General features: G+C 39.1%; 1 protein-coding gene, 1 long non-coding RNA gene and 2 pseudogenes across 2 annotated transcripts; 3 read left to right on the forward strand and 1 right to left on the reverse strand.

Annotated features, from left to right (window-relative positions):
* Nucleotides 1–3,668: 3,668 nt before the first annotated feature.
* LOC143659990 (uncharacterized) lies at nucleotides 3,669–34,177 on the reverse strand. Its single transcript, XR_013163817.1, has 3 exons — nucleotides 34,062–34,177; nucleotides 4,461–4,689; nucleotides 3,669–3,803 (listed from the first exon to the last, which is right to left on the reverse strand). It is a non-coding gene; the product is annotated as an uncharacterized LOC143659990 (long non-coding RNA).
* On the forward strand, nucleotides 13,841–14,867 carry LOC143659979 (olfactory receptor 1L6-like). Its single transcript, XM_077133359.1, has one exon. It carries the CDS (start codon nucleotides 13,932–13,934, stop codon nucleotides 14,865–14,867), a length of 936 nt encoding a protein of 311 aa, XP_076989474.1. The 5' UTR covers nucleotides 13,841–13,931.
* Nucleotides 34,178–34,662: 485 nt separating the features above from the next.
* Nucleotides 34,663–36,647, forward strand: LOC143656175 (asparagine synthetase [glutamine-hydrolyzing] pseudogene; annotated as a pseudogene).
* Nucleotides 36,648–44,228: 7,581 nt separating this feature from the next.
* LOC143656184 (vacuolar protein-sorting-associated protein 36 pseudogene) lies at nucleotides 44,229–45,377 on the forward strand (annotated as a pseudogene).
* The last annotated feature ends 26,712 nt before the right edge of the window (nucleotides 45,378–72,089 follow it).

A 72,089-nucleotide genomic window follows, 5' to 3' on the forward strand; every position in this document is an offset into this window, starting at 1 on the left:
TATATTTACTGTAATTATATCTAATGACTTTTAAACATCTTTATATCTATAATATTATTACCCCTTTTTATTCTTTTTTTTTTTAACCACTCTCGGTTAAATCACATCTTCAGGGAGATGATGTAATTACCCTTTTTATTCTTAATGGTATTAGTTGTCTTCCCTCATTTTTATGTATTTGTACTTACCAAACTTTGTACACTCTATTGATCTTTTTAATGAACAGCTTTGGGTTTTATTAATTGCACTTAACATATTTTGTTTCCTATTACATTAATTTTGTAAGTAAGCATTATTAACTTCCTTCTGCTTAAAAAATTACTCACACCATCAGGACAAACTACTTTAAAAACACAGGGAGTTAACAAGGGGGAGTCTTTGAAGGTGTAGAACAGAGAAGTCACTAAATAATTAAAAGTAATGAGTTGTAAATTATAAAGACCACTCTGGTTAACATAAGGAAGATGGAAATGGGTTGTATAGATAGCTTCCATTTACCTATTTGCTCCTCTCTCTAACCTTGTCCACCCTGCTCTGTGACCCATGAGCCCGATTCTGCGGTGCCTGCATATCAGTGCGAGTCTATCAGGTTTCAGCCTCAAAGACCCTACCAGGAAACGTGGCTCTAGCTTACCCTCACAGGTTTTGCCAGCAGACTTTGCCACGCAGGCAGAAGAAGCTTGTAGACAGTTAAGAGGTGTGAGAAACTATTAAATCAAAGCAGCTAGGGGCAAAGGATTATTGGCTTTAAGTCACAATAGAGCACCCAGTAATGAGGGGAATTCTATTTCATAAGGAGTACAGGGGACATTGAACTCCTGTAAATGGGGAAATTCCTAAATCCAGGAGAAAGCTCAAGCTCAGGACAAGACAGACGGTCAGAAAAGAAAGACACGAGTCCGTAATTTATGTAATTATGCTGATCTTCTTGACTGGACGGCTAAACTCTGAAGGACAGCACCAGCCAATGCAGGGACAATTTGCAAACACTGTGAAAAGTACTTTTTGCATTGGTTGGCTTGTTTCATTAGCTTCTGGTACTCAAAAGAAATCTCTGTCATGTAACCAGCCAATACAAGCTTAAGGAACAGATAGCTCAGGGACTAAATCCCAGAGTTAGCATATTGTATTAGTCAGGTATCTCTAGGGAAACAAAACCAACCATACTTATACAGATATACCCTGGAGATATTGCGGGTTAGGTTCCAGAACACCGTAACAAAGCAAAAATTGCAATAAAGTGAGTCACATGAATTTTTGGTTTCCCAGTACATACAAAAGTTTTATTTATAAATAAATAAAATATACTTTAGTCTATTAAGTGTGTGTGCTGGTTTGAAACTATTATGTACCATAGAAAAGCCATGAAATTTTAATCTAAATCCAGTCAATTACACCAAGGATACAGTTAAGGGAATAGGAGAACAGTTGGATGCTACTAGTCAAATGACATCAGAAATAGGATGGCCCTAGACATTATGCTAGATGAAAAGGGAGGCATTTCTATTATGGTATGGGGTAGCTGTTGTACATTTATCCCCAATAATACAGCCCCAAATGGAACTATCAACAAAGCAGTTCTGAACAACTGGTGGAAAATTCAGGCATCGATAACCCCCTCATGGAATGGTTTGGGAAATGGAAAGGGATGGCACTGTCCATGCTAACTTCTTTAATCATTGTAACTGGGGAACTCACAGAACTTGGGTACTGCATTATCCCATGTGCCCGAAGGTTAGTTCAGAGACTCACTGTGGCTGCCTTAACCAAGCAAATGCCTATTCAGTACAAGAAAAACAATTTGTGCCCCCTTAAAGAGGAAGATCCCAATGATCAAGAGTATGAAAAGGCTCTTATCAAGTTTGAAAAAAAGACTAAAATGTGAAAATTAAAAGAGGCGAGGGGGGATCTGTAAGAATAAAGTTAAGTTTAGCTTTCATGCAAGATGGCACAGTAAAGAGAAACAGAACTTACTAAACAAAGGGCTTCAAGGCAGCTCAGACTGGTCTTGCAGGTAGGGAAAGGAGAGAGCCTCTGAAGCAAGCCTAGAATTGGCATCAAATTCTTATATAGGTAGAAACAAGTTTAAATAAGTAATGGCCAGGGTCACTGAAATGTAAAGCATAATCAAAAGCAGAAACTTTCAGCAGGAAATTTGAATTAGTTAGATTATCTGGATAGGCTGTAACCTCTGGAGTACTCCATCAATGGAGGAGTATTGGAGGGACCTATGTGCTAAGCTTAAGGTATGAAGGCTGTGGCATTCTATCACTTCGTGTATCAGCCATCATTTTTTCGATTGAGCGCCTATTCTTGCAAGATCATGAATAAATTCTTTTCTTCTCCACAATCAGATGAGCATTTGTTCCCTTTAAGGTATGGCTTTCTTTCTAACAAAGCTATACTGTGGATTTCAATAGCTACAGAAAAAGCCACTAAGACACAGATTACATATTAGCAATCTGAAACAGTCTAAATCTAAGACAATAGACTCCATTATACGTACCAGCACTCATCACTTTCATCTTCACAGGAACACTATCCTTCATGGAAATCCTTCCTGTAGGCACAGAACTAGTCTCACAACTCTCATAAAGACAGTACTCAAAAACCTCATTAACTGATCAGCAAATGAATGGAAGACCAAACCTATCTACCATCTTTGTATTATAGAAACGAAACTCAGAAACGTGGCTTCAGTCCTGACTCAGCTCTGCCTTTCTGCTGACTACAACTAGAAACAAGCTAATGAAGAAAAGCATCTAAGTGATTCTGGGGTGCCCAGATTCTCTAATTTTAATGTCAATTCACCCATATTCCCCAAACTCTGTAATTCTACAGTTAAGAGTCTTTGAGTTATTTACATATAAAACTGTGTTGACCATACTCTGCTCTGTTTCTCATTAACATCTTACATTGCTAACCTGTCTGCCTATTTCCATTATTCATATGATTCAAAACTATCATTAATTGATGGCCCCCTGAGTCCCTGGAACTCTGAACTGGAGAGCCATCTGCTGGCAATCTCTGAGCATTGATTTGGGACTCCAAGGCAACAATTAACAAAGGTAATGACACATGTTATCCAAGAAAACTGCATCTTTAGAGAGGATTAGGAGGATTTAGGCAGTGAGTAATATTGCAGTAATATTTCATTGTTGATAAACAAATGAAAGGGTTTGAGGGAAGAACCCAGAATGAGGTCTCAGCTCCCACAACATGCCTATTGTTAAACTGGGGTCCACAATTCATTCTGGTTAAGGTAAACTCTTCTTTCCACAGTCAGGAACAATTCATGAAGAAAACTGAGAAGATGGGTAAACAAAATAAAAGTGTCATGAACAGAGCATTTTTCTAAAACTGATCTCTGCCTAAGACTCTGTCTTCTGAATCTCAGCACTGTATCAAGTCTGAGTATCTGTGTGGGGAGGGAAACAGGGGGTATAAAAATCTGACCTAGTTCCCCTAATCAAAAGTTCCCACCTACAACATGTCTGCACCCACAGGAATGAATTTTAAAAACGTGTCCTTTGCTAGGGTACATAACAACTTCAAATCACCACAAATGCCAAAAGAGATTTTTCCAATATGATTGTTCAGGCTAAAGACCTTGAGATGGGGAAAGTATACTGAAATAAAACAGATGGATTCAATCAACTTACCTGAGTCCTTAAAATAAGACAGCCTGTCCTGGCTTTGATCAGAGAGAGCCAACTGAAGAAGGTTCAGAGAGTTGTGTCATTGCTGGCTTTGCAGATGAGGAAAGGGGCCATGAGTCAAGGAATGCAGGCAGCCTGTAGACACTGGAAAAGGCAAGAAGACATAGTCTCACCTAGAGTCTCCAGAAGGAAAGCCAACACTGCCAACCCCTCTATTTTCTGCTTAGTGATACAAGTGTCTGACATCTGACCTACAGAACTCAGATAATAATAAATTTTACTTTGTAAGTTCCATTCGTTTGTGGCAATTTGTTACAGCAGGAATAGTAAACTAAGACAACATGGGTATCCTTTCCTCTGTCTACTCTCTCAAAGTCTATCCAACACTCAAGGCTCAAATGCTGTTTACTTCTGGAAAGGCACATTGGTTTCTGCACATGGAATGAATATCTAGGTCTTCTCCCACTCACTCTACAGTCTAATCCCATTGAAGCAAATATTAGAAATACTCAACTTATAACACAGATAATAACAGTTATCATGTCTTGACCTCTTACTACGTAGCAAAACATGGTCTTTACAATCATCGTTTCACTTAATACTCAAAATGATATCATAAATGTAAAAACAAACAATCCCCAGTACTACATGAGAGGTTTTGACAGCCAAAGTTCTGTTTCTTAGCATTACTGTTTTGATGTGTGCAGACATGTGTGTTTGTGCACTGTCTTAGTCTGCCAGAGATGCTATGACAAATATCACCCAACAGTTGATTAAAGCAACAGGAATTTATTGACTCACAGTTTGAGAGGCTATAAAGTTCAAAATCAAGGTCTCCAGAGGCCATGTTTTCATCTGGACTCTGTCACATTCTGGAACTGGCTTGTTGCAATCCTTAGGTTCCTTGACTTGTATCTCTGTTACGTTGTTGCTCCTTCTGGCTTCTACTTCTCCTGCTCAGTTAGTGTATCTGTCAAAATTCTCTCTCCTTATAACGTCTTCAAACACAAGGCTAATCCTGATTCAGATCCTATTCACAAATGAGTGAATATTAATGACAATATTATAATAATATTGTTATTATTATTATTATTATAACATCTGCATTTACAAATGTACTTCACAGGAAAGCAGATTGAGACTTGAACACGTCTTTTGTGAGGAACATGATACAATGCCCAACATGCCATTGCTTAAAAGATTTCTTTAACTTACAAATATTGTTTTATACAAAATGAGTGGACATATAAAAATAAAAGTATGGATATCAAGATATAAAACTCATAAACCAAAAATAACTAAAATAAAGATGAAGATAACTTGATGTATCACAGCAGTAAATCTTCACCTGTAGCTTTAATTATATTTTTATCAAAGTAAAACTTTAAAAACTGGTTTTCAAAGTTTTAATAGATATATGTTTAATAAATTGAGAAAGGGAAAGTGATGGGTACCCCTTTGATGATGGAAGTGGTCCAATATTAATCAACTTGCCACCATGTAGCTGGCTGATCACCTCGGGGAATGGTGCCATATCGGGGGCTGAGTGTGGGTCTCTGCTGCTGGCAGACTGCACACTCAACAGTGGCTGTAGGCAGGTCAGCCTTGGTGAGTGGAAGTCCATGTTGCTGAGACCATGCATAACCTCTATCTCTACTACCATGCCCACTTTGTTCAATGACAGGATTGCTGGGGAAAGAGGCTGACTGGTATCAAAAGAACAGATCATCTTATCCATTTGATTATTAAAATCTTCCTCTGCTGAAGTCACTCTGGTGCACATATACATGGAACACAAACATCTTCATGGTTTTATCCCACTGAGAAAGGTCTATCCACATACCTCTTCCCCAGACCTCTTTGCCACCATTTTTCCAATCATGCTCTTTCCAAGTCCCTGACCATCCAGCCAAACCATTAGCAACAGCCCATGAGTTAGTTTACAAACACACCTCTGGCCAGTTCTCCTTCTAAGCAAAACGAACAACCAGGTTTCATTTGGGCAGATGTTGGGCAGAACTGCTCAAAGTTCTGCCCACTGGGAGGATTTCTATTTTGCTAGGTAAGGGCACTTCCAGTGGCTTCCACTTGCCCTTTCCTACCATGATAGCCTTTACTCCATGAGTGAGAGAGCCTTGGTGAGGATTGTGCCAGTTGCACAGCATGTTTATACCAATTATGCAATCCAGAACTGGGGAAATAACTACAAAATGTAGTCCCTGGACTCACTGTGAAATGGATCTGAGCTAAAACTCTTTCCTGAGCTAAATCACCTGACCTCCATAAGCCTCCACTCAGACTAGTGACCAGAGTGACATTTTGTGTCCCCTGGAATTAATGCCACTTCTGAACCAGTGTCTAATAATGCCTGAAATACCTGATCATTTCCTTTTCTCCAAAGCATAGTTACACTGGTAAAAGTTTGTCGGTCTCCCTGGGGAAGGCTTGAAGGAAGATTAACAGTATACATTTGTGGCAGTGTAACAAGGTCCTCCCCCAAAGGGACACGGCCTTCCCATCACTGAACGGGCTCTAGGTCTATAAACTATCTCAAGTCTGGAAATTGATTAAGGGGCTGTGACTCTATGTTTTTGTAATTCAAGTTAGACTTCTGTTCACTTGACCTAGAGCTCTTTTGTTTATATAGCTCATACGAGAATATAGCAGACTGTCAATCTACTAGCCAACGCCACAGTCTCTGCAAGTCAGATTATTTTAACTCCTGCTTTGAGTCTGCTATCCATTATGATAGCCATGCCCACCTTGTCTTTGGCGATTAAGTGCTGCCACCTGGCCTCTGTCAACTTGGGATCCGATCATCCCCATTGTGTTTAAGGATTCCATCTCAGTGACAGCAGTTCCCACAGTAATATCTGACCTACAGAGAAGGGCAATTACAGAGCTCCTCAGGGATGACCGAGCTAGTCTCACAAAATTTATTTCTCACAGTTCTGGTAAAAGGTGCATCCTCCAGACATTCCTGGGATATATGAGCAGACTTTCCATGATAAATCCACTCTAACGTTCCAATCTCTCTAAGCCACTGGATCCCCTCATCTACATTATATCAGGACTGCTTTGGCATTTCAACCTCAGGTAATGTTGGCCACCTATAGATCCATGTTTCAGCCAACCATCCAAAGCAGCTGTTAATGCCTTTTCTAACCCCTTGAGCTATAACATTGACTGCAGAATCTCTGATTAGTGGGACCATATCAATCAATTCAGCCTGATTAAGCTTTATATTCCTCCCACCACTATCCCATACCCTTAAAACCCATTGTCATACATATTCCCCTGATTCCTGTCTATATAAATTGGAAACCTCATGCAGTTGTTTTGAAGTATAACATGCCTCCTCATGGGTGACACTTTGTACCTCACCTTTTGGGGCCAGTTGGGACTTTAGTCTAGTTACAGGTCTGGAAGAAATAGGGGTGGTGGGGGTGGGTCATAAAAAGAATTAGAAGTATCTTCCAAGTCAATTGCTTCAGGGCATTCATTTGCAGTTTCATCTGGTGAAACAAGATTAATCACTCTAGGGTTAATTCCTTCAGGTGGAGGTTGGGTAGCCAACTCCTCAGGGCATGCTGGAGGTGGGGCAGCTATATCCCCAGGGTGGACTATTACAGGGTTATCTAGAAAAGACTCAGCATGACCTAGGGTTTCAACCTGTCCACTACCATCATTATCAATCCATATGTTGCCATCCCATTTTTCAGGATCCCATTCCTTTCCAATCAATGCTCTCACTTTAACGGCAAACACCATGTAAGACTGAGATTTCAGTTTATGTTGCAATGTTGCTACTCTAAGAAGGAGAGTCTGCGTGTGATTTTCAGAGATCTCTAGTCTGTGGCTACAGGAAATAAAAGTTTCCTTCAGGGCACCAGAAACTTTTACATCTGTCATACAGTGCATAAGGTTCTCATTTGAAGCTTTCAGCTTGTCCCTTTTCCTCATCAATTTATACAGCATATCTAACAACCAGCCAACATCTCTATACCTCCTAACTCCACAAAACTCCATAAAGGTGTCAAAAACATTATTCCCCAGAGGCTGGCTTCCTATAAACGAAGGATTGGAAGAATCCAATGGTGATATTTTGACTATCTCTTTTGCCAGCTCATCCCATGGACTGCCAGTGCCATACTGATTATGGGAAACAGAGTCCTTAGTACCCTTGAGTCCAGTCAGAGTAGAAAACCAATGGTAAAAACCCATTTTTAAGATCCTGTTTCTTAAGAACCACTCCCGGTACCAAGCTGTATTAGCTACAGTTCTCTAGAGAAACAGAAATAGCAGGAGATATCCATAAATCTAAACTTTATAAAATTGCCTCATGTAACTGTGGGGATGTAGAGTCCAAGGTCTGTGGGGCAGGCTACAAGCTGGAAGCTCCAATGAAGGTCTTCAGTGAACATGCAGAGGAGGCTAGCTGGGCAACCATGAAAATGTAAGGGTCCAAGATGGGTAGGGCAGGATGTAAGCTGTCAGCTCCGATGGAGCTCCTCAGTAAACTCTCCGGAGAGGCTGGCTGGCTGGCTGAAGCAGGAAGAGTAACTGTCTCTTCTAAATCCTCTTTAAAAGCCTTCCAGTAATTAGATTAAGCAATACTCACTGCAGAAGACACTCCCCTTAGCTGATTACAAATGCAATCAGCTATGGATGTAGCCAACAAGATCATAAATCAAGTCCTTAAAGAGTCCTCACAGACCAGCCAACGCTTGCCCGATCAGATGACCAGGCACCACCACCTGGCCAAGTTGACACATAAACCTGACCATGACAGAGCTCTACCCATAATGTGGGACCAAAATACAATATAGGAGGAAGGGATATGATGGATGGTAATAAAAATTCAGGGAAAAGCTAGAGACAACATTTATTTAAGAGATGCCATTTACACTGTTACTTTTAATTTCCTTTTACATATTTTTTTACAAAACTAAAAACTGAGGCTCAGACAGGATAAAGTATTGCAAAAGTTCACACAGCTTGAAGATGCAGAGTTAGCATCTAAATCTAGGTAGACTGGCTACAGAGCCTGTCCCTTAACCTCTTCCTCATGACATCACACCTGTACCTAGACACAGTCAAACACACAGACACAGGACCTCAGGAATGTCAGAGGCCATCACCCCTCCTCCCAGGGAGGCACACATAAGCCTACACACAGGACACAGAGGTACCCAAGGCACACACATGTGCAGGAACACACCTCCAAACCTGCCACTTCATGGTTCCAATTCACCTTCCAAGATTAAGAGGCACCCCTGGGACCCAGGTTCCCACAGGCTCCTGAATAATAAGGGATCAGTAATGATCTTCTCCTTCTGGAAATCATAGGACCAATCCCCCCAGGCTGCGACATTCAGTGAGGCAAGGCCCCTGGGTCTCCCTTTCTTTCATAAATTCCCTCTGGAGACAGAGAAGTGCATTTCTGAAGCTCTGTCTATACTTCTATCCAGCCTCATTCCTCAGAGACGCAGATTGATTTTAACCCTCTGGCAGGTCCCAACCTCATTCAGGACCCTGAAACTTCTCTGTCGAGCCCACAGGTAGGCAGGTTAGGGATCTTGGTAATGGGGACTGTGGATCGACATCTTTATGTGCTCTTCCTCCCTTTTCCTAATCCTATCTTCCTCTCTCCTCCATCTCAAAATCCAGGAAGCATAGTCTCTCCCTGTATTTTTCTCTTTCTTGTGTTTCCATGTAATCCAATAACAAACATTTTTGAGGTATTCACTCTGAACAAAGCACTGTTCTAGACACTGGCCTCTGTCCTTAAATGGCATAGGCTACATGCTACAGCTGAGACTCACAGGGTTATCTCCTCAGGAAACTGGGTTACAAGTGGACAAAAATGGTAGGATAATGCAAAAGTTAGGAACACACACTCCAGAGCTGGACTCCATTGCCTCCTAGGTTTGTGACCTTAGTCAAGTCATTCCACTTTGTTTTCATTATCTGTAAAATGTGGTGGTGTGAAAAACAAATGCAATATATGTAAAGTTCTTAGAACAGTGCCTGTCACATGTAAATGGTATATAGTTGATAGATACTATAATACCATGTTTTAATATGTATGAGGGAAGTGATTGCAGTATATCTGCACAAGAGGCAATGCCAGCTCAACAGAGAAAGATAACGGACTGGTTTTCAGCAAGCCCCCCCTTGAAGCACCACAGGTTGAAGAGACTGATAACAAAATGTACATTCATTCATGTAAAGAATCTTGGAGTATATTTTAAATGACCACTTGCTTGAAACCTAGAATATAACACCTGGGCTATGAAACACATCTGGTCTAACTCCCTGACATTACAGATATAGAAACATGACAAATTGCTAAAAGGTATGACTAAGTTAACTCACAGCAGAGCTGGAAGCAGAAACATGCAATTTCTGGAACTTTTAGTCCTATACTCATTGGAACAGTCATAAAGAAACTCAGTCGTGATGTGTTTCTGCTTACAATCAGAATCAGGAATGGTGGCAATGTGGCAGACCATTAAAGATAATTATGTGACTTAAGGCACAGAGGACAAGGTTGGTAAGGAGAACATGATATGAACAGACATAAAGAAAATCAAGTCCCTGTCATGTAATATATTCAAGCAACTGGACAGTCACTTGGCATTTTGAGATAGAGAAATTTTAAGCATTAGAGCAATAGGATGACAGGGCCTGGAGATTCTAGGGTGATAATAAGTCTTCACATTTGATTAGCACACTTTTAGAAAATGCCCTCACTTCTACCATCTCATTTAAATGAGGGCATTTGTAAAAATCTTATGAAGATGTTATTGACTTCTCCGAGATTAAAAAAATGAAGACTAAGGTACATTAAATTATTTTTCCTAGGTTGCACAACAGTAAAATGAATCCTATAACTCAGTTCTTCTGGCTCTAAATCCAGGGTTCTCTGTACAACACTGGTCTGCATTTTAAAATACGCATTAGAGAAATTAACAGAGTGGAGAGGGAAGATGGAAAAAGTCAGAATTTGGGGTAACTGTGAGACAGATTAAGACTACGTTATTTCAAATCCATGTCCAAAATCTCTGGAAAGAATAAAACCAAGTGGAAAGGACTCATCACCACAAGTCAGCCTGTGCCTGAATCAGGTTCTGCATGATGAGTCTCTGCATCCAGTTTTGGGTAAGCCATAAAAGAACCTGCATGGGCTTCATGACTGCTGGGTTTTTCAACAATTTGCTGAACCTCTGAGATACTGCTCAGCTTTTTCCCATAGTTTGGTGTGGAGACTAAGATCACTAGTGAGAGGGAGACCAGAAATCCTGTGCCTACTACCTGGAGGAGCTGACTTTAGGTGAGGTACACAAAGAAGGATACATTTTTTTAGACTCACTAAACTGTTTTAGGTGATAAGAATGGATCAATGAACCAGAGCTATCGAATGGCTATAATACAAAGGCTAAGTCACAGTTGTTTCACAAGAGGCAGGTTGGCCTCCAAATATGGTGAGCTCTCTATGTCTGGAATTGTTGAAATAGGACAATCACTTGTCTGGATGCTAAAAAGATAAAGGTGAAACCCAGAGTTGTCTAAATCTCCATGACAACTGAGTCAAGGAAAGCTCTCTGGAAATCCACATCTTTAGCACTTCTTCTCATGATCCAGGAGGCAAAGTCTGTATGCTGATTGGGCACAGGTAGGCAAGGAACCAGAAGGAAATGACAACTTGAAAGCTTAATACACTGAACTACTAAAAGGGACAGAGGCACAGTCTGGCATCCAGAAAACCAGTGAAGAGAAAACAGAATGAAGAAGTGATGAAGTCAGCCGAAACCAGCCTACAGCTGACTGGATTGGGCTTAATAAGGAATCTATGAGACCTAAAGCTACCTGGAAAAACATTAGACCTATTAAATAGAGTAGGAAATGAAAACTCAGGGAGAGGTACCTCCTTCTTTGGGGACAAGAGACATAAGGTGATACTTTACTATGATATAAGATTAAAAAAAAAAAAAACTAGACAGAAAGGATAGATTTCAGGGACCTGAAAAGAGAAGGACACAGGCTGAAAAGAGCCCTGCAGAATTCCTAAGCTGGAATTCTCTTCAAGGGGACAATGTATCCAAAACGGCTGACCTGTTTGTCTTTCTTTTGGCAGTGGAAAGAAGGTAGGCAGGGAGAAGATGGATCTAAGGTCCTGGTGCTGTAAAAGCAGAGACTACTGTTTGCTCAGGATCTGACAGAGCTCAGGTCCAAAGTCCCCGTTTATCATTCCTGTCTGAAGGCAAGGAAGAGAGGAAATCATATGGGTTTTTTTGTTGTTGTTTTTTTTTACATGGGCAGGCACTGGGAATAGAACCCCGGTCTTGGGCATGGCAACGAGAATTCTGCCACTGAGCCACCATCGCACCACTTGGAAATCATTTGGTTTTGTGGCACAAGGGCAGAAATGGGAGTAGGAAATAAGTAAATCAAAAGTATCCAATTGTGTGAGAGCAAAGGACAGTGTAGAAGCCATGGGTCAGCAAGAAGACTCAAGGCACCTGAAGATAAGAAGTCCACTTGCAAGGAACATACCAGCAGATTTCTCTGCTGCATATGGATGATCTGAAAATTATTGCCAATCTGATGGGTGAAAATTATATTTCTGTGTTCAATTTGTATTTTCTGATTGTCGGTAACTTTGGCCATGCTTTTGCCACGTTTTTTCTGTAAATGTGCTTCAGATATTTTCTTTGAGGCAGCAGTTTGTATTTTAACTTTGCTTATCATCTCTTAGGTATGTTGTTAAAATCTTGAGTATTTTATCACTCTTGCTTCTACATTCCTCTTCTGTTTACAATGGTATTCCCACCCTGAGACCACAACAATGTTTCTTTATCTTTAGTTAGTACTTAATTTATAGTTTGGATTATTTCATCCATATGGAAGAAATATTTCATATATGGTATTAGAGAGAAATCTAGCCTCATTTTCAGCAAATGACCACCAAATGTTCAGGCAATTATCATAAGTGTCATTTAATAATCCAACCTTTCAACATTGCTATGAAATGGACCTTTATTATATATTAAGTTCCTATATAGATATATTAATATCTATATACAAACATATGTAAATCCAGGATTCTCTATATTGGTCCTTTGATTTATTTTTCTCTGTATGTGGAATATACCATTGTTTTACATTATTATAATTTTTTTCTACATTCCTTACATTATTCTATTTTTCTAAAATTATATTTTTTCCTTAGACATTTATCTGTCTAAATAAATTCATAATTACTTACCAATTTCCATTAAAAATATTCTTGGGATAATTATTTGTGTTGGCACTGAATTTTCTTATTAGTTTAAAAATAAAACATGTTTCTGAATATTGATATTTCTTTTAGGATTAAATAGCTCCATTTATTCAGATCTTCCTTTGTGTACTGTTATAATTTATTCAAATAGACATCCTTCCTTTTTTTTCAGTTTACTCATCAGTACTTTTTAGATGTTCTTTCCATTGTCAATTGATATTTTCTTTTGTTATTAAATTTTTCTAACACAGGAAGGTATTTATATGTGTATATTTTTTTATCTGGTCACCTCTGTGACATCTTCATAGGTTTTAATACTTTTTCAAAGATCTCTTTGAATTTTTAGGTATAAAGTCACGTAATTTAATGCAAATTTTGTCTCCTCTAATCTTTATGCATCCTATTTCTTTATTTTTCAGTAGTCTGTATCTTGAACAATATAGCACAATAAGGCTACCCCTGCCTTAACTTTTAAAGAATATTGATAGAAATGAGAATCTTACATTCTGAGTTTTATATATTTTAATATTTGGATGTTTAAAATGACAACTTCATAAATTTTTAAATAAAAATGTTAATATATTTAGAGAATATATATATATATCAGGAACAAAGGCTATCCCCTGTAGTATTCCTAATGTAAGTGGAATCCCAAGATCAGGAACTTTTAATTTAAGGAGACAGATAATGCTAGCCAAAGTTACCTTTATTTCCAAAACGAAAATTCTTAAATTAACATTGACATGACTATTCTCTGAGGATTCTAAAAATCTCATCTGAATTTTCTTGTAGTCTTTCAACTTTCCCCTTGTTGGAGTTTACTCCCTGTATCTCTATAATTTCCTGAAGTAAATATTCTTAAAAATCAGAACAAACAGCAAAGGGAAATTTTCATAGGATAGAGGATAGGAAAGAAGCTGTCTTGACAAAATTGTCCTTTGTATTCACTCCATGCTTCTCCAAACCCATCCAGGAAGTCCAAAGACATGGAGAGAAAGAACTACAGCAGCCCCACCACAGGGTTCATCCTCCTGGGCCTCTCCTCCAACCCTCAGCTGCAGAGACCCCTCTTTGCTGTTTTCTTCACCATGTACCTGGTTACCATAGTGGGAAACATCCTCATCATCCTGGCCATCCACTCTGACTCTCGGCTCCATACCCCCATGTACTTTTTTCTCAGCAACTTGTCCTTCACGGATCTCTGCTTCACAACAGTCATTGTGCCCAAGATGCTGGTGAATTTACTCTCAGAGACAAAGGCTATCTCCTATGTGGGATGTCTGGCCCAAATGTACTTCTTCATGGCCTTTGCGAACACCGATAGTTACCTGCTGGCCTCCATGGCCATAGATCGGCTGGTGGCCATCTGCAACCCCTTCCACTACAATGTGGTCATGAACCCACGACGTTGCCTCCTCATGCTACTGGGTTCTTGCACCATCTCACACCTGCACTCCCTGCTCCGGGTGCTGCTCATGTCTCGCCAGTCTTTCTGTGCCTCTCACACCATTAAGCACTTTTTCTGTGACACCCAACCTGTGCTAAAGCTGTCCTGCTCTGACACCTCTGCCAGCCAGATGGTGGTCATGACTGAGACCCTGGCTGTCATCATGACCCCTTTCCTGTGCATCCTCTTCTCCTACCTGAGGATTGTTATCTTTGTGCTCAGAATTCCCTCTGCAGCCGGGAAGAGGAAGGCCTTCTCTACTTGTGGCTCTCACCTCACTGTAGTGACCCTGTTCTATGGTAGTGTCATCTATGTCTACTTCAGGCCCCTGTCCATGTACTCAGTAGTAAAGGACCGGGTAGCCACAGTTATGTACACGGTGGTGACACCCATGCTGAACCCTTTCATCTACAGTCTGCGGAACAAGGATATGAAGAAGGGTTTGGGGAAATTAAGGGATAGAATACATTCATAGAAAGAACAAAATGGCAGAATTTCATAACTAGGAAATGATCTTAAAGATTTCCAGTTCATCATTCCCTCTTACTCATTTTCCTCTTTCCACCCAAAGATGCCCTGAAAGGTGGTGTTGATCAGCAGTTAAGTGCACTGGCCTGACAGAACACTAGGCTTCTCTCAAAGACCTTCACCAAATATGTGTTCAATCCCATGTCAAGTACATCTAGGCATGCAGATTTCAGGAAAAGAGCATTTGCCATCCTCAACTGACTGACAGCCATAAAATAGAATAAGGCTATCCTGAAGTAACTCTTCCCTAAGCCTGATTATGGCCAGTACTCAGAAAGTACATTATGTACTATATCAGCCCAAAGAAACAAAAATTGCGTGGATTTGGAAGGTGTTTGGGGAACACTTCTTGGAGGAAGTAATCTAAAATCATCCTGAATAATGGACTGAATTTACCCAGACATAGGCACAAAATACCAGCAAATATGGAGAACACTTCATATAGTAGAAACCAAAGCACACTAAGGCAATAAATATTGGTTTGTGCTTGAGGAACGGTGTAAAGACATATGAGGCTAGCGCCTTGTAAGCAATTTGAGAGCAAAGGGAATAAGGCTGGAAGCCACAAAGAGATATCACTTCACATCTAAGAGAATGGCCACTATCAAAAAAACAGAAAACTACAAGTGTTAGAGAGGATGTGGAGAAATAGGATCACTATTCACTGTTGATAGGAATCTAGAATGGTGCAGCCACTGTAGAAGACAATTTGGTGCTTCCTCAGGAAGCTAAATATAGAACTGCCATATGATCCAGAAACCTGCTACTCGGTACGTACCCAAAATAAAAGAAAGCAGGGACATGAACAGACATGTGCACAAATATGTTCTAAGCAGCGTTATTCACAGTTGCCATAAGATGGAAACAACTCAAGTGTCCATCAACTGATGAATGTATAAACAAAATGTACCATATGCATACAATGGAACATTATTCAGCAGTAAGAAGGAATGAAGTCCTGAGCATGTGGCAACATGCATGAACCCTGAGGTTATTAACTGGAGTGAAATAGGCCAGGCATAAAAGAACAAATATTGCACGATCTCACTAATATGAATGAATTATAATAAGCAAACTCTTGGAGTTAAAATTTAGAGTATAGTTTACCAGGAGACAGAATGAAGATAGAGAATGGGAAGCTGATGCTAAATTTGTACAAAATTTTTAATAAGGTTGATTGTAAATGTTTGGAAATGGATAGAGGTGATGGTAGCACATTATTGTGAATGTAATTAACAACACCGAATTATGAGCGTGATTATGGTTGAGAGGGAAAGTCGATCACTAGAAAGAAAACTAGAAGACAAAATATGACACTATATATTATAGTGAAAAAACCCTATTGTGCTCAATGATTGCAGTTAATTGCACAAATACAAGATTGTTCTTACACGAACTAGAACAAATGTACATCACTATTATAAGGCATTAATATGGGGGAAAACAGACCCAATGCAAACTATGGATTACAGTTAACAATATGGGGGAAAACAGACCCAATGCAAACTATGGATTACAGTTAACAGCAATATTATAGTATTCTTTCATCAAGTGTAACAAAGTTACAATATCAATGCTAAATAGCAATACTAAGGAGATATAAGGGCTATACTTTTATATATATAAATATATATAATATATAATATATATATTTATATATATAAATATATATACATATTTTCTTTTTGGAACAATGAGAGTGTTTTCAAATTGATTGTGTTTATAAATGCACAACTCTGTGATTATACCAGGAGACACGGACTGTACATTTTGAATGGATTATTTGGTGGATGAAGAAAAGAGTTCAAAAATTAAAATTAAAATAATGAAAAAAAAACCTATGAAATTTAAAACAAGAACCAGGAGAGAAGGGCCAGCAGGCATCATCATGTACATTCCCATTTGACCGAGGAACCCTGGAGGCCAAAAGCCTTTCCTCTAAGTAGTGGCTAATGATTCCTAGCCAGGACCAGAGCCTCATTTGAGAGAAAAAAACAGAATGGTCATCTTCAACATTCAAAAGATATTAATAACGTAACGGAAAGAAAAAATGCGAATACGGCTTCAGCGCTCCTCCAAAACCAGATCTGCTAAAGAGAGTACAGATCAGTTCCTCATCCCAACTTCAGAGCAGCAGGGGACATAGGTTGTAGAAGGCTGAAACGTGAGAAGGGTGAAGGAGGAGAAAATTCCTAAGACCAGGCTTGCCATACCATTTCTGCTGCTAACTCTTGGGGCAATATCAAATGATCAACCTCCTTCTTTAGGCCCACTTGGCCCTCTGAAAGTTAATCACATACATTAGAAATTAGATTTTGAAATTATCTCTAGGACTGGAAGCTTCTCTTTAAATTTACCCTATTATTTTTATCTGTAAAATACATGAAAGCAGAATTTCTCTGGGCAAAGAGAAAGGATGCTGAAGCTCTTAAGTTACCTTTTTCACACTATTCCTAAACCACATGCTTCCTGAGTCTCTTCCACAAAATTCTGGGGTTCCTCAGATCACAATTTGGAAACCTCTGAATTATATCAGTTCTAAGTTTCCATCCATCTCTAGAAGCTTGAATCATATGAATTTGGTCTGTCCCCCAAGATTTTACATTTTCAGTGGACAAACAAAGTTATCACACAGAGAGTGTCAGCTATATGGGGTAAACAAAGGAAGCTGACTGCAGATGAGAGTGCACTTGAAACCATGTCCTGGGGAGAAGAGGGATTGTTCACATGGAAAAATAAGAGCTAAGGGAATGTGTATAGCCTTCAAACACCCGAAGGCACGTGTTCGCCTCTGTGTCCCCAGTACTTAACATGACTGCTGGCACTCAGGAAACACTTGCTGAATGCTTAACAAATAAATTCCACATATAAAAGAAAAGCAGGGCGGGATGCCAGAGGACCTGGGTTCGATTCCCGGTGCCTGCCCATGTAAAAAAAAAAAAAAATTTAAAAAAAAGAAAGAAAAGAAAAGCTATGTTCACTTGCTATGACAAAGGTCAGCTAAAAAAAGGATACTGGAAATGCAAGGCTTAAAATTCTTGATTCTTTTATTTCATAAATGTATTCTGTGGTGATTCCATGAATAGATATTAGAAGGCAGTAAATTCCCTTTCAAGCTGGATGACCACTGTCAGAGCTACTATAGGTTTCCTACGCTGGGTGGCAGTTTGGAAATCTGAGTTTTCTTCTGACTCAGATTATTTGGGTCTCTCTCTATATTTCCTCAATAGGCACTTATTGAACATTTATTATATAAAAGTTTCCTAATGCTTACACACAGAAATCCAATAAATAACTGTGTTAAAGAGCAAGAATAATTACAGCTGACATTTATCAGGGGATTATTCCATGCTACTAAAGTACTAAATGACTTACATGCATATTATGATAATCTGCATAATTCCTATGAGAGGTAGTTCCTATAACACTTCCTGTTTTGTAAATAAGAAAAATAAGCCTTCAGCAATTTTCCCAAGGCACTCTTCTACTAAGTGATAAGGCCGGAGTTTGAACACAGTCCTGTGTGACCTCAAAGCCAGCAATCCTAACCACTAGACTGGACTCACTGGATTTTGCAATTACAACATACAATTGAACTCAACCCAGTTACGATGAGCTTGAGCACCAAACTTTAGAAGTCTTGCAATACTTTTTTCAGTCCCCTTTTTGCCATCATCATTTTGCTTTTTAGTTTAAAACATCTTGGGCTAGGCCCTCAGGACTGTATGTTCTCCCCATACACGAACAAAATCTTCATGTCCCTGCCCCTTCACTCTTGTTGTCTTCTCTCCATCTCCCACCATTTCAGCTCAGAAACAGTCCATTTTAGAACCAAAGAGTATGCACAAAAATAATCACAGCAAATAGGGAACCAATAGCAAACCAATCTCTCGGCCCACATCAAAGGACTTTCGAGTAAGTGAAAAGCATTTGGTGAAGAAATGGTATAGAGAGACCAAACCACTCCCAGTTGCCTGGCCATGGACAGGCTATCAAAGTATCAGGCCCCAAAATTTTTTGTGACAGTTGCAGGAAAGACTCTACAAAACAGGAAATCCACTGGACATCTCTGTTCCTTTCCCTCTCCTCCCAGAAAATTCTATACCTTCTGTTCTGCACAGTGGGTTTATGCTTTCCTTCCAATGACCATATCAACAATTTCACACACACACATGCACACACACACACACACAGAGACTATTCCTCATTTTCTCTAGCGCTCATTTGTAATTTTGTCCTAAACAGGTAAATCAGATATTATACATTAATTATAAGTGCTGTTATTTTTACATTATTACATGGTTTATATTCTATATTATCAATATAATTAATATTTATAAGGCATCTATTCATTTACAAAGCAGTTTTCAGACATGTTCACTCACTTGATGTATACATTCTGATGGAAATGGTATTGAAAGTCTCTCCTCTTTCTACAAGAAAATTAAAAGAGGCACAAAGACATTCCACGAAGGAGAGTGATAAGTTACCAAACCAGGACTAGAACTCAAATCCTGGACTCTTCCCACTAGTTCTCCTGATCCTAAGAATCTGATTCTTGTCACTCATATAATACTCCCAGTAATTCAAGATGGTCAAAGTTAGCATTTCTGGGTTTTGGCAGAGAGGTAATATAGTGTTGGTTAACAGAGAGTCTAAGAAACCAAAGTGCTTGAATTTTAAATATGGCCACTTACTAGTTATATAACCTTGACCAAGGTCTTGAACATCTCTGCAATAACTAATTTCCCTCATTTGTACAGTGACAGAGTAATTATGAGGATTAAATCATCATGCAGTGCCTAGCATGTGGTAAATACTCTCTATGAGACACCTGCCACAAGAATATAATGATGAACTAGATATATGGTGTTGAATAACTGAGCAGGTTCCATGCCCTTCCAAAACTAACATCTGGGGCCTCTTCCATGTCAATCATGTCACATGTGCCCTTCCTAGAAGGACAAGTAACTTTGGTCCAAAGCTCCAAGCACTTTGGAGATAAAAGAGATGCTTCAGGAACCTATGCTGCTGCATCTTAGGAAAGTTCCTAGGGGATAAAGGCACTGCGGATTCTCCCTGCACTGCAAAGAATTTCATTTAAGTATTCTGGACTTCTTCTCACCCATCTTTCTTACACCCTTTCTCTGGGCCACTTCACAGACACGTGCAGGCTACGCCCTGCCCTCTGTTCCAGAAGCAGTCTTGCCCCAAGACAAGGTGGACATTAGAGAACCCAAGTCCAGGAACATAAACGGCTCAGCATCAAGTAACTCTGGCTAATAGCCAGGATTTGATCCTGAACCAAAGACAGGTAATTGATTTCTGATCTTATCCCACTGCAACTGATCCCTGCCTTCATAGATTGTTAAGCAGAGCCAAAGTCCCTTCCTTACTGTGACTGCTTTGTTCTCTCTGTATCTTGTCCTTCAGTACACATCTCTAGGACAAAAGTCCAGTTCCCTGCACCCAGCACTTTGCTATCCAGTTTTCTCAACATACATGTACCTTTTATATAGTCCTTGGACTCAGATGACCACCCAGCACTCTACTCATTTCTAATCTACTCTCGATACATGCACCTGCTACTTCTGTTGGGATTTTCTTAATGCCATCCTCCTCAGGAAACAAAAAAGTTTCAACCAAACCAACCAAGGCAGAAGGAAGTTCTCCTGTGTTACCTCTCCCAGAAGCTGTGCACTTCCCCCATGCCACACACTTCTGTACCCTGGGAGATTATAGACATTCGAGACCCGTGGCCTTTCTGATATGACTGCTGCTCACACAAAATCCACTTCACAAATTCTTCCCAAAGAGGTTGGATCTAGGAACACCATCTTTAGGATGTATGTATGTGTGTATGTATGCATGTATATATGTTTTCTTCAGGAATAAGATAAAATATTCTGATATCTATAACTAGTAAATCAAGAAATAGAGATATCCTATCCAAAACAGAATAGCCTGAGGTGAATTTCATTATTTCTGTCTTTACAGATGGGCAAAAGGACAAATTCAGGAGATGAAATAATTTCATGCTCATGATACAAATCAGTGACAGGGCCAGAATGGGAAGCCAGTCTTGTGTGACACCAAAACCCCATACTCTTGTCAACCATACCAATCACTCATAGTAAGTTGTAATAAACTGTAACCCCAAACCAGGTGACACACCTAACATTTTTTGATGTTTTCTACTTGAAGCTCAGCAATGCCAAGGGGAAACGGAGAAAATCACTGAATTCCTCCTTTAAGACTAAGCACTGACCCCATTCAGCAGGTGTGGCCCTTTACCAGCTTCCTGGCCATGTACCTTGTCAATGTGGTTGGCAATTCAGACATCATTGCAACCATCCAGAGAGATACCAATCTCCATATCTTGTGGACATCTGCTTTACCAATGCAATGGTACCAAATTGGCAAACATACTAAGCAAGAGCAAGAAGTTCCCCTTTGCTCAATGCCTTACCCAGATGTGTTTCGTTGTGACCTGTGCTATTACAGACAGCTTCATCCTGGCTGCCATGGCCACTGACTGCTATGTGGCCATCTATAACCCACTACATTATACCACGACCATGAGACTAAGGTGCTGTCTCTTGCTGGAGATGGCATCCTGGGTGGTATCCCACCTCTACTCAGTTACCCACATGATTTCATGGCTCACCTCTCCTTCTGTGGGCCCAACATCATTCACCAATTTCTTTGTGATGTCCAGTCAGTGCTAATACTCTCCTGCTCTGACACGTCTGTCAATGAGCTTTTGGCTCCTTTGTGATCATGAGACCATTTGTCTTGATTACTGTCTCTTAAATTTACATCGCCTGTGCTGTTCTGAGGGTCCTTTCAGGAGGAGGCAGGTACAAGGTCTTCTCCACCTGAGGATGCCACCTCACAGTGCTGGTACTAAACTATGTGACTGCCGTCTAAGTCATTTGCCCCTCATTCACCTACTCAGTAACAAGGATTGTGTGGTTACTGTCGGTTATACCGTGGTGATCCTCATGCTGAATCTTTTCATCTATAGCTTCAGGAACAGGGACATGAAGCAGGCCTTGAGAAAACGACTAGGAGGGCACAATAGAATACATATATCTTGCTACCTGGAGGAATCTAATCAATGATTTGATAATCATACATTAAGTGCCTACTGTCTGCAGATACTATGCTTAATTCTGTGAAGAAGACAAATAAATCATAGCTTATCTCCTCAAAAGTACTAACAAACCTCATAAGCAAAAAAGAGAAGACTTTTTAAGTTGTCTTTATCATATAAATAAAAGGAGTCATGGTTAGAAAAACCTAATCGATTATAAAATGCTTCCCCAACTTCTCCTCTGTTCCTCAGTCTTTAATAGAATATTAGAATCCAAGTGGGACCAGAAAGAGGGCTTGCATACAAGAGAGAAGCCCAGTGTGGACAGTCAAAACCCAAGCAGGTGAGAGAGGTGTCAGTGTTAAGAGACAACATGGCAAGGGGAATCAGATTTCAAATGGGATGAGAAAAGTGTCAATGCTTGATGGAAACCCAGCATGTGGTGCTGGAGTGCATAAAGGTAAGATGGGCAGCAGGTTAAGATTAAGAAATGTCTGAATTGGGGTACATAATCGAATCCACAATATCTGAATTTTTAGAAAAACAACTAATTCCAGGACTGGAGCATGCTGGTACAAGATGAGGGTGGAATATCTTGCTGTGAATCAAGAAAGTGTTCAAAGAATGATGGGAATCATGTCAAAAGGACAGAGAATAAATTATAACTCGCTGAATAAAATAAGAAACCATGAGCACATATTTATATAAGAAAAAGAATAGATGGAAATTTTAGTGAGAAATGGGATATTTACATAATTTCAAGCTATCATTACATAAAATATTTATTACTTACAAAGAGGAAAAATAACTTTACAAAAGAAAAGTTCTAGTTCTAGTTAAGAGGACACCACCTTAATCAAGTAATCCATAGAATATGAAAAGCAATGGGACAATTCAAAACCACATTCCACCTAATAGGATACCTGATAGAATGCAATGAGGAAAACAAAGCATTGCTTCTGGAACAAAGTTTCCTTATATAATACTCCTGCCAAACATGCAGAGCCTGAATTAAATCATAAGAAAATATCAATGGGGTTGTATTCACAACTATGTGATGATACTGTGAGCCAGTGACTGTGTACTAAAGATGGTTTGTATGGTGTGAGAAAATATCTCAATAAAACGGCATTTAAAAAAAATATCAGACCTTTGACCACATCTACCAAAATTATAAATGTACGTACCCTTTAACCCAGCAATTCCATTTCTGGGAATTCCTACAGAATACTGTGATTCTTGATGTTTGTTCTAGGCTACTATTCTTTGTATTGCTGTTCTGGTAGCAAACAACGAGGCAAATTAAATACATACCATAAAACTAATACAGTAGAATATTGTGCAACTGGGACAACAGAAAGAAAGCCTGGTATGTACCGATACAGAACAATGCCCCAAATGCATCCTAACTATTTTTTAAAAGAGCATGATTTAAAATTGTGAGTATATTATGCAACGTTTATTTTTTCAAAGGAAGGAGAACATGCGTAAAAACAACTGAAGGAAATGAAAGAATCTGATACCATTGATTCCCTTCCAGGAGGTGAATTTGGATGGCTGCGAAAAAGGGAGGCTTTTCACTAAATGCATTTTTTATTAATTTTATTAACCATTTTTATTTTTATTTTTAAAGTAACTTTTGTTTCTTATTCCAGAGTTAATAAATAAAATATATTAAATGGAAAAAAAAGATTAAACCCATAATTGGGGAACATTATACAAAATAACTGGCCTACAATCTCAAAACTGTTAGGTCTATGAAAGTCAGTGTAAGTTTGAGGAATCGTTATAGACTGAAAGAAACTAAAGAAATGAGTTTAATGTAATGCACAATTCTGAACTGGATGTTTTTGTTATTCCTTTCATATTAAACTTAGGGCACTGCATGGGAAAGAAGGACTCCACTGACATTAGCAGGACAATCAGTGAAACTTGAATGGGTTCCAAAGATTATATGTAGCAATTTATCAATGTTATTTCCTGGTTTTGATAGTTGTATTGTCATTATGCAGAAGAATGTTCTTGTGTGTAGGAAAAACATACTCAAGTGTTCAAGGGAGACAGGGCATCAGGCTATGAACTAACTCTTAAAATTTAAAAAAGAAAAGTTCCTTGTACCATAACTGCAATGTTTCTCTATAAATTTTAAATTATTTCAGATTTTTTAAATATTATTTAATCTGCTAAACGTTTCAGTGTCACAAAAAAGATTATCAATTTTAGTGACCATTTCTAAAGAAAATGAGGTGTCAGAATATATTTCAACATTGTCATAAAAAACCTCATGAAATAAAGATGTGGTAAATATTTCAGGGCAATTATATCCTACTTACTTTATATTCTTAACTGTTACAGTTAATATTCAAAATGTCTCTCAAGTGCAATAATTTAATTTACATAATGTTCTAGATTGATGACTGTCAACTCAATTTTACCATCACTCTGGGAACTACATTAAAGGATTCTTTTACTAAAGATTAAAAAGAGATAAGAGCCATTCAAAACTGATATTCTGACCTCATTTATTTTTATTTGATTTTTAAGTTTTATATAATTTAACTTCGTACAGAAGGAATAGGAAATAAAATTCTAGTTCCCCAGGCATTTGTGCTGGACTAATGAAGTTTGGGCTATTACTAAAATAGCAATAATAGGCATGCTGTGGGTTATGTTTAAAAGGAAAACATCAGCACTACCACAGCAACAGTAGAGGTAAATAATGGAGGGAGGGACAAGAGTAAGAGGAGGTTTAGATTTCCTATTTGGTGAGGGTATGTTTATTGGTTTTCTTTCGCTAGGTAATAGTGCAATGGCCTAAAATTGTGAATGTTGACATATTGTGGACTTTGGGCATCACACATGATGCCTGATGAATGCAGGTGGCTGAAGGATGCACTGACTGAGAAGCAGATTGGCGAACAATGGTATATGCATATGATCAAATGTTGTGCTGTTACAAAAGGAACAAAGTCGTGAGGCATGCAATGGTGTGAATGAACGTGTGGGACATTTGTTGAGGTAAAATAAGCCAGAAATGAAAGAACAATTATGGCATGGTCTCCTTAGAAAATGCTTATAAGAAAACAGGGGCCTAGATTGTAAGCTTTTATAGCAGACACATTTAGTCCAGAGTAGTAATTATTATTTCTGGAATTTGAGAGACTGCTTTATGTATGCATAACCTGATATTTAGAGATAAGAATGAAGCTGATCAGGTTGGGGTTAAAGTAATTCAGATCACAGGGTAATGAAGACATTGTATTTCAGAAACACACATACTCTTTGAGACAAAAGGAAGAAAGGTATAATTTTCTGTAGCACATAATCTAACAACCTATCTATTTAACTCATTTGAACATCTGAAACACAGAATAAGAAAGAGGTCCTTTAGTCCTGTATAACTTAATGTAATGCTTGGATACATCCTAGAGTATATCAAGCAGACAATCAAAAAGTAATGGTAAAGTCCCTTGAGGAATGGGAGCAAAAATATGGAACTATTAAAGTTTACCATCAGGGAATCCCCCTGATACTGGGTCAAACTTTAGGGAAACTCAAATCAATACGCCAAGCCCTTGATCTTGAGACTTACTCTTGTGAAGCTTTTGTAGGCAGGGGAGCTTAGCCTACTGATAGGTGTACCTAAAAGTTACTTCTGGAGGACCTCTTTTGTTGCTCAGATGTGGCCTCACTCTCACTAAGCCCAATTCTGCAAGTGAAATAACTGCCCTCCCAACTACTAGGACATAACATCCAGGAGTGAATGTCTCCCTGGTGGCATGGGAGATACTCCCAGGATGAGACTGGGCCTGGCACCATGGGATCAACAATTCCATCCTGACCAAAAGGGGGGAAAGAAGTGTAACTAATAAAGTATCAGTGGCAGAGAGTGTTCAAATAGAGATAAGAGGCTACTCTGAAGGTTGCTCTTATGCAAGCTTCAGTTAGACATTGCTACCTATCATAACCTGCCAAATCCCAACCAGGACCATTTCAGCCAATCCTAAAGAACACTTAGGCCAATATGTAAGATTCCACAAGGGTTCCATGTACTAGAGTAAACTCCCAGAAACCTATAATCTCCAGATGGGCCCCTGGACCAGATAAGTCCTGAAACCTAGAGGGCCCAGCCTCCTCAGAACATCACAGAGTTTCATCTCCCTACCCCGTATAACTGACAGACCCTTCCAACATGAAAAAGTTAGAATGGCGATAGCAAAACACTCCTAAAGAGAGGGACAGAAAGATCAAATGTGATAGTGGAGTTATACAGATTTTTCAAATGAATATGACTGCTGAATCATTAAATTGTTCTCTCTTTTATCTCCAGTATCTTAGAGCAGCTAGTAGTAAAAACCTCAACTTGTCGAACTGCAACCTTTGCCACACTCTGAAATATGTTCTACAACTGTAGTGCTGTGCTTTGAAATTTACTGCTTTTTTGTATATATGTTATTTTTTACAAAAAAAAAGAAAAAAAAGTCAATTGTGATGATAAAAAAATATTTATGCCTTCCAACCTTTTATATTCTGGAGCAGCTAGAAGGAAAAATATGACAAACTATGGGATCTGTCCTGTAACTCCCTGTTGAAGAGTGCTTTGAAAAGTATTGCTTTTTTTCTTTCTTTGCTTTGTATATATATTATATTATGCAATTAAAGTTAAAAAAAATAGAACAAAGGAATGATAAATCATTGCTATTATGGAGATGCTCCCCTTAGAGAAATGATGGTCTCACAATAGAGAAGGCCATGCCACTTATATTCAAATGCCACTTACATATCTTTAGTAAATATAAACGTTTCACTTGTGATAAAAAATTTTTTGAAAAAAGAATGGCAAAAGTCTGGCAACAAACCCAAATGCCCATCAACATTAGAATGTGTAAATATATTATGATGCAATCCCACAATACAATGTAAGTTCACAATCCCTTAGCGGCAATCCTAAAATCCAAAAATCAATTAAAGTTATGTTGAACAGATTCAGTTAACTCATTTTGTGGCAAAACCTATTCTGGACTGACATGTGGCTATTTAAAAATCTTTATGTATCCCACTGGGTATGAATATCCACATGCAGTTTGCTTGTTAAAACATCAATGTGCTTGAATATGGTGTGTAGCCCCTGAACTCACTGGTAGTATCACATAATAGATAATCTATTCACAATATTCCTTTCAAAAATTGGATACATTCTGCATTTCAAAATCAAAAGACCTAAAGATACTGGATAAGAATGTATGGACCTTTACCACACAGCAGTGAAAAAGAATGCCATGTAGCAACAAGTATTAACATGAGTGAATATCAAAAACGTAATATTGAGTGAAAGAAGCCAAATTATTCCATTCACGGAAAGGACTAAAATAGGCAAACATAAACAATACATGATTGTATACACATATAGATGGCAAACTATAAAAAAATTCTTCCTATATGTTTTTTTAACTTTTTTTATTGCATAGCATAACATATATACAAAGCAACGAAATAAAAAAGCAAGTTTTCAAAGCACTCTTCAACAAGTAATTACAGTACAGATCCCAGAGTTTGTCATGGCTACCATATGATCCTCTCATATTTTTCCTTCTAGCTGCTCCAGAATATAGGAGGCTAGAGGGCTTAAATATTTGTTTTATCATTACAATCGACATTTTTTCCTTTTTTTGTGAAAAATAGTATATAATCAAAAAAGCTATAAATTTCAAAGCACAGCTCCACAATTAGTTGTAGAACATATTTCAGAGTTTGACATGGGTTACAATTTCCCAATAGAAAATTGGTCCTATATATTTTATATGCTTTTTAAATAAATTATGTATGCCACAATTTAAATTTTGAAATAAATAATTCTATGGAGGCCAGATCAGTGCCCCTATACCTTCTGCAGATTTTACTTATGATGTTACAGATCTGATCTGGCGCTTTGAATATGTCATCTCATTGATTATCCACAATAACACATGAAGTGTGCACGTAATTCAGAGTAGGAAAATGTAGCCTCCGCATTCACAGGGAACAAATCTGTTCATTTTCTCCACATGACAGAACTGTAGGAATTTTAATGCATTGGTTGCATTGATGATCCTACACCAAATCTACTCTATTCAATTATTCTTATTTACATGCTGGGAAATGATGGGTTTTCTTCATAAGGATTGAAATCATTAGAATGTGTGTACTTCATGGCAGGTTAGGATGGAGGAAATGAATCCTCATGCTCTTGCCTAGGGAAAGGGTACCAAAAGCAGGCTCTCAGTTCCCAGAACTGGCTACTCTGGCACTGAGGGGATTCAGGACTCCATGGCCCACAGAGGACAGCTGAGAGGTTCAACACCTGCCCCATCTTGTCTCTAATTAGAAGGGCTGGGATTGGGTCACAGGAGACACTCCATGTGAAAAGCCAACAGCTCTTCCTGCCTCCTGTGCCTAAAATTTTCAGTCTGTGCTGTCTGCTTCAGGAAAAGAGCTCTGTGACTTCAGCCAGTGCCCTTAAGGAGAAGTATGGCAGGCAGACCAAGTAGAGGAAGGATATTCAATCTCTTCACTGATGATGGGATCCGAGGATGGCCAGAATTTCACGCAAGGATGGAGGGGGTAGAGATGGGGAGCACTACACACACACACACACACACACACACACACACACACACACATACAATTTCTCTCTTATTCCTTCCTCCTTTCTACCCTTTACTCACTCATCCAAATCCATCCTTGACTCAAGACAGCAGACTCAAAATTCATGAACTGCCTGAGAATCCAGCCTTAAGTCAATGCAGATCAGCTTTCCCCAGACCCCTGGCAGTAGCCAAGATATTGTAACTGTACAATAACAGGCCCAAAGCTCCTTTACTATGCATGGACAATTCACTCTCAGCCCACACAACCATGAGTAGCTTTCAAAATCATTATATGCTACCACTCAAAGAAATAACAATTTCCAAAGCAAGTAATAGTTCACCAAGCACTGCTCTGTTTTTTTTAACTTAAGCCTCAGAATTATTTTCAGTAGAAGCTAAATGATTTGACCAAGATAGTACAGTTGGAAGCTTTGTCATGGTATCACAGAGTCAAGTCATGATTACCCAATGGTCACAAAGGTGATACTGATGACAATAGCAGCTTTGAATCTTTAAGTGAAATTTACAGTTTTCAAAGCTAAACTCCCCACAGATAGTGACCAGGAAATCATTTATAGGCTGACCAGCTATTGCAGTGTTCCCAGGACTGGGAAGTTTCCTGGGAAAGGGGACTGTTTTAGTCACGCTGAAGCAGAGATTGAAATTCTTCTTTCTGATTGCTGCAATCACCAGTTCTTCCTTTAAGGCTTTCAATTAACTGGAAAAGTTAATTAAAAGTTAATTCTCTCACTGCTTAAGGGAATCACCTTTGCTGAAAGGAGGCAATAAGCCAAAAGTGCAATCAATGACTAATAATTTAAATCCAAAAAATACCCTCACAGTAACAATCAGACCACTGCTTGCTTGACCAAACAACTGATCACCATAACAAAGCCAAGTTAACACATGAAATTAAGCATACAGGGACTTTCAGTTTTAAAATTAGGAAACTCAGGCGGGCCACAATGGCTCAGCAGGTAGGAATGCTTGCCTGCGATGCCAGAGGACCCAGGTTTGATTCCCGGTGCCTGCCCATGTAATAATTAAAAAAAAAAATTAAAAAAATAATAAATTAGGAAGCTCCTGGGCAAACCCAAGGGATTAATTGGTTACCCTAGAAAACATACTGCGTTTTAAAAAATTGAACAAGAGAAGCAATAATATCAAGAAAAATTTACATTTGACAAGCATTTTATAGGAGCCAGTCATTGCTCTAGTTCTATACAATCCTTACCTAATTCAATCCTCACAACTTATAAAATACAAAAATATTATCATCTCCTCATAGAAAATGAAGCCAAGAAAAATGAGCAACTCATTCAATGTCACAGCTCATAAAAGGGCTAGTGTTCAATGAAGGTATGTTGTATCTTATAGAGAGTGTGTTTTATCACTACGTCAAAGAGCATGGCTTAAGTCATGCTGCCATTGCCTGTTCATGTCTTCATCCTTCTGCGCTGACCAAATGCAAACGTGAGAATCTCTCACTTTAATTTTATATAATGGGTCCTGAATAGATTTTCACCTAATTCTGGGATTTTGATGCTTTACAAAGTCCTATGTGGTAGGATTATAACTACATCATACAGTAAGAAAATGAGGCTTCGAGGAAGTAAATAATTTCCCAAAACCTAAAAGGCAACTGAGGTTTAGAGCTGGGAGGCATTTGTCAATCATTTTTCAGTGCATCAGGCACCTCAGGTTTCATTTTTTTTCTACTACCACCAACAACAGTATTAAGTATTATCACAATGTATTGAAGCCCCCCTCTGTGTTAGTGCTCTGAATATGTCATCTCAATGATTATCTGCAGTAATTTAATAAAGTGTGCGCATATTCTAGTAGGAAACTGAAGCTCTGAATAAGATGTGTACGTTGCAGGGGAACACACAGGCAGTAATAGCAGAGAAAGGACACCTATCAGTCTACAAGTCACCAAAACCAACACCCCTAATCACTGACAATGCTGATGGTCATGATGGAATATTTATATTTTTCAGTAATAAAGTTATTTTATTCATACTAACTCATCTAATATGTCTTCAAAAGAAGCTGAATTCCAGCTATGACTTATCTGTGTAAATTGTTATCCCTTCTATTCCACCAAACACACATACACACACACACACACACACACACACCTATTTGTCTATAGCAAACAGATGGCCCCAAAATTATCTTATTCAAACTTCAAAAGCCTATGAAATAGCTTGCTATTTAAAAAAGAAAAGGAAACTAAGACTTAGGAACTTCCCAGCTAATCCTGGGTTCCCCTCTTTCAGGAGGCTACAGGATAATTCACTAGACAACTAGAATACAAAGTTCACCCCATCTAAATCTTTCACTATCATAATTCAGAATTTGCAACTCTACACATGGTTACATGCCCACTACTAAGAGGCACCAGTGTATCTGTGTGATCTTTGTAAGAATGCAGAAAAAAGGCCAGAGGACTCAAATGATTTAACTCTTTTTTGTAGTCTATCTACACTAAAGCAAGATTTTTCTGCTACAAATGGGTACGAAAAACCAAACAATCATCTCAGACTTTCTGCTCTTGGGTTTCTCTCGGCACCCAAGGCAGCAGCCTCTACCGTTCATGCTCTTTCTGGGCATGTACCTAGTCACCGTGCTTGGAAACCTGCTCATCATCCTGGTCATTGGCTTTGACCTGCAGCTCCACACCCCCCACGTACTTCTTCCTGGCTAATCTCTCCTTTATCAAGAACTGCTTTACTTGTATTATTGCACACAAGGTACTGGTGAACATCCAAACTCAACAGCACACCATCTCCTACACTGGCTGCCTCATGCAGATGTACTTCTTCATGGCACTGATTATGCTAGATGACTTCCTGCTGGCTATGATGGCATATGACCATAATGTGGCCATCTGCCTTCCTCTCCACTATACCATGATCATGCGGCCCCGATGCTTCCTGCTGCTGGTAGCTGCATCCTGGCTCCGTTCTCACCTCCAGGCCTCCTTTCTCACTCTCCTGATGGCTCAATTCTCCTTCTGTGCCTCCCACTCCATCCCACACTTGTTCTCTGATGTACTTCCACTCCTCAAGCATGTCTGTTCAGACACCCATAATTTTCGGGTCACCATGTTAACAGAAGCAGTCCTCTCAGGTATGATTCCTCTCAGTGGTGTCCTGGTCTCTTACGCCCACATGATCCACACCATCCTCATGGTCCCCTCTGCTGAAGGGAAGCACAAAGTCTTCTCTAACTGTAGCTCTCACCTATCAGTAGTCACCATCTTCTATGGGATCCTCTTTCTGGTATATTTCCAGCCCTCATCTTCCTACTCAACAGAGACTGGAATGGTGGCATCTGTGATATACATGGTGGTCACCCCCATGTGGCATTCCTTTTTCTATAGCCTAAGGAACATGGACATGAAGGGAGATTTGTGGAGACTCCTTGGCTGGGGAAAATGCTCCACTCCTTAAAGAGGACTTCTTCAGTGCAGAAGCCCAGGCTTTTCAAAACGCCTTCCTCAGTAGATTTCTCCATTGTAATTTTGAAAGGCTCGCATTAGGGCAGACGGATGCTCAGCATCACAAGTAGGTTTAACACACAGAGGAGGCCTGACATGGCTGGACCAGGATAGAACCAACTGGCCGAAGACAAAGCTGCAGCCTGGAGAGAGGGAGTGGCCAGGAATCCCTACAGGGTGACCTAATTTAGTGGGTACAGGTATCCAAGAACCAGACAGTTAGGAACTACTCAAAGATGAAAACAGAAAAAAAACTAGATTCTAGGAGGAAAACCAGTCAGCAGTTCATTCTACGTCTAAAGGTTCCACCTAACTAGAAGAAATATTGACAAGACCTAGGAAGGTTCAAGGGCTCCAAATTGCAGGGATTATTTCCAGTTTCAGCTTTGAAAGAAATCTACTCAGAAGGATTATCCGCCACATGGAGAAGGCTATTAGCTTGGATTAAAAGACAGTAAAACAGGCGGGCCACAGTGGCTCAGCAGGCAAGAATGCTTGCCTGCCATGCCAGAGGACCCGGGTTTTATTCCCAGTGCCTGCCCATGGAAAAATAAATAAAAAAGAAGCAAAGACAGCAAGAGGAGGAAACTAGGCACAGATAAATCAGGAAACTGGTCCAAAATCACACAACTGGGATTACCTCTAAATCTCTGGTAGTGAATGCTTATAGTTGTCATGACAAGTCTCTCATTCTTTAGCTTTTATACCCTGCCTTATATTTTGCCTCTACTGAAAAACAATGCATGTCTATTATAGCAAATGAGTAAAACACAAACGAGTAGAAAAAAAAGAGAAAACACTCATATGCCTCCATTTAAAAACAACCACAATCAGTATTTTATAACATTTCCTTCTGTGTTTTTCTAATTGCTCTTTTACTTTGTTGAGAAAATACAACAGGTACCTTACATTTTTAACTTTATCTTCTAACACGAGTTGTCTCTGTACTAACTCTTTATGAGCATTTGGCTCTCTAAGATTACATCAGAAGCAATCAAAGATTGTAATCTAACAGCTAAGGTAGCATCACGATAACTTTTCCTCCTCTGATTGTATCTCTTCCACTTGGATCCCAGTTCCTAAAATTAACCACTTTTCTCTTATCTCAAACAGCCTCTTTTAGTTCTAAAGATCTTTATAACAGATGCATAAAAGTAAATTTCCTGTGGGTGGTATTGTGGTTAATTTTATTTTCTTCTTCACATTTTCTGTTCTTTTAATAAGCATTTATATATAAATAAATGCTATTTCCACTTTGAAAAAAATGTTTACTTGAAAAACATAAAAATACAGAAATATTGTGTGAAAATGGAATGGTTGATAGCTTCACGAATCAATTTGATAGGCTTGAACTTTCTATCCAAGGAATTACAAAGAAGAAACAAAGAACTGAGTCAGGCTGACATACCAATAATCCTTCCTTTAAGTTGCTAAGACCCCAGACCCTGAAGAAAAGAAACAAGTCTGCTTATTTTCACTAGATAGCCCCACTTCTACCGAGACATCCTGCCTGTCCAAGTTGCAAAATTAAGGAAACATGGCCCAAGGACATCCCACACCAAATAACTCCAGTATCTCACTCTCCCTTGTTCCCCCTCTCCATTCCTCTCTTTGTTCCCAGCAGCCATATTTACTGCCTGCTCAAAACCTGCCTTTTGAATAGTAGACTTCTTTGGCTATTCCACATTAATGCCACTGTAGTTCAATAAACTATGTCTATACTTTGGTTTTCGGAGTCTGTTTCTAGCAAAATAATTGGAAACAAAAGTTGAAAAACCATATACGATAGAAACTACAGGACTAACTATACTGTTATCAAATGATTATTCATTTCAATTCTAAAGTTTTTGAGTGTCTTAGTTTCCAAGCTGCTATGGCAAATACCACAAAATGGGTTGACTCAGTATTACTCACACTTTCGAGGGCAGAAAGGCTTGCTTCCTCCCAGGGGGAATTCTGGCACACTGGCAACCCTTAATATTTTGGCGACGTCCTCTCCTGTCCTTTCCAGGTTCCTCGCTGACTTCCGGTGCCCCGGGGACTTTCGGGTTCCGGATTCCAGCTTCCGGCTTCTGATTCTTCCATGGCTTTCTCCATACAATGCCACCAGGAATAAGCTAAAGATCTATCCTGGCCGGTATATCTCAACTTTGCACTTTGCACTTTGCTTCGCACTTTGGTTGCGAGCCTGGCCTGCTCGCAACCAGGCAAGCCCGCCCGTGCCCTCCTGCCTGCCGGGGGCATCCCAGGGCCGGGGAGGGGGATGCTGCGACCTAGGGCCTGCACAGGCCCAGTGGGGTCTGGGGCGCCCCACCGCTGCTGCGACCCCTGTGGAATGGAGTGCAGGCCGGTGTTTCCTGATTGTTGCACATCAAGAAACTTGCCGCGAGGAAAGGCTCTGTCGAGACCATTGAGGGATAGAGGAATGAGTGAGCTGAGGCAGGGAGACTGGCTTAGAAGAGGAGGAGGAGGAGGAGGCAGCGGCCAACTAGAAAGCCAGAGGCAGCACTCCACTATGCGTGGCTTTTGGTCCCTCTTTGGCGACCATGATTGCCTCTCAGTTTGGTGCCTGAGCAGGAGTCCAGATGCACTTCGCTTCGAGAAATTACAGGATACACAAAGAGCTGCGTTAGATTTCACCGGTTGGCAGTAGTCAACCAGTTGTTTGGAATGTGTCCAATTTGAGAGGAGAAATATCTTTATCTGTGGCTCTCTTACAATGGTGAAATCTACAACCACAAAGAGATGCAATACTATTTGAATTTGATTACCAGAAAAAGAAGGTAAGATAATCTTTCATAGTTATAACAAAGGAGGAATTGAACAAATGTATAGGCTGGATGTGGTATTTGCATTTATTTTACAGGATACTGCCAATGAGAAAATGTTCCTGGGAAGAGATAGCTATAGAGTCAACCCTTTATTCAAAGCAATGACGGACGATGGATTTTTTTTTCATTTATTAGAGAAGTTGTGGATTTCCAGAACAATCATGTTTAAAATATAGGATTCCCATATATTCCCCGCCCTCCAACTCTTACATTGTTAAGGAAAATTTGTCACAATTGATGTTGATGGTAGCACTTTTTTTGTCATTCTACTATTTTTTTAACAGTAGTTACATTTATTACAATTGTTGAAAGATTATTAAAGTAATACTGTTAACTATTGTCCATAGTTTATGTAGGGCTATTTTTCCCCCATATTCCCAACCTATTTTTTTCCATGCATAGTTTTATTTTATTATTCAAGAAGATGGATTTTTGGAACTGTATTCAGTAGCTAAATGTCTTGTTAACTTGAAGCACTCCTGGACTCTTTTTTGAAAATGAAGCCTCTTCTTCCATGGCACCATGAAGTTTTGAATTTAAAGTCCATTGGCCAAGTCACATCAGTTGACATGGTTAAATATCATCACTGTTCATGTATAGATGAGCTTCTGCATGCCCTCTATGACAGTGTGGAGAAACTATTCCCAGTTTTGAGACAGAAACTGTGAAGAGCTACCTCCAGGTCCTTTTTGGCAGTGCTATTAAGAAAGGTTTGATGACAAAGAAAGGCTTGACTGCCTTTTATCAGGAGATTTGGATTCCAGCTTGGTTGTAATAACCTTGCTGAATTAGCCAAAAGAGGCCATATACAGTATCCTCTCTAGACATTGGCAGTTGGCATAGAAACCATAGAAGCCAGTCCTGTTTTACTGCTGCTAGAAAGGTGGCAAATCATATTGGAAGTGAACACCATGAGGTCCTCTTTAATTCTGAGGAAAGCATTCAGGTCCCATATGAAGCCATATTTGCTTTGGAAACTTGTGATATTTTAAATTCATGCTTCAGTAGGTCTGTATTTAATTACCAATTATACGCAGAAGAACACAGACAGTATGGTGATCTTCTCGGAGAAGGTTCAGATTAACTTACACAAGGTTATATATATTTTCACTAGGCTTCTTATGATGAGAAACCTGAAAAAGATAGTGAGAAGCTTCTGAAAGAACTCTGTTTGATGTTCTCTATGTATATCGAACTACTGCTGCCATGGCCTTGAACTGAGTCCCATTCCTGGATCATCATCACTTTTCTTATTACTTGTGTCTGACACCATAAATGGTGTCATTGAATAGAAAGGATTGAATAGAAAAATATCTCCTGAGAGATTCTAACCTGACACCCGCAGTAATTCTCTAGAGACCAAAAGAAGCCTTTGGTGTTAGAATAACCTCAGCAAAGAATTCCTGGTTTAGGATTTTACAGGAATATATTGAACATCAGGTTGATGATGTAATGATGGCAATTTCAGCACAAAAATTTCCTTTGAATACTCCTAAAACTAAAGAAGGTTATTATTATCATCATATCTTTGAACACCACTACGCAGGCTGGACTGACGTGCTGGCCGGCCCATCACTGGATGCCCAACTGGATCGATTCCCCTACCTTTCTGCCTACTCTGACCCCTCACAAGTCAACTGTGAAAGTGCAGGTGCTCTCTACGCTATAGAGAACATTGACATTAAACATTAAAGGAAATTTCTTCTTGTGAAGGAGAATGGGGTTGAGAGTGGGAAGAGGGGTAAGGAGAGTCTACTACCCACATTTGCTTTGGGTATGGAGAAAATAAGTTTTCAATTAAATTTAAAAAAAGAAACATTTAAAATCCCCATATAATTAGTAGTTAGGACACATACCTAGGAATAATCTAGTATTGAAAGAAAAAATAATGGACATTAAAAATTATTTTTATGTCCTTTGACAACAAGTATGTTGTATTTCAGAACATATGGAATGCAATTAAAACATATGGAGGAAATTTATAGCCATAATGAAAATGTTAAAAAGAAAGAAAGAAATTGAAAAATAGTTGTCAAGTAATGAACTGAGGATCCACCTAAAGAAGTTTAAAAAAAGAACACCAAAATCAATGCAAGGAAGGGGTGCAAGGGTAGTTCAGTGGTAGAGTTTTCACCTGCCATGCTGGAGACCCAGGTTCAATTCACGGCCATGCACCTCCTGAAAAAGCAAGCAAACAAACAAACAAGTTCAACAAATGGTTCTGCAATAACAGGATACTCACATGAAAAAAGAAATGAAATGTGACTCCCGCCATATAGCATACAAAAAAAAATCAATGCAAGGAGCATAAAAGAAAAGAAGAAATAAACATGAAAGCAAAAAATACTGAAATAGAAAACCACACTCAATAGAGAATCTTGGAAGAAGCTAAAAGATTATTTTTTGAAAAGATGAACAAAATTTACACCTCTCTGGTGAAACTGATTAAGAAAAAAGCCTACCAATAACGAATTACAAGGATAAAATGTAACATTTCTTCAGATTTTAAAATAAAGAGAATGTTGTAAATAATATTATGCCAATAAATTTAATTTTTAGGTTAAATTGACAAATTCCTAGGAAAGTAAAATATAACATCAAAACTGATGAAAGGAGAAATTTAAAACCTGAACGGGCCTATAATCATTAAGAAAATTGAATCAGTAGTGAAAAATCTTTCCTCAAAGAAAATTCCTGTCCCAGAAGGCTAAAACAGTGGGTTCTAATTTTAAAATATTTTCAAGAAAGAATTAATGCCTATATTAGGAAAACTCTTCCATATAATAAAAAATAAAAGACATTCACATTAATGTTCACTGATTTATCTTGTGATTGGTTCATGGTATCCAGATGACCTCAGAAACGTCACTGCCTTTGGTTTTGCATACCTTGGTAGTTTGTGATATCTGGCTTAGGTGTGCTTTAAAAATAACTTCCTCAATACCCTCTCGAATCCCATTTTAAATCTGCTAGTCATAAGAGATTTGGTTTTATCTCCTTTCTCCCCACCCCTTTTTGTGCAAGATCTTAATCCCTGGACCTCAAGGAGGATCATTTCCCCAAAAAATGTAGGGAGTGAAAGTAGTGAATTTATTTGTGGAGTTTGCTTTTGAGTGGCCACATTTGAGTAACAAGGAAGTTTTTAGGGAGTGACTTTTAGGCATTCTTCATACTTAAGCTTAGCTTCATTATAAGTTTTATAATTACCAGCTTCAAGATTAAGGGTCTGGTGCATTAGCATGGCTCATGGAGTAGCTGTAGCCATTATTCTAGAGATGAGACAAGGAATAAAAGACACCACAATAATTATAATTTTAAAAAAGACTAAATTCAAGATTCAGCCAGCATCATTTTTTTTCCCACCAGCATCATTTTTCATTATGATATTCTAGTTAAATCTTTGTTACTATAACCAGCATCTCTAATTGTATCCTGTTAACTAAGAGGACATTGTTATTAAACTTATGCAAATAATTATATTTTCATGAAAATAAGAAAATTTAACAAGAGTTTCTGAATTGTATGGGATTAGGCAGGGAGAAAAAGTTAAATGTTGTATGAGTCATGGAAAGCTTAAGGGAAAAAGAAAAAGGAATTCCTTGTCTTTAAAAAAATTGAACGATGACTTCCAGAGAAGATGGCGGCTTAGTAAGACGCGCAGATCTTAGTTCCTCCTCCAGAACAGCTACTAGGGGAGTAGAAACGATACAGAACAGCTCCCGGAGCCACGACAGAGATCAAAAAGACAGCGTACCCTATCCTGGAACGGCTGACTGGCTGAGAGAACCCGCTCCGGTGAGATCGCCAAGGGGCGCGGGGTTCCCCAGGCGGGACGGCAAAAGTGGCCGGAGTCCATCCCTTCCTCCTTCCTGGGCCAGCTGGCAGAATTGGGCAGGCAGTCCCCTCAAGCCGCGGCGGCTGGCGTCCCCACCATGCGCGGCCCACCAGACCAACTGAATGAATTGGATCGGAAATCCCCAGGCCGCGGAGAACGGTGAACAGGGAGGTCCCTTCCAAACACGTGACTCCCCGGTCCGGCTGGGAACGGTGCACTCTCCCGGGGCCACGGCGGCTGGCGCCCTCCCGCCACGCATGGTGCACCGGGCCGACTAGGAAATTCGGACGGGCGCTCTCCCGGGCTGCGGCGGCCGGCGACCTGCCGCAGCCCGTTTTTCGAGGATGAAAACATCCAAACCTAAGGCATCCAGGGAAAGATACCTTGGCTCAAGGAGGCCAGTGAAGTTCAGGGTTTCTCTTTCAGCAGGAAGGGCACATGGCGAAGTCTGCTAGCTTTCTCTCTAGGCTTCTTGTTTCATGAAGTTCCCCTGGGAACTCATCTTCATCTCCATCTCCAAAGGTTTCTGGCTGCATGGGCTCTAAAGCTTTTCCAAAATGGTTCCCTCTTAAAGGGCTCCAGTAAGCAACCCCACCTTGAATGGGGGAAGATGCATCTCCATGGTAACCATCTAATCAAAAGTTATCACCCACAATTGGGTGGGTCACATCTCTAGAAAACAAATAAAAAAGATCTTACCCAGCAATATTGAATGAACTATTGCATAGTTCAGGTCCTCCAAGAAACAAATTCCAAAACAGAATTAGATATGTCACACAGAATGTTAACCAAGGTAGATCATTTTCTAGGCCCTAAAACAGATTTCAGAAGATTTCTAAAAGATTGAAATCATACAAAGTATGTTCTCAAACCACAGTTGAATTAAACTAGAAGTCAATAACAGAAAGATATCTGAACAGTCCTCAAATATTTGGAAATTAAACTACACATTTTTGAATAACACATAGGTCAAAGATGAAGCCAAAAGGGAAATTAATATCAATTTTGAAGTTAATGAAAATGAAAACACAATATATCAAAATTTATGGGATGAAATAAAGCAATGCTGGGATGGAAAGTTATAGCATTGAATGATTCTATTAGAGAAGAAGAAATGATTGAACTCAATGATCTAAGATTCCATCTTAAGAAGCCTGGAAAAGGAGAGTAAATTAAAGCAAAATAAGCAGAAGAAAGGAAATAATAAAGATGAGAGCATTCAATCAAATCCAGTTTTAAAAAAAACACAGGAGAAAATTTTGTGATCTAATGTTAGGCAAAGATTTCTTAAATAGGACATAAAAATCACAAACCATAAAAGAAAAAAACTTGATTAGTTGGACTTCATCAAAAATTTAAAATATCTTCCCATCAGATGACACAATTAATGAAAAAGATAAGATGAAGACTGGGAAAAAATACTTGTAAGTTACATATCTGATATAGGACTTCTATCCAGACGACATAAAGAATTCTTGCAACTCAGTAATAAGAAGACCAAAAAAAAGAAAGAACAGGGGGAAATACTTGAACAGACATCATACCAAAGAAGTTATATGGTAGCAAGTGAGTGCATGAAAAGATGCTCAACATCATCGGTCATCAGGGAAATACCAATTAAAACCATCATAAGATACTACTATACACTCGGCAGAATAGTCAAAATTAAAAAGACTGACAGTACCAACTGTTTCTGAGGATATGGAACAACTGAAATTCTTTTCATTGCTAGTGGAAATAGTACAGCCACTCTGAAAAACAGTCTGGCAGTTTCTTATGAAGTTTAACATACATTTTCCATTCACATCAGAAATCTCACTTCTAGGTATTTAACCAAGAGAAATAAAAACATATGCCTGCACAAAGACCTATTTGCTAATGTTCATAACATCTTTAGTCATAATAGCCAAAAAACTAGAAACAATCCAAATGTCCATCACCTGGTAAATAGGTAAATAAATTTGTGTTATATCATACAATAGTATAATACTCAGCAATAAAAAGGAACAGACTAATAATATATGCAACAACATGGATCATTCTCAAAAGGATTATGCTTCATGAATAAAGCCAGACACAAAAGACTATATGCTCTATAATTTCAATTAAATGACATTCAAGAAAAGGCTAAATTACAGGGACAGAGGACATTTTAGTAATTCCCAAGGACTGGGGATATAAGTAGATGACTGACTGCAAAAAGGCACAACAGACTTTTTGGAGTGATGGAAATGGTCTATATCTTGATGTGGTCATAGTTACATGACTATTCAGATGTGCCAAAACTGTGTATTTTTTTAAAGATGAATTTTGCTGTATGTAAATTATGCAATAACCATTCCAAAATTCTTCAGGGAAGCAAAGTTTTGAACTCCCAAACCTCTGTGTCATAGATATCCTCTTTCTTCTTTGCCAGAAATTTAATAATACCTTTGTTAAATCACAGGCCTCCAAACCTTGGGCCACTTACAGCATCTGTAAGCATACGTATAGTTGGGAAAGACAAAGCATGTCTGTTTTCCTCCACCTGCCACATAAAATGCAGAACTTATTATTTTTTGGTTTGCTGTTAGGTCATAGAAATATCTGATTATAGACAATTTTGTCTAGAATGTTACCTGACTCCCATGGTATTGGGGATGCATATGACCAATAATTCTTCTAAGACGCTACTAACTAGATCAGCTGTTGTTCACCTGGCTTCTCAAAGTGGACATTAAGAAATTGCAGTGAGGAAAATGAGACATGGAAGAAGTAACAGTCTCAAGAACTTCCATCTTCACAGAAATCTATTCATTTGTAACTACCTGTCAAAAATCGATGTAGGATCTGAGGCATAAAAGTCCTTTCTCCTTATCAAAGGCATTTTTAAGACTCTTACTGATTGTCTTATTCAAGATTCTGTGTCATAAGTGAAAAATATCCACTGACACTAGCTTTTAGGGCACCTTCCAAGGACCTGGAACTGATACCCAGAAAACTCTGAGATACCAAGGAATATACTCTCTCCATCTCTTTCCCCTAAACTACATGGTGCATCCCTACCTCTGCCTTTCTCTCTACCTACTGTGAAATTTCTTGCACAAAATGGAAAGCAGCCATCCCACAAGTTCCTTATTACATATCCTCAGTTCAAATAAACAGTCTAGCAATTCTTTTATCCCAGTTTGAAATTCCTAGGATGATGAATCTGTCGGCACTTCTTAAACCATTCTCTTAGTGATCTCGTGAACTGGTATGGCTTTAAATACTATCTACCTGCTAAAGACTGTCTAATTTTTATTCCCAGTTCAGACATCTCCTAAATTATTCCATATATCCAGCTGCCTACTCAACATCTCTTCATGGATCTTAAATAGGGATCTGAAATCTAACATGCCAAAACCAAACTCATGATCCTTCCCACTCCTCTGAAAAATAACTATTCTACCTGCAATTTCCCATAGCAGTTGATAGCAAATTCTTCCATCTAATTGCTTAAGGCTTTTAAAGGCATTCTTGACTTCTCTTTGTCTCTCACATTCCACAGTCAATCCATTACAAAATTCCATTAGCTCTACCTTCAATATATACTACATGCTACCAACCTAATAAGAGATACCATCTTATCAAAGCTGGATTATTATAGTAATCTTCTAATTTATCTTCCTGTTTCTGTACTTTACCCCATAGTCTACTCTTAAGACATCTACCAGGATTATTCTTCAAACTGCAAATTGGATCAAAACCCTGCAAGGTTCCCCAGATCAGTTACAAAAAAAGACAAAAGTTTTCACAATGGGGATGACATCATCAATATGGCAATGTAAACAGCTACTGAAAACCTCTCCCCAGAGATTCAGCAAAAGAAAGGACAATTCTCACTTAATTCAGAACTCTGGAGGCAAGTATAGACTGGAGAAGGATCCTACAAATGCTGTGAAGAAAGAGAAAAATAGCAGGTAGGAAACTTCTGTCCCAGACCAGCGGGTCCTCTCCCCTCCTCCTTACTCATTCCGAGAGCTCAGGAAGTGCACAGTTGGGATCCTTCCCACCTCCCGCCAGGGACACAGACTATAAAATCACAGCAGTGAGACAGATCTCCACCTATATCCAGACACAGACACCGAAGCCCAAAGAAACCTAGGACTTAAGCCATGGGGAGGGTGGACTACAAAAGGGCACAGGAAGAATTTCCAAAATGGCGAATTAGGGAGAAACTGCAAAATCTTCCCTAAAAACAGCAAGTAGCCAGACAGAAAATACCCAAATCAATGGTTTGTGAAATCAGGGACCGGGGGAGGACATTTCAAGGCCCCGGTCAGTGGGGGACGAGGAGTCTGAGAAAACGCAGACAGAGACGTGTTTCCAGCCCTGGGCCTGGTGCCCATCCCTCACCCTTGAGGGAAACAGGTGCTTGGGGGATGGCTGCAGACTAGAGCAGCTTGAGGAGTCCTCCACCACAAGTAAAGTGGGGGACATAGCCCCAAAGTGAGTCAGACTTTGGCTGGTGGGGTGAGTACACAGGAACCCCACAGTTTCAGTCCCACCCAGTCAGATGCAATCTGAGCTCCTGGTCTCATAACTTGTGAGACCATTAAGTCACCAAACAGTGCCATATGCTGGGGGGTGGGGGGTCGGGAGGGGGCAGGAACTGCTAAAATAAATTCAAGTCTTGCTGGCCAGTGAAAAGCAGAGCACTCCTGGGAGAAGTTGAACCTTTCAGAGCCCCAGCCTGAGGTCATTCCACACGGGAGCCTGGGAACCAGCAGACATTTTGTGCCCAAAGGTGGAGTCTCAGCCAAGGTGCACAGTGCCCAGCCCCTACCCCCCCCCCAGAGTCAGTGGCTTCCAGCATACATAGAGAACTGCAGCACTGGATCTCTTGCCAACCAAGAGCCTTGAGCAGACTGCCAGTCATGGAGAGCTGGGGTTGTTGGGAAGAGATGACCCAAGATCGCCATCTGCTGGAAAGACAAGGAAAGTGCAGTCTGGCAAACTGCTTTTCTACCCCAATCCTAATGGACTTTCAAAAAGCATTGTACCTGGTTTGACTTAGAATAACTGATAAACCAAGTGCCAAAGGAGACATTCAACAGAAACGCAGGCAACTTCAAAATCCTAGAAGAGTAAGGGAAATCAACTTTCAAAATAAACTTGCCAAGATAATCAAATGCCAAGAAACCAACAAAAAAAATCACACAGCATATGAAGAAGCAAGAAGACATGGCCAAGCCAAATGATGAAATTTAAAAACTGGAGGAGGCACAGAATTTGGAACAAGTAATCAAGGATGTTCATGCAAATCTCCTTAATAATTTCAATGAATTGGCTAAAGAGATAAAGGATATCAAGAAGACACTAGAAGAGGTGGGCTGGGAGCACTGGCATAGGTAGGCAAGGGAGCACGTGGCAGGGGATGGCCCATGGGTGTGCATGGACCACTTCGTGTATACCAGCAGCCTTCAGGAGATCAATGAGACCCTGGTGATTTAGCAGCACAGGGTGTGCAGCTATGACTATGAGGAGAAGATAAAATTTGATGCTGGGGCCCTCCTTCTTAGTGCACTCCAACTAATTTGGAGAGATCAGAAAAATCATGAATGCTGCATGGCCATTCCTCTTTCCCAAATTGTGTTCATTGAAGAACAGGCAGCTGGCATTGAGGAAAGTGTCAAAATAGTGGCTCATCTTCACCCAGCACTTCCTAATAAAGAACCTAGTCCTTTCCAAAGTAGTAAGAATTCCTATATCAAACTCTCCTTCAAAGAACATGGCCAGATTGAGTTCTACAGGCATTTATCAGACAAAAATGACACAGAGAAGAATATGCCAGTTTCCCAGTTAGTACAAACAAGTAGAGAACTTCAGCCAGGAAGAATAAGGGCTGTAGGAATTGTAGGCATTGAAAGGAAACTGGAAGGAAAAAGAAAAGAAACTGAGAAAAACATTTTTGAGGGCTTTGAGGATCTCAGCAAGCTCAAGGCCAAGGAAATGGTGGAGTTACTGAAATTAATTGCTAATAGAATTAAAGACAAACAAGGTGACATCACAAAAGATGAGAGATGAGACTATCAGGTTTAAATTATACTTGCCAAGCATGGGAATAGTTAACCCAGTTACCAGGGAAACCTATGGCTCAGGCACACAGTACCACATGCAGCTGGCTGAACAACTGGTTGGAATACTGCAGCACCTTTGGAGGAACAAGGGGACATGTCACTTATAGAGGTATACTCTTTAGTAAACCATGCTCAAGAAATGGAATTGCTATCACCAGAAGATTTAGTGAATACATACAAAATACTAGTACACTGAAATTACCTCTCCAGCTCCAAGTTTTTGATAGTGGTGTCATGGTACTTAAGCTTAACCTACAAGAAAGAGGAAATGGTGGCCTCGGCCCTACAGACAGTTTCAGAAAAGGCATCCTTAACAGCAGAAAAGTTTGCCACGCCTGTGGGAATATCTGTCCTCTTGGCCAAAGAACGGTTGCTTCCTGCAGAAAAGATGGGCCATCTTTGCCGCAGTAGCTTAGTGGAAGGCTTACAGTTTTATCCAAATCTATTTATGACACAGTGCTAAGGACTTAGTATTTGAAATACTTTTTTCCGTATATTATGTAACATGTATAGTTTGTATGGCATTGAGCTAAGTAATAAATCCCAACAAACTGAGAATTTATTGGAATTTCACACCATAATATAAACTCTGAATTTCTTCCTAAGCATCATAGTCCATGAAGCTTATTTAGGATAAATGTAGGAAAACACAAAAACATTGAATGCCAATATGAAATTTAAATTATGTTATAATTGTGTAGAACTCTCAAAGTTTGACTGGAAAATCAAGTGGATTTTAAATTGATCCTCAAATCTGGCCATTTGTATAGAAGGTAATTTAGTTCATGAGATCAGATAAAGAAGTTGCTTGTTTGGGCAGTTTAGATCATTGTTTTCATGTGACTAAAATTCCCTGAATTATAAATGAAATTCTTCTCCATGTCTAATGAGCCCATTTTTGGGATCTTCTTCAAACAGGTCATCCCCATGAGAACCTGACAACAGTGAAACAAAAAACAAACTGCAGTATCAGTCTCCTCCTTAAGAGTTTTTAGAAACAGTCATAGACATGTCTTCAACAGACCAAATAAGTGCCTTTTAATAAGGAGAGAATTTTATTTTGATTTCTGTATGCATAATATGACTAATTTCTTTCTTTTTTTTTAAGTGATGATTTCATGGCTGGCATTTAAAGAATGTAACTATGCCATTTTGTTTAAAAAGTGCTGTGAAGGCACAGTGCAACAGTGGCTCAGTGGCAGAATTCTCACCTGCCATGCCAGAGACCCAGGTTCGATTCCCAGAGCCTGCCCATGCCCCCCCCCAAAAAAAGTGTTGAGGATTTGGACACTGACTTAAAAAGCTGTGTAGACATGCCCAGATACATGAGTTCAAATCTGGAAGGTAGATGGCCCAGGCATCCTCTGAGATTTCTGTGTGGTTGGAGGGGCAGGGGGACCCTTTAACTGGTTATCAGGAAGCTTAAATCCTTAGTGCTCTCTTACCTCACAGCCAAGGGCAAGGAAACAGCAAACAGAAAAGAAATCTGTTTCTTTTTTATTCCTTTAAGGAATTTCAGCACTGAGCCTTAAAAAATCTTTCTATCATATTTCAGCACATTTTTCCTTTGTTCTTGGCCCTTGTACGGGAAAACTATCTTGGTAAAAAATATTATTGGGATAATAAGAAATGGCTAATACTGAATTTCGACTGTCTAAGTTATAGAATAGCCAGTCCGACTCCATATGCACTGCCATACAGCATATAGTTTGCTGGTGTTGCTTCAAATTCAGGGACCCCATGGGCACAGAAGGAGAGGCCCTGTCTGAGACTGAGCTGGAAGGGTGCAGTGGTGTTGGCTCTTTGCTGGGCCGTGCCTCTGCAGGTTGGGCTGCAGAGTGTGGATGTCATTGAGAGAAACATTGGAGTTCGAAGGAGAGACACCCGAGCTCAGACTCTGAAATTCCTGTCACATTCTCACAGAGGAAGGCAAAGGCCACCTGCCAGAGGCTGCTTGCTAAAAGGAGCCTGTGGGGAAGTTCCAGGGATTCTCAGCTGCCAACCCCAGGAGTCCTCCAGGAGCAGCCAAAATCAGTCTTGATCCCCAGCTGAAAAACTGCTGTCACTGCTTGGTGTCTTCCAGTGTGGCCCTGCATCCTGCTATAGGTTTTATTTTCCAAATCTGTCACTGATTCTTCATTGTCATGACAGATTCCCTAATTCCCCTATTGATCAGCCTCAGGTTTCTTTGGGGATAATTCAGAGTCTGGCTGCCCAGTCCTTTCAGGGATTAGCTGAGTGCAAGCTTATTATATATATATATATATATATATATATATATATATATATATATATATATATATATATATATATATATCACTCTTCATACACACACACATGCAAGCAAAGACATATACTTTCATACACGCTATCTCACTTGGCTTAGGTTTTTTAATATTAGAAAGATAAATACATAATAATCTGTTCACCAGTTGGAAAGAATTGTAATTGAGATTGAACTAAAGGATCTAGCTCGAAAGGATTAGTTTCAGCAAATCCACATAAATCAACATACTTTAATGCATTTATAAGTGACAGATTAACAGAAGTGGCACAATCATAATTGTATAAAGTAAATTAAAGAGGAAGAAAAGTGACATGAATATAATTTATAAATGACACATTAATTAAAAAACAAGTATTATTAGGTTTGTTGTTTTATTTGTTTCAAGTGGGCTTCTTCATTGTTTCTAGACCTTTGTATGTATTTTTATCTTTTTCTTTCAAATAAGGTGTTGTTCTAGTCCTACTATTAAATGAGGTTATAATTAACCACAACCAATCAAGCCCTAAGTGCTAGAAAGTTCCATCGTTGTGCTTTCCACTGGTATAATGATTATTTTGCTTTCCTAAATTTGCTCTAAGGAGCAAAAAATCTATTTCTAGCATTATGATAGTCACATCATATACGTACGATTGTTTTAAGGGTTAAATGATTGTTATTCATGTATATATAGTATACTTATTGCAAAATTTAAAAAGTTTTTCCAGAACAAAAAAGATACTAGAAGAGCATAAAGAATAAGTAGAAAAATAGCAGATCTTATGGAAATGAGATCAAATTTAAAATATACTAGAGACACAGCATATTTGAAGAGGCAGAAGAAAGAATAAGTGAACTAGAGAACAGAGCAACTGAATTCAACTGCACAAAAGAACAAATGATGAAAAAGATGGAAAATTTTCAATTGGATCTCAGGGAAATGACTGACAACTTGAAGCACGCAAATATAAGGATCGTTGGTTTTCCAGAAGAAGAGATGAGTAAAGGGCTAGGAAGATTATTTAAGGAGATAATTCAGGAAAATTTCCCAATCCCTGTTAAAGACATAAATATGCAAATCAAAGAAGTCCAATAAACTCCAAAAAGAATAAATCCAAACAGAGCCACTCCAACACACATACTAATCAGACTGTCAAATGCTGAAGAGAAAGAAAGAGTTCTGAAAGCAGCAAGAGAAAAGCAAATCACCACATCTAAGGGAAACCACATAAGACTAAGCACACATAAGACTATTCATCAGGCACCTTGGAAGGCAGTGGTTTTATATATTTAAGATTCTGAAAGAGAAAAACAAATGAGACTTCTGGGTCAAGATGGCGGCTTAACAATGTGTGCGTTTTAGTTCATCCTCCAAAACAACTACTAAATAACCAGAAACAGTACAGAACAGCTCCAGGGGCCACGTCAGTGACCAGACACACAGCGTACCCCAGTGTGGACCAGCTGGACCGGCTGTGAGCACCCCCCAGAACCGGGAGTTCCCAAAGCTGCGGTGGCCAGCACCCCTCCCCCACAGGCCGCTTCCCAGAGGGGAAAGGAAAGGACTTTACCAGCAGCAGGGACTGGGCACAGTCAAACACCAATTGTGGAACTAATTAACAAATTCTGACTACTAAAAATAGGCTCCCAGCTTAGGTGAACCTGATCAAAGCGGAGGTTGCTCATTTTTGCCCCGACACCAGGGGGCAGGACTGACAGAAAAAGGGAAAAAAAAAAAAAAAAAAAAAAAGGAAACAGAGGTTTTTGTGGCTGTGTATCTCTACAAAGGCTTCACTGTCTCTGGATACAGCGGCAGGCCTTTTTAGGCTGCAACTGCCCCAGGCATAGGCAGAAGTGAGCTCTTTTGGGGACTTGTCTGGAGCCTGTGCCTTTCCCAGGGGAGGGGTGAAGCCCAACTCAGGTGGAATCCCTCCATCAAGAAATTCAGACCCCAGGGCTTGGTAATTTGAAGCCATTAAAACCAGCCTACAACCTCTCCTCTGTCTCCACCACGCCCCCAGCAGGGAGAGTCTGCCAAAGTTAAAGGTACTGCATCATCTTATGCTGGTGGGACCTGCAGTCAGACAAACGCCACACATAGGGCAGGATAAGAAAAACAGAGTCCAGAGACTTCACAGGAAACTCTTTTAACCTGCTGGGTCTCACCCTCAGGGAAAACCAATGCAGGTGACTCTTTCCTCCTGATAGGAGGCCAGTTTGGTCTGGGAAAATCTGGCTGGGGTATATAATATCTAAGTAGATGTTCCTAAGTGTGTGGGGGGGAAGGCACCACACAAGTAGGGCAAAAAACAAGAAATCAAGAACTGAAAAATTCTCCTCTGTTAAACAAAACTTAAGCTAAAGGTCCAGATAAAGCTGAACAGAATGTCAAAGAACAGATAGACAAAAAATTCATCCAGCAAGAAAACCCTAGATAAAAGAAGTGAAAGCAATCTCCAGAATAAACTGATTAAGGTAATTAAATGCCTAAACACCAGCAAAAAATAACAAATCATACTAGGAAAATTGAAGATATGGCCCGGTCAAAGGAACAAACCAACAATTCAACTGACATACAGGAGCTGAAACAATTAATTCAGAATGTACGGACAGACATGGAAAACCTCATCAAAAACCAAATCAATGAATTGAGGAAGGATATAAAGAAAGCAAGGAAAGAACAAAAAGAAGAAACTGAAAGTCTGAAAAAACAAATCACAGAACTAATGGGAATGAAAGACACAGTAGAAGAGATGAAAAACACAATGGAAATCTACAATGGTAGATTTCGAGAGACAGAACATAGGATTTCAAAACTGGAGGATGGAACATCTGAAATCTGAAAAGAAACAGAAATTATAGGAAAAAAATGGAAAAATATGAGCAGGGACTCAGGGAATTGAAAGACAATATGAAGCGCACGAATATACATGTTGTGGGTGTCCCAGAAGGAGAAGAGAAGGGAAAAGGAGGAGAAAAACTAATGGAGGAAATTATCACTGAAAATTTCCCAACTCTTATGAAAGACTTCAAATTACAGATCCAAGAAGTGCAGCGTACCCCAAAGAGAATAGATCCAAATAGACATACTCCAAGACATTTAATCATCAGAATGTCAGAGGTCAAAGAGAAAGAGAGGATCTTGAAAGCAGCAAGAGAAAAGCAATCCATCACATACAAGGGAAGCCCAATAAGACTATGCACAGATCTCTCAGCAGAAACCATGGAGGCGAGAAGACAGTGGGATAATATATTTAAATTATTAAAAGAGAAAAACTACCAACCAAGAATTCTATATCCAGCAAAACTGTCCTTCAAAAATGAGGGAGAAATGAAAACATTTTCAGACAAAAAAATCACTGAGAGAATTTGTGACCAAGAGACCAGCTCTGCAAGAAATACTAAAGGGAACACTAGAGACAGATACAAAGACAGAAGAGAGAGGTGTGGAGAAGAATGTAGAAAGGAAGACTACGAGTAAAGGTAAAAAGAAGGAAAATTAGATATGACATATAAAATCCAGAAGGCAAAATAGTAGAAGAAAGTACTACCCATGCAGTAATAACACTGAATGTTAATGGATTAAACTCTCCAATCAAAAGACATAGTCTGGCAGAATGGATTAAAAAACAGGACCCATCTATATGCTGTCTCTACTCAAAGGACACGAGGTCAAGGACACAAATGGACATTTACACACCAATGTTTATAGCAGCATTATTAACAATTACCAAGAGATGGAAATAGCCAAAATGTCCATCAACAGACAGTTGACTAAACAAACTGTGACATTTACATAAGATGGAATATTATGCAGCTGTAAGACAGAATAAAGTTATGAAGTATGTAACAACATGAATGGACCTTAAGGATATTATGCTGAGTGTGATTAGCCAGAAACAAAAGGACAAATACTGTATGGTCTCACTGATATGAATTGACATTAGTGAATAAACTTGGAATATTTCCTTGGTAACAGAGACCATCAGTAGATAGAAATAGGGTGAGATATTGGGTAATTGGAGCTGAAGGGATACAGATTGTGGAACAGGACTGGATACAAAAACTCAGAAATGGACAGCACAATACTACCTAACTGTAATGTAATTATGTTAAAACACTGAATGAAGCTGCATGTGAGAATGATAGAGGGAAGAGGGCTGGGGACATAAATGAAATCAGAAAGAAAGATAGATGGTAAAGATCAAGATGGTACAATCTAGGAATGCCTAGAGTGTATAATAATAGTGAAATGTACAATGTAAAAATTTTAAAAATGTTTTTGCATGAGGAAAAACAAAGGAATGTCATTATTGCAGGGTGCTGAAAATAGATGATAATACTTTAAAATGTCACCTTATGTGTGAGACTAAAGCAAAAAATGTTTATTTGTTAAAAATTTATATTTTGACTAGAGCATTTCCTAATATAACTCATGTAGATAGTTTGATTGAATGTCATAAGTACTTGGAATCTCAGGTAGGACATGAGATTTTATTGGTTTGTCCAGAGTGATGCCCCGATGAATCCCAGAGTGATTCGATCAGTGAGTGGAAAAGTATTTGCAAGCCCCCTTCAGGGAGTGGTGAGAGTGGGGAGAAATTCAACTTCCCCAAGTTGAATTCTTGATATTCTCACAAGCAGTGTGGACAACCAAAGCTATAGGCTGAGCCCCCAGTCTTGGGGTTTGTTCACATGAAACTTAACCCCACAAAGGATAGGTCAAGTCTACTTAAAATTTAGGCCTAAGAGTCACCCCCAAGAGAGCCTCTTTTGTTGTTCAGATGTGGCCTCTCTCTCCAGCCAACATGACAAGCAGTCTCACCACCCTCCCCCTCTGCATGGGACATGACTCCCAGGGGTGTGGACCTTCCTGGCAACGTGGGACAGAGATCCTGGAGTGAGCTGAGACTCAGCATCAAGGGATTGAGAAAAACCCTAGAATGAGCTGAGAATTAACATCAAGGGATTGAGAGAACCTTCTCGACCAAAGGGGGAAGAGTGAAATGAGACTAAGTGTCAATGGCTGAGAGATTCCAAACAGAGTTGAGTGGTTATCCTGGAGGTTATTCTTATGCATTAAGTAGATATCACCTTGTTGTTCAAGATGTAGCAGAGAGGCTGGAGGGAACTCTCTGAAAATGCAGATCTGTGTTCCAGTAGCCATGTTTCTTGATGATGATTGAACAATGATATAGCTTTCACAGTGAGATTCTGTGAATGTGAAAACCTTGTGTCTGATGCTCCTTTTAGCTACTATATCAACAGAAAAGTAGAAAATATGGAATAAAAATAAATAATGGGGGAACAAATGTTAAAATAAATTTAGTTTGAAATGCTAGTGGTAAATGAAAGCGAGGGGTAAGGGGTATGGTATGTATAATCTTTTTTTTTCTCTGTTATCGTTTTATTTCTTTTTCTGTTGTCTTTTATTTCTTTTTCTAAATCGATGCAAATGTTCTAAGAAATGATGAATATGCAACTATGTGATGATATTAAGAATTACTGATTGTATATGTAGAATGGAATGATATCTTAATGTTTTGTATGTTAATTTTTTTAGTTAGTTAAAAAAAAAAAAGATTCTGAAAGAGAAAAACTGCCAGTTAAGAATTCTTTAGCCAGCAAAGCTGTCCTTCAAAAGTGAGGGAGAGTTTAAAATTTTCACAGATAAAGAAATGTTGGGAGAATTTGTTAACAAGGAACCTGCCCTACAAGAAATACTAAAGGGAGTTCTGTCAGCTGGAAAGAAAGGAGATAGACCTGACAAATAAAAACCAAAGGATAAGATGGTTGAATCAAGAACTACCTTTACAGTAATGACTTTGAATGTTAACAGATTAAACTCCCAATTAAAAGACGTGGATTGGCAAAATTCATTTTAAAATATGTTCCATTTATATGCTGTTGATGAGAGACTCATCTTAGACCCAAAGATACAAATAGGTTGAAAGTTAAAGGATGAAAAAAGATATTTTATGCAAGTAATAACCAAAAGAAAGCTATATTAATATCTGACAAAAATAGACTTTAAATATAGAGATGTCATAAAAGACAAGAAAAAACATTACGCATTAATAAAAAGGGCAATTTACCAAGAAGAAAAAAAAACATAAACGTGTATGCATCCAATCAGGAAGCTCCAAAGTACATGAGGCAAATGCTGGCAAAACTGAAGGGAGAAGTAGGTGTTTCTATACTAATAGTGGGACACTTCAACACACAGTTCTCTTCCATATAGATAGAACAACCAGACAGAGGAGTAATAATGAAATAGAGAACCTAAACAATATAATCAATGAATTAGACCTAACAGATACATACACATTGTTGCACCCTGACAATACAAGGATATATGTTCTTCTCAAGTGATCCTGGAACATTCTCCAGGATAGATTATATGCTGAGGAACAAAGCAATTCTTAATGATTTTTAAAAGACTGAAATTATTCAAAGCATTTTCTCTGGTCAGAATGGAATGAAGCTGGAAATCAATAACCAGCAAAAAACAGAACTTTCACAAATATATGGAGATTAAACAGCACACTCTTTTTTTTTTTTACTTTAAATGGCTCTTTCTTTTTTTTAATTTATTTATTAATTTAAAAAAATTTAACAAAATAAAACATTAACATATATAATCAGTAATTCACAATATCATCACTTAGTTGCATATTCATCATTTCTTAGAACATTTGCATCAATTCAGAAAAAGAAATAAAAAGACACTAGAAAAAGAAATAAAACGAAAACAGAATAAAAAAAAAGATTATACATACCATACCCCTTACCCCTCACTTTCATTGATCACTAGCATTTCAAACTAAATTTATTTTAACATTTGTTCCCCCATTATTTATTTTTATTCCATATGTTCCACTTGTCTGTTGGCAAAGTAGATATAAGGAGCATCAGACACAAGGTTTTCACAATCACACAGTCACGTTGTGAAAGCTGTATCATTATTCAATCATCCTCAAGAAATATGGCTACTGGAACACAGCTCTGCATTTTCAGGCAGTTCCCTCCAGCCTCTCCATTACATCTTGAATAACAAGGTGATATCTACTCAATGTGTAAGAATAACCTCCAGGATAACCTCTCGACTCTGTTTGGAATCTCTCAGCCATTGACACTTAGTCTCATTTCACTCTTCCCCCTTTTGGTTGAGAAGGTTTTCTCAATCCTTTGATGCTAAGTCTCAGCTCATTCTAGGATTTCTGTCCCACATTGCCAGGAAGGTTCACACCCCTGGGAGTCATGTCCCATGTAGACAGGGGGAGGGTGGTGAGATTGCTTGTTGTGTTGGCTGGAGAGAGAGGCCACATCTTAACAACAAAAGAGGCTCTCTTGGGGGTTTCTCTTAGACCTAAATTTTAAGTAGACTTGACCTATCCTTTGCGGTGTTAAGTTTCATATGAACAAACGCCAAGACTGGGGGCTCAGCCTATAGCTTTGGTTGTCCGCACTGCTTGTGAGAATATCAAGAATTCAACTTGGGGAAGTGGAATTTCTCCCCATTCTCACCATTCCCCGAAGGGGGCTTTGCAAATACTTTTCCACTCACTGATCAAATCACTCTGGGATTCATCTGGGCATCACTCTGGGTAAACCAATAAAATCTCATGTCCTACCTGAGATTCCAAGTACTTATGGTAAACAGCACACTCTTAAACAATCAGTGGGTCAAAGATGAAATTGTAATAAATATCAAGATGAATGAAAACAAGAATACAACATATCAAAACCTATGAGATGCATTTAGGCAGCACTGAGAGGGAAGTTTATAGCTCTACATGCCTATACTAAAAAGGAAGAAAGAGCTAAAACCAAAGACCTAACTAAATTAAAGAAGCTAGATAAAGAACAGCAAACTAACCCTAAAGCACATAGAAGAAAAGAACTAGCAAAGATTAAAATGGAAATAAATGAATTGTAGAACACAAAACAATAGAAAGAATCAATAAAAGCAAAGATGGTTCTTTGAGAAGATCAAGTAGATTGACAAACCTTTAGCTTGACTGAGAAAGTAAGAAAGAGAGAGGATGTGATTAAATAAAATCAGAAATGAGAGGGGGACTTTACCATGGACCCCAAAGAAATAAAAAAAATTATAAGAGGATACTATGAACAACTGTATGCTAACAAACTAGACAACCTAGATGAAATGGACAATTTCCTAGAAACACACAAACAACCTATACTGAATTAAGAAAAAAATAGAAGACTTCAACAAACCAATCACTAGTAAAGAGATTCCATAAGTCATCAAAAACGTCCCTACAAAGAAAAGCCCAGGGCCAGATGGCTTCACAGGAGAATTTTACCAAAAATGCCAAGAAGAACTGACACCATTCCTGGTCAAATGCTTTGAAAATTTTTAAGAAAAGGGAACATTATCTAACATATTCTATGAGCAAACATCACTCTAATAGCAAAACTTGATAAAGACAGTACAAGAGAGAAAAACAAGAGAACCATTTCTCTAATGAATACAGATGTAAAAATTCTCAACAAAAATACTTGTAAATTGATCAAATAAAACATTAAAGGAATTATATACCATGACCAAGTGGGGTTTATTCCAGGCATGCAAGGGTGGTTCAACACATTAAAACTGATCAAGGTAATACAACACTTTAACAAATTGAAAGGGAAAAAACATATGATCATTTTGAATAATGCAAAAAAGGCATTCGATAAAATTCAGCATCATTTCTTTATAACAACACTTCAAAAGGTAGGAATCAAAGGAAGCTTTCTCGATGTGATAAAGGGCACATATAAAAAGCCCACAGCTAGTGTCATACTTGATGAGAGACTGAAAGCCTTCCTACTAAGATCAGGCATGAGACAAGGATGCCCACTGTCACTACTGTTTTCCAACATTGTGCTAGAAGTCCTAGCTAGAGCAATTAGGCAAGAAAAACAAATAAAAGGCATCAAATCAGAAAGGAAGAAGTAGAACTCTCACTATTTGCAGATGACATGATCCTATATTTGAAAAATCTCAAGAAACTTAGGATAATTCTACTTGAGCTAATAACAACTTCAGCAAAATGGCGGGATACAAGATTAATGTGCAAAAATCTGTACTGTTCCTATACACTAGTAGTGACCTAACCAAGGAAGCAATTAAGAAAATAAAATTCAATCCACAATGGCAACTGTAAAAATCAAGTATCTAGGAATAAACTTAACCAACAATGCAAAGGACCTTTACACAGAAAACTACAAAACATTGCTAAAAGAAATCAAAGACCTAAATGGTGGAAAGACATTCCATATTCATAGATAGGAAAACTGAATGTCATTAAGATGTCAGTTCTACCAAAATTGATCAAAAGATTCCATGCAATCCAAATCAAAATTCCAATAACCTACTTTGAAAAATGTGCCATTAAATTTATTTGAAAGGGAAAAGGGCCTCAAATAGCCAAAAGTATCCTACAAAAGAAGAACAAAGTGGGAAGAGCTACACTTCCTAACTTTAAGGCTTATTATAAAGCCGCAATGGTCAAAACAGCATAGGACTTCTGGAAAGATGGCTGAATAGAGTAGCTTGAGATTAGTGCTGCTCCATGGAAAAGTTAGAGAAGAGACAGATGGGTGACTGAGGTGGCGATTCAGGAGTGTGGCTGACCTGGGAGAGCCTTCTGCACCACATAGGGCAGCCCTAGTTGCAGAGGCCAAGGAACTGAGAGGTAGAAAGCTGGAGCCTGGCACCGAGGCACGGGGCCTGCAGGAATACACAGACAGGAACTGGGGACTAGGAAGTAAGCCAACCTGTGTTCCTTGGGTGCGTTACCCTCACCAGTGCAGCCCCATGACTAGCAACTTACCCCACACACCTGAACCCTATCACCCGCTCCCATTCCCCACACTCCAGGCATCCCCACCCCACCAGCCCCCAATGCACATACCTGCCCCACACCTCCACCCCAAGTGCAGCCCAACCCACCTCTCCTGCACCGCTCCCGAGCACTACCTCCCCCTCTCTGTTCCCTGCAGGCTGTTCCCAGCGCATAAAGGCTGTGGGCACTAACTTCCATACCCAGGCTACCCCCACCCTACTGCCCATAGTGTCGTTACAGCCTCATGCCACCCCCTGGGAGCTCTGCACATCAGTTTATGGCACTCCCAGGCCCACGCATGTGCAAGGGCCCCCAATCATGTCATTCAGCTCTGGGAACCTCAGTTTACAGCAGTCCTAGAACTGCATATGCACACAGCCTTCAGCCACACTTCCCAGCTCTGAGAAAGTGCTGTGCAGCCGGGTCACATCTGCCCCCAATCCACGAAGGTATTACACTGACCTGCTGCCACTGCTCTACACATGTGCACAAAGGGCCCCATGCCTTAGATCAGTGCACACCAGGGTTATGCCCCCCAGACCAGTTCATCCACACAGCTACATCCTCCCTGGCCTCTGGCCACCCACCTTCACAAGCATCAGTGTGACATCCCCAATCTGCACCTATACCTGCCCTGAAACACATCACTGCACTGAGTGCCCTACCCCGTGACCTGCTCCCTGCTGTACAACCATCCCACAAACACAAGGCCTTAGACTACTGAAAGAAATCAACTCCCAAAGTAAATCAATCAAGATATTTACATGCCATGAAGACAGCAGAAGATCACTAAGCATATTACAATGCAGACAGATATAGCCCTGCCTAATGACCAAATTAAAACACCAGAGGAGACACAGATATCGGAACACCTAATAAAAGATGTTCATGCAACTCTACTTAGTAAAATAAGTGGGATGGCAAATGACATAAAGAAGATCAAGAAGACAGTAGAATTTAGGCCTAAGAGTCACCCCCAAGAGAGCCTCTTTTGTGGCTTCTCTTTTGTGGCTCAGATGTGGCTTCTCTCTCCAGCCAACATGACAAGCAGTCTCACCACCCTCCCCCTCTCTACATGGGACATGACTCCCAGGGGTGTGGACCTTCCTGGCAACGTGGGACAGAGATCCTGGAATGAGCTGAGACTCAGCATCAAAGGACTGAGAAAAACCCTAGAATAAGCTGAGAATTAACATCAAGGGATTGAGAGAACCTTCTCAACCAAAGGGGGAAGAGTGAAATGGGACTAAGTGTCAATGGCTGAGAGATTCCAAACAGAGCTGAGAGGTTATCCTGGAGGTTATTCTTATGCATTAAGTAAATATCACCTTGTTGTTCAAGATGTAGCGGAGAGGCTGGAGGGAACTGCCTGAAAATGTGGAGCTGTGTTCCAGTAGCCATGTTTCTTGAGGATGACTGAACAATGATATAGCTTTCCCAATGAGACTCTCTGAATGTGAAAACCTTGTGTCTGATGCTCCTTTTAGCTACTATATCAATAGAAGAGTAGAACATATGGAATAAAAATAAATAATAGGGGGAACAAATGTTAAAATAAATTTAGTTTGAAATGCTAGCAGTAAATGAAAGCAAGGGGTAAGGGGTATGGTATGTATAATCTTTTCTTTTATTCTGTTATCATTTTATTTCTTTTTCTGTTGTCTTTTTATTTCTTTTTCTAAATCGATGCAAATGTTCTAAGAAATGATGAATATGCACTATGTGATGATATTAAGAATTACTGATTGTATATGTAGAATGGAATGGTATCTTAATGTTTTGTTTGTTAATTTTTTTAATTAATGAAAAAGTTATATAAAAAAAGAAAACAGTAGAAGAGCATAAAGAGGAATTTGAAGGAATAAATAGAAAAATAGTGGATATCACAGAGATTAAAGACTTTGCTGACCAAATAAACATACTAGAGGCACACAACACCATATTTGAAGAGACAGAAGAAAGAATAAGTGATATAGAGGACAGGATAACTTATTTGAATTGGATCTCAGGTAAACGATAGACAAAACAAAGCGCACAAATATAAGAATCATTGGTGTCCCAGAAGGAGATGAGAGGAGTAAAGGGCTAGGAAGAGTAATTGAGGATATAATCGGGGGAAACTTCCCAACCCTTATAAAGGACATAAATATAAAAGTCAAAGTCCAACAGACTCCAAACAGAATAAATCCAAATAAGCCTTCCTCAAGACACATACTGGTCAGTCTGTTACATGCTGAAGAGAAGCAGAAAATCCTGAAAGTGGCAAGAGAAAAACAATTTACTACTACAAGAGAAACCAAATAAGACTGAGTTCAGACTACCCAACTAGCACCCTGGAGGCGAGAAGGCAGTAGTATGATATATTCAAGATCCTGAAAGAGAAAGACTTCCAGCCAAGAATTCTGTACCCAGCCAAATTGTCCTTCAAAACTGAGGGAGAGATTAAAGTTTTCACAGACAAAGAAGTCCTAAAAGAATTTGTCTACAAGAGACTGGCCCTACAAGAAATACTAAAAAGAGTTCTGCTGGCTGAAAAAAAAAAGACAAGAGAGGGAGGTCTGGAAGAGGGCACAGAATTGAAGAATACCACTAACGGTATTTTAAAGAATACAAAGAGAAAGAGGGAAAAGAATATATAGATCTGACAAATAAAATAAGAAAGATAAGAGGGTGGATCCAAGAAATACCTTTTCAGTAATAACTTTGAATGTTAATGGACTAAACTTACCAATTAAAAGATACAGATTGGCAGAATGGATTAAGAAACATAATCCAGCTATATGCTGCTTATAAGAGACTCATCTTAGACACAAGGAACAAATAGATTGAAAGTGAAAGGATGGAAAAAGATTTTCCATACAAGTTGTAACCAAAAGAAAGCAGGCGTAGCTATACTAATATCGGACAAAATAGACTTTAAATGTAAAGACATCATAAGAGACAAAACAGCATAGTACTGTCACAAAGATAGAATATTGATCAATGAAATAGTATTGGGAGTTCAGAAATAGACTCTCAGAAGTCTGGCCAATTGATTTTTGACAAGGCCACCAAATCCACTGAACTGGAACAGAATAGTCTCTTCAACACACGGGGCTGGGAGAACTGGATATCCTTACCCAAAGGAATAAAAGAAGACCCCCTAACTCACCCCCTATACACAAATTAGCCCAACGTAGATAAAAGATCTAAGTATAAGGGCCAGTACCATAAAAATCCTAGAAGAAAATATAGGGAAACAAGACCTAATGATAGAAGGTAGCTTCTTAGACCTTACATTAAAGCACAAGCAATGAAAGAAAAAATAAATAAATGGGAACTCCTCAAGATTGAGCACTTCTGTGCTTCAAAGGATTTTGTAAAAAAGGTGAAGAGGCATCCAGCTCAATGGGAGAGAATATTTGGTAACCATATATCTGATAAGGGTTTAATATCCAGTATATAAAAAGAAATCCTACAACTCAACAATAAAAGGAAAAAACCACAATTATAAAATAGGCAAAAGATATGAATAGATTTTTTCCAAAGAGGAAACACAAATGGCTAAAAAGCATATGAAAAGGGTGGGCTACAGTGGCTCAGCAGGCAGAGTTCTTGCCTACCATGCTGGAGACCCGGGTTCAATTCCCAGTGCCTGCCCATGCAAAAAAAAAAAGCACATGAAAAGATGCTTGCCTTCATTAGCTATTAGGAAAATGTGAATTAAAACCACAATGAAATACCATCTCACTCTTATAAGAATGGCTGCTATTAAACAAACAGGAAGCTACAAATGTTGGAGAAGATGTGGAGAAATAGGAACACTTATTCACTGGTAGTGGAAATGTAAAATGGTACACCCACTTAGGAAGATATTTTGGCAGTTCCTCAGAAAACTAAATATTGAGTTTCCCTATGACCCAGCAATTCTTCTACTCAGTATGTGCCCAGAATATCTGAAAGAAGGGATATGAACAGGTGTTTGCACACCAATGTTCATAGCAGCATTATTCACAATTGCCAAAAGATGGAAACAATCCAACAGTCCATCAACAGATAAGTGGGTAAACAAAATGTGGTGTTTATATATATATGCATTATATATATATAATACTGTTGCATTATATATATATGGACTATTATGCAACATTAAGAAATAATGAGATCCTGGAGCATGTGACAACATGGATGAACCTTGAGTACATAATGCTGAATGAAATAAACCAAAGACAAAATGACAGATATTGTATGATTTCACTAATATGAACCAACTAGAACATGTAAACTCAGAGTTTTTAAATGAAGAATATGGGGTACCTAGAGACAGGCAGAGGCTAGAAAAGAGGGAGTGGTTACCTAATATGTACAGAATTGTTAACAAGGTTGAACTTAAATGTTTGGGAATGGATAGAAGTGATGGTAGCTTGTAATTTGGATTATAAAGTACTAGTGACATATTGTAGGAAATTCGATTGAAAGTGGTTGTTGAAAGTGATGTATGTAAATAAGCTCTTGAAAGAACTACTACAAATGTAAAAAACATAGAGAGGTATATGGGAAAAAACATAGCTTTGCAAACTATGGACCATAGTTAATAATAATATTTTAGTATCCTTTCATCAAGAGCAGCAAATTTACTACAACAATACTATGGATCAGCAATACTGGGGTTAAGCGGTATGGAAGGATTGGGGGTTATTTTTATTTTTATTTCTGTTTTGGAGTAATGAAAATGTTCTAAAATTGATCATGGGGATGTATGCACAACTATGTGATGATACTGTGAACCATTGATAGTACACTTTGGATGGTTTGTGTTCTGTGCAAATATATCTCGATAAAATTGAAAAATGAAAGGTTTTCAGAATGATCGCTACATGATCTGTCTCCCTTTTGTCAAGCATGACTAACAGTGGATTTCTTGCCAGAAACCATGGAAGCCAGAAGACAGTGAGATGACATACTTAAATAGAAAAATGAAAAACCAAGAATTTTATATCCAGCAAAATTATCCTTCAAAAATAAAGAATAAATGGATAAATAAATGAGAAATTAAAACATTTACAGATCAACAAAAACTGAAAGAGTTCATTACCAGAAGACCTGACCTTCAATAAATGCTAAAGGGGTCCTTCAGGCTGAAATAAAAGAACACTAGAAAGTAACTTGAGCCCATAAGAAGAAATAAAGAACATTGGTAAAGGCAACTACATAGGTGTGCTGGTTTGAGGCTGTTGTGAACCCAAGAAAAGCCATGTTCTTTAATCCTCATTCAATATTGTAGAGTGGAAACCCTTTTGATCAGAATTTCTCCACAGAGGTGTGCCATGCTCAGTTGCGGGTGTGCCCTTTTGATTAGATTACTTCCATGGAGGTGTGGCATGCCCAAGTGTGGGTGTGGCCTTTTGATTAGATGGAGATGTGACTGCGCCCATTCAAGGTGGGTCTTCAGTAGTGTACTAGACTCCTTTAAAGGGGGGAACATTTTGGAGAAACCTCAGATGCAAATGCTTGGAGAATAGTTGCTTTAGAGGTGACAGAGACATGGATGTTTGGAGATGCTTAGAGTGCTGATAGAGAGAGCAAATGCCTAGACACAGGCAAAGCCCAGCAGATGTCACCACATGCCTCCTCATGAGATGCTAAGTGAGCCGGAACCCAGATTTGTGTCCTGGAGGAACTAAGTGAAGGCCCACAGACACTTAGAGAAGAAACCACTGGCATAAAAAGTGGGAGCAACAAACCAAGAACAAGGACCAGCAGATACCAGCCATATGCCTTCCCATATTGGCCTTCCTTGAGCCAATATATATTTCTCTTGATGCCCTAGTTTGAACATATTAATGGCTTTAGAACTGTCAACTTATAACTTATTAAATTCCATTTTCAAAAGTCATTCCATTTCTGGTATATTGCTTCCCAGCAGCATTAACAAACTAATACAATAGGTAAACATAAAATCTTGTATTATTGTAGTTTTGGCTTGTAACTGCTTTTTCCCCATATATGACTTAACAGGCAAATGTGTAAAAAAATATATATATATATTTAAAATCTGTGTTAGTGGTAATACAATATATAAAGATGTAAGCTGAGACAATAACAATATAAAGGGGGAAGGACAGAGCTATATAGAAGTAGAGAGTTGTATACTACTGAAACTAGGTGGTATCAGAAGAACTAGGGTGTTATTAGTTTAAGGTTTCATGGTAATTACAAGGTAACCACTAAGAAAATAACTAAATAATATAGAGAAAAAGAAAAAAAAGGGAATCAAAGGTGTAAACTACAAACAAAACAACTAATTTTCTAAATGCAAGCAATAGAGTAATTAGAGAACAAAAACTATACAAGACATACAGTAAACAAATAGCTAAATGGCAGAAGTAAATCCATCCTGCTCAATTATTACCTTAAATGTCAATGGATTAAATTCCTCTATTAAAAGGTAGAGATTGGCAGATTGGATTAAAAAGTGTGATCCATCTATACATTGACTACAAGAAAGAAACTCATTTTAGGTACAAAGACAGAAAGAAATTAAAAATAAAAGGGTGAAAAAAGATATTCCATGCAAGTAGTAATCAAAAGGGAGATGGAATAGCTGTATTATTGTCAGACAAAACAGATGTTGTCAAAAAGATTACAAGAGAAGAAGGATATTATATACCAATAAAATATTCAACTGGGTAAAGGATGATATGGCCCATATTTTCAAACTTCAACCTATGTGTGAGACCAAAGGGAGAGATGTTCATTTGGTGAAAAATTTATATTATGGGTAGCACATTATCTAATTTAACTTGTATGATCGGTTTCCCTGAACACCACAATTACTTGGAATCCTGAACAGGGCATGAGATCTTGTTGGTTTGTACAGGTTAGTGTGATGCCCCCAATATATCCCACAGTAATTTGGGCAGAATAAAAAGTATTTGCCAAAAAAAAAAGGCGGGCAATGGTGGCACAGTGGCAGAGTTCTCGCCTGCCATGCTGGAGACTGGGTTCGATTTCCAGTGCCTGCCCAAGCAAAAAAAAAAAAAAGAAAGTATTTGCATTGTCCCCTTGGGGAACTGGGGGGAAAAGAGGAAATATTCAAATCCCCCATCTGCAAAATTCCTTATATTCTCACAAGCAGTGGGGACAACCAATTCAATAGGCTGAGCCCTCAATTTTGAGATTCAGCCCTATGAAGTATTCCTGCAAAAGAGAAGCTAAGCCTACTGATAATTATACCTAAGAGTCACCCCCGAGAATGTCTTTTGTTGCTCAGATATGGCCTCTCTCTCTAAGCCAATTTGGCTGATGAATTCACTGCCCTCCTCTGTACATGGGATATGACTCCCAGGGTGTAAATCTCCCTGGCAATGTGGGACCTGACTCCTGGAGATGAGCTGGGACCCAGCATCATCAGAATGAGAAAGTCTTCTTGACCAAAAGGAGGAAGAGAAAAATGATACCAAATAAAGTTTCAGTCACTGAAAGACTTCAAACAGATTTAGAGGATATCCTGGGGGTTACTCTTATGCATTATATAGATATCTCTTTTTAGTTATGGTGTATTGGAGTGGCTAGAGGAAAATACATAAAGATGTTGAACTGTATTCCAGTAGCCTTGATTTTTGAAGGAGACTGTATAACTTTATAGCTTTTATAATATAACTGTGTAATTGTGAAAACCTTGTGTCTGATGCTCCCTTTATTCAGGGTATGAACAGATGAGAAAAATAAAACAAGGATAATAAATAAATAAATAATAGGGAGAGATGAACAGGGTAAAAATTGGGTAGATTGAAATACTGTGGGTCAATGAGAGGGAGGGTTAAGGAGAATGGGATGTGTGAGTTCTTTTTTCTTGTTTTTACTTCTTTTTTATGGAGTGATGCAAATGTTCTAAAATGATCATGGTGAAGAATACACAACTATGTGGTATTTTGAGCCACTGATTTTATAATAAGGTTGGACTGTATGTTGTAGATATTTCTCAGTAAAAATATTTTTTTAAAAAAGAAGAACAAGGGCAGGCCACAGTGGTTTGGCAGGCAAGAATGCTCACCTGCCAAGCCAGAGGACCTGGGTTCGATTCCCAGTGCCTGCCCATGTAAAAAAAAAAAAGAAGAAGAAGAAGAAGACATGAGAAAAGACATATTTGCTCCAAGCAAAATTATCACATGAATTTTGTTGAAGCAGAGTCATGTAGGAGGATATCTGTGTCTTTCTCCAGGGGTTGTTGTAAGGATTTAATTAATTAATGCACATACAGGAATTTTAAGTGTGCCTGACCCTGTCATGGCTCAGTAATTGTTGATGATGATGATGATGATGATGATGATGATAATTTGGAGAAAAAAAAAAGAATTTTTAAAAATAAAAGATTCAATGCACTAAGAAGGTTTAGTGAAACAGATATACACCCCAAAAACAGAGCCCCCAGGCACTTCCAGAGAAGATGGCGGCTTAGTAAGGCATGCAGGTCTTAGTTCCTCCTCCAGAACAACTACTAAAGAACTAGAAACAGTACAGAACAGCTCCCAGAGCCACGACAGAGACCAGACACACAGCGTACCCCATTCCGGAATGGCTGGACCAGCTAAGAGACTCCGCTGCGGTGAGGTCCCCGAGAGGCGCGCGCTTCCCCAGGCCGAGGTGGCTGGCAGCCAGAGCCCCTCCCTCCCTCCTTCCCAGGCCAACTGGGAGCTTTGGATCAGGTTCCGCAAGCCACGGCGATCGGAGCCCCTTCCACACACGTGGCTTCCCAGGCCGCTGGGAACTTTGGATCGGCGGTTCCCCAAGCCGCGGCGGTCCTCCCACACGCGGCTTCCCGGGCCGGCTGGGAGCTTTGGAGCGGTGGTTCCCCAAGCCGCAGCGGCTGGCGACCCTCCCCCACGTGCGGCTTCCCAGGCCGGCTGGTAGCCTCGGAACAGCGGTCCTCCAAGCCGCGGTGGCTGGCAACCGCAGCCCCTTCCACACACATGGCTTCCCGGGCTGGCTGGGAGCATCGGAACAGCAGTTCCCCAAGCCGCGGCAGGCGGCGACCCTCCCCCACGCGCGGCTTCCCAGGCCGGCTGGTAGCCTCAGAACAGCGGTCCCCCAAGCCTCAGTGGCCGGCGACCACAACCCCTTCCACACACACGGCTTCCCAGGCCGGCTGGGAGCATTGGAACAGCGGTTCCTCAAGCCGCGGTGTCTGGCGACCCTCCCCCACAGGCAAATTCCCGGAGGGAAAGGTAAGAGTCTCCAACAGTAGTAGAGACTGAGCCCAACCTAACGCCAATAGTGGCATTAAGGAACAACTTCTGACTACTAAAAATAGGCCCTCAGCTCAAGCGAAACTGATCAAGGCGGAAGTCGCTGATTGGGCTAACTGAAAAAGAGGAAAGGGGGCAAAACAGAGCCTTCTGTGACTGTTTCTATGGAGGCTTTGTTGCCTCTGGGCTCAGCGCTGGGATTACATAGGTTACAACTGCCCCGAACGCAGAAACAGGCTGCTTTTAGGGCTCTCTACCAACTGAACCTTCCCCGCGGGAGAGGTGAAATGCAACTCAGGTGGAATCCCTCTCTCAAGGAATTCAGATCCCAGGACTTCACAATTTGAAGCCATTAAAACCAACCTACAAACTTTCCTCTGTCTCCACCACACACCCAGCAGCAAGAGTCTTCCAAAGTTAAAGGAGCCACAACATCTTTTGCTGGTGGGACCTGCAGACAGACAAGCACAACATACTGGGCAGGATAAGAAAAACAAAGCCCAGAGACTTCACAGGAAAGTCTTTCAACCTGCTGGGTCCCACACTCAGGGATATCTGATTAAATGCCCAGACGCCAGCAAAAAATCACAAATCGCACCAGGAAAATTGAAGATATGGCCCAGTCAAAGAAACAAACCAATAGCTCAAATGAGATACAGGAGCTGAGACAACTAATTCTGAATATATGAACAGAAATGGAAAACCTCTTCAAAAACCAAATCAATAAATTGAGGGAGGACATGAAGAAGGCATGGGATCAACAAAAAGAAGAAATGGAAAGTCTGAAAAAACAAATCACAGAACTTATGGGATTGAAAAACACAGTAGAAGAGATGAAAAAAACAATGGAAACCTACAATGGTAGATTTAAAGAGACAGAAGATAGAATTAGTGAACTGGAGGATGGAACATCTGAAATCCAACAAGAAACAGAAACTATAGGGAAAAGAATGGAAAAATTTGAGCAGGGGCTCAGGGAATTCAATGATAATATGAAGCGCACAAATAAACGTGTTGTGGGTATCCCAGAAGGAGAAGAGAAGGGAAAAGGAGGAGAAAAACAAATGGAAGAAATTATCACTGAAAATTTCCCAACTCTTATGAAGGACCTAAAATTACAGATCCAAGAAGTGCAGCGCACCCCAAAGAGAATAGACCCAAATAGGCGTTCTCCAAGACACTTACTAGTTAGAATGTCAGAGGTCAAAGAGAAAGAGAGGATCTTGAAAGCAGCAAGAGAAAAACAATCCATCACATACAAGGGAAACCCAATAAGACTATGTGTAGATTTCTCAGCAGAAACCATGGAAGCTAGAAGACAGTGGGATGATATATTTAAATTACTAAAAGAGAAAAACTGCCAACCAAGACTTCTATATCCAGCAAAATTGTCCTTCAAAAATGAGGGAGAAATTAAAACATTTATAGACAAAAAGTCACTGAGAGAATTTGTGACCAAGAGACCAGCTCTGCAAGAAATACTAAAGGGAGCACTAGAGTCAGATATGAAAAGACAGAAGAGAGAGGTATGGAGAAGAGTGTAGAAAAAGGAAAAGCAGATATGATATATATAATACAAAAGGCAAAATGGTAGAGGAAAGTATTACCCAAACAGTAATAACACTAAATGTTAATGGACTGAATTCCCCAATCAAAAGACATAGACTGGCAGAATGGGTTAAAAAACAGGATTCTTCTATATGCTGTCTACAGGAAACACATCTTAGACCCAAAGATAAACATAGGGTGAAAGTGAAAGGTTGGGAAAAGATATTTCATGCAAATAACAACCAGAAAAGAGCAGGAGTGGCTATACTAATACCCAACAAATTAGACTTCAAATGTAAAACAGTTAAAAGAGACAAAGAAGGATACTATCTACTAATAAAAGGAACAATTAAACAAGAAGACATAACAATCATAAATATTTATGCACCGAATCAAAATGCCTTGTTCCAGATCTTAGGGGAAAAGTTTTCAATTTTTCCCCATTGAGGATGATATTAGCTGTGGGTTTTTCATATATTCCCTCTATCATTTTAAGGAAGTTCCCTTGTATTCCTATCCTTTGAAGTGTTTTCAACAGGAAAGGATGTTGAATCTTGTCAAATGCCTTCTCTGCATCAATTGAGATGATCATGTGATTTTTCTGCTTTGATTTGTTGATATGGTGTATTACATTAATTGATTTTCTTATGTTGAACCATCCTTGCATACCTGGGATGAATCCTACTTGGTCATGATGTATAATTCTTTTAATGTGTTGTTGGATACGATTTGCTGGAATTTTATTGAGGATTTTTGCATCTATATTCATTAGAGAGATTGGTCTGGTAGTTTTCTTTTTTTGTAATATCTTTGCCTGGTTTTGGCATGAGGGTGATGTTGGCTTCATAGAATGAATTAGGTAGTTTCCCCTCCACTTCGATTTTTTTGAAGCGTTTGAGGAGAGTTGGTACTAATTCTTTCTGGAATGTTTGATGGAATTCATATGTGAAGCCGTCTGGTCCTGGACTTTTCTTTTTATGAAGCTTTTGAATGACTGATTCAATTTCTTTACTTGTGATTGGTTTGTTGAGGTCATCTATTTCTTCTTGAGTCAAAGTTGGTTGTTCATGTCTTTCCAGGAACCTGTCCATTTCATCTAAATTGTTGTATTTATTAGCGTAAAGTTGTTCATAGTATCCTGTTAGTACCTCCTTTATTTCTGTGAGGTCAGTAGTTATGTCTTCTCTTCCATTTCTGATCTTATTTATTTGCATCCTCTCTCTTCTTCTTTTTGTCAATCTTGCTAAGGGCCCCTCAATCTTATTCATTTTCTCATAGAACCAACTTCTGGTCTTATTGATTTTCTCTATTGTTTTCATGTTCTCAATTTCATTTATTTCTGCTCTAATCTTTGTTATTTCTTTCCTTTTGCTTGCTTTGGGATTAGTTTGCTGTTCTTTCTCCAGTTCTTCCAAGTGGACAGTTAATTCCTGCATTTTTGCCTTTTCTTCTTTTCTGATATAGGCATTTAGGGCAATAAATTTCCCTCTTAGCACTGCCTTTGCAGTGTCCCATAAGTTTTGATATGTTGTGTTTTCATTTTCATTCGCCTCGAGATATTTACTAATTTCTCTTGTAATTTCTTCCTTGACCCACTCGTTGTTTAAGAGTGTGTTGTTGAGCCTCTACGTATTTGTGAATTTTCTGGCCCTCTGCCTATTATTGATTTCCAACTTCATTCCTTTATGATCTGAGAAAGTGTTGTGTATGATTTCAATCTTTTTAAATTTGTTGAGACTTGCTTTGTGACCCAGCATATGGTCTATCTTTGAGAATGATCCATGAGCACTTGAGAAAAAGATGTATCCTGCTGATGTGGGATGTAATGTCCTATAAATGTCTGTTAAGTCTAGCTCATTTATTGTAATATTCAAATTCTCTGTTTCTTTATTGATCTTCTGTCTAGATGTTCTGTCCATTGATGAGAGTGGCGAATTGAAGACTCCAACTATTATGGTAGATTTGTCTATTTCCCTTTTCAGTGATTGCAGTGTATTCCTCACATATTTTGGGGCATTTTGATTCGGTGCATAAATATTTATGATTGTTATGTCTTCTTGTTTAATTGAAAATTGAAAACTTTCCCCCTAAGATCAGGAACAAGACAAAGATGTCCATTAGCACCACTATTATTCAACATCGTGTTGGAGGTTCTAGCCAGAGCAATTAGACAAGAAAAAGAAATACAAGGCATCAAAATTGGAAAGGAAGAAGTAAAACTATCACTGTTTGCAGACGATATGATACTATACATCGAAAACCCGGAAAAATCCACAACAAGACTACTAGAGCTAATAAATGTGTACAGCAAAGTAGCAGGTTACAAGATCAACATTCAAAAATCTGTAGCGTTTCTATACACAAGCAATGAACAAGCTGAGGGGGAAATCAAGAAACGAATTCCATGTACAATTGCAACTAAAAGAATAAAGTACTTAAGAATAAATTTAACTAAAGAGACAAAAGACCTATATAAAGAAAACTACAAAAAACTGTTAAAAGAAATCACAGAAGACCTAAATAGATGGAAGGGCATACCGTGTTCATGGACTGGAAGACTAAATATAGTTAAGATGTCAATCCTACCTAAATTGATTTACAGATTCAATGCAATACCAATCAAAATCCCAACAACTTATTTTTCAGAAATAGAAAAACCAATAAGCAAATTTATCTGGAAGGGCAGGGTGCCCCGAATTGCTAAAAGTATCTTGAGGAAAAATAATGAAGCTGGAGGTCTCAAGCTGCCGGACTTTAAGGCATATTATGAAGCCACAGTGGTCAAAACAGCTTGGTATTGGCATAAAGATAGATATATCGACCAATGGAATTGAATAGAGTGCTCAGATATAGACCCTCTCATCTATGGACATTTGATCTTTGATAAGGCAGTCAAGCCAATTCACCTGGGACAGAACAGTCTATTCAATAAATGGTGCCTAGAGAACTGGATATCCATATGCAAAAGAATGAAAGAGGACCCATATCTCACACCCTATACAAAAGTTAACTCAAAATGGATCAAAGATCTAAACATTAGGTCTAAGACCATAAAACAGTTAGAGGAAAATGTAGGGAGATATCTTATGAAACTTACAATTGGAGGCGGTTTTATGGACCTTAAACCTAAAGCAAGAGCACTGAAGAAGGAAATAAATAAATGGGAACTCCTCAAAATTAAACACTTTTGTGCATCAAAGAACTTCATCAAGAAAGTAGAAAGACAGCGTACACAATGGGAAACAATATTTGGAAACAACATATCAGATAAAGGTCTAGTATCCAGAATTTATAAAGAGATTGTTCAACTCAACAACAAAAAGACAGCCAACCCAATTACAAAATGGGAAAAAGACTTGAATAGACACCTCTCAGAGGAGGAAATACAAATGGCCAAAAGGCACATGAAGAGATGCTCAATGTCCCTGGCCATTAGAGAAATGCAAATCAAAACCACAATGAGATATCATCTCACACCCACCAGAATGGCCATTATCAACAAAACAGAAAATGACAAGTGCTGGAGAGGATGCGGTGAAAGAGGTACACTTATCCACTGTTGGTGGGAATGTCAAAGGGTGCAACCACTGTGGAAGGCAGTTTGGCGGTTCCTCAAAAAGCTGAATATAGAATTGCCATACGACCCAGCAATACCATTGCTGGGAATCTACTCAAAGGAATTAAGGGCAAAAACTCAAACGGACATTTGCACACCAGCGTTATTTACAATTGCAAAGAGATGGAAACAGCCAAAATGTCCATCAACAGACGAGTGGCTAAACAAACTGTGGTATATACATACGATGGAATATTATGCAGCTTTAAGACAGGATAAACTTATGAAGCATGTAATAACATGGATGGACCTAGAGAACATTATGCTGAGTGAGTCTAGCCAAAAACTAAAAGACAAATACTGTATGGTCCCAATGATGTGAATTGACATTCGAGAATAAACTTGGAATATGTCATTGGTAACAGAGTTCAGCAGGAGTTAGAAACAGGGTAAGATAATGGGTAATTGGAGCTGATGGGATACAGACTGTGCAACAGGATTAGATACAAAAACTCAAAAATGGACAGCACAATAATACCTAATTGTAAAGTAATCATGTTAAAACACGGAATGAAGCTGCATCCGAGCTATAGGTTTTTGTTTTGTTTTGTTTTGTTCTTACTATTATTACTTTTATTTTTTTTCTCTATATTAACATTCTATATCTTTTTCGGTTGTGTTGCTAGTTCTTCTAAACCAATGCAAATGTACTAAGAAACGATGATCG

Source organism: Tamandua tetradactyla, chromosome 2 (genome assembly GCF_023851605.1).
Source record: "Tamandua tetradactyla isolate mTamTet1 chromosome 2, mTamTet1.pri, whole genome shotgun sequence".
In the NCBI taxonomy this organism is placed as follows: Eukaryota; Metazoa; Chordata; class Mammalia; order Pilosa; family Myrmecophagidae; genus Tamandua; species Tamandua tetradactyla.

Coding starts and splice junctions, on each gene's coding strand:
- LOC143659979 (XM_077133359.1), top strand. CDS start 13,932: ATGGAGAGAAAGAACTACAGCAGCCCCACCACAGGGTTCATCCTCCTG.